This window comes from Rhipicephalus sanguineus, chromosome 11, assembly GCF_013339695.2.
Source record: "Rhipicephalus sanguineus isolate Rsan-2018 chromosome 11, BIME_Rsan_1.4, whole genome shotgun sequence".
Classification (NCBI taxonomy): Eukaryota; Metazoa; Arthropoda; class Arachnida; order Ixodida; family Ixodidae; genus Rhipicephalus; species Rhipicephalus sanguineus.
Genome location: NC_051186.1, coordinates 60,505,254 through 60,577,342, shown reverse-complemented (window position 1 = coordinate 60,577,342; position 72,089 = coordinate 60,505,254). Strand labels below are relative to the sequence as shown.

General features: G+C 44.0%; 2 protein-coding genes across 3 annotated transcripts; both read left to right on the top strand.

The window, feature by feature from the left end:
• Positions 1-19,773: 19,773 nt before the first annotated feature.
• Positions 19,774-28,027, top strand: LOC119373707 (carboxypeptidase inhibitor SmCI-like; the record flags this gene model as incomplete). The annotated part of the gene is made up of 3 exons (XM_049411147.1): positions 19,774-19,906; positions 26,726-26,908; positions 27,856-28,027. Coding segments are annotated over 3 exons (399 nt in total), but the record flags the coding sequence as incomplete, so codon positions are not given.
• A 10,444-nt stretch (positions 28,028-38,471) lies between these two features.
• On the top strand, positions 38,472-58,920 carry LOC119373647 (WAP, Kazal, immunoglobulin, Kunitz and NTR domain-containing protein 2-like). 2 transcript variants are annotated; one of them, XM_037643701.2, is made up of 7 exons: positions 38,472-38,578; positions 44,961-45,023; positions 45,837-45,920; positions 47,490-47,570; positions 51,082-51,255; positions 52,318-52,497; positions 58,785-58,920. In XM_037643701.2, exons 1-7 carry the CDS (start codon positions 38,524-38,526, stop codon positions 58,886-58,888), a joined length of 741 nt encoding a protein of 246 aa, XP_037499629.1. In that variant the 5' UTR covers positions 38,472-38,523; the 3' UTR covers positions 58,889-58,920. The 2 variants fall into 2 exon arrangements, with proteins under 2 accessions (XP_037499629.1, XP_037499630.1); XM_037643702.2 differs by lacking the exon at positions 52,318-52,497.
• Positions 58,921-72,089: the final 13,169 nt, after the last annotated feature.

Here is a 72,089-nt window from a genome sequence, read left to right as displayed (position 1 = left end):
GAGTGTGAATGCAGAATTTTAGCGACACCATCTCGTGAAGTGTTATCGATTTGGAAATCCTTGTGACACCGCAAAGCATGACTAGCGTCTGCAGAGGACGGTTAGCGGTAAAAAAGACCTGAAGCCACGCATTTCTATAGTAGTACGCGTATTCATGGAAACAGAAAAGCAGAATGCACAATGTTCTACTTCATCTAATTACGCAGAAATACAGGCTTCCTTCTTTTGTAGCCGCTAGAGCAAGAATTAAATACTTAATTGACTCAGTCACGCAACGCTGTTTATACGATTGTGGCACAGGCAAAACCCAATTTAAACACGTGCAAATAAAGCAAGAAAAATCACCCAGCACAGTGCAAAACACGAATGTGACCGAAGGCCAGTACCCCATTGGCAGATTGCGCTTCTCTCACACGCAGTAGGAATGTTAGGCCGGTTTCGTGCACTAATGTGGCAATGCAGGGCGTATACATCCCCATTAGGCTGCAGTCAACGCGCTTTATTCGCCGACAATTGACTCAAACCGCCTACGGCGAAACGCCGCTGCGTACATTTGTATACGCGCCGCCGACCGCCTATCCACACAAACGCGGCGACGGTGCTGCCACCTATAGCTAGAGCCCGGTCCCGCGTCGATGCTACAGAAATGACAAAGTCTAACCTCGTCAAGTTTAAACGAGATTTGTCCAGCAACCGTTAACGTCATTAAATACACCATAAATTGACCTACGACGCATGTCCATGTCCTCGGGATTCTTATAAAAGAGCCCCACCTGGCCGCGCCAAGGCAGTTTGTAACCATGGGTCGTCCGAGGAAGACCGTACACCTAAAGAAGATGCTGCCTATAGCCAGGCTTCACGTGTTGGAGAGCGGGAACGACATCAGCGGCGGCGATTCGACCCAGCCTACACGAACAAGAAAGCGGCTGACATGAAGAGAACGAAACAAGGCCCGGAATATACTCGGCGCGAGAATGAGAGAGAAGTGGCGAGGAAACAAGTCAGGCGCAGACAACCCGGATTCGGCTTTTCTGCGCGACCTGAGGGCCAGCAGCCAAGCTCCACTGAAGCTGTAACTTCTTGTACACGACCCCTTGTTCACCCCTTACAATAGCGCCGTTCCAAAGCTAGATTGGCCACCATGTGCTCCTTTGAACGCCAGCGCCAAGCCTCTATTCTTGTGAACAACAGCGGTTGGCAAGCAAACGGCTTACTGCCAGCGGCAGCAGTTTAGCAGCGCGAGTTCATGCATTCTTCGAGAGACGGCACCACGATGCGTGCAGCGCACCAACTTGCTGCCGCGTCGTGGCCGCATCGGCCACACACGCTACGCAAAAGACAAGATCTATCTCGCACGACAGCAAACAATGGCGTCCATGTGGACGAGGGCACCGTGTAGTGTGGTATAGTTTGGTGGGCACGTCTTTAAGAACATGCGCAAGACTGTGCCTAGTATAATACCTAACCAATCTGCTTTGCAGGTATGTACAATTTTAATGCTTACATCTACTCTGAATTACGGGAGAGCCGGCCCTTTTTGTCAATTTATACTAAACATGCTTGCAATTTTTCAGCTCGAAAAGGAAGACCGAGTCTTTGCGACCAACCACCCGAAACAGGTCCTTGCAAAGCACGTATAATCTCTTGGTATTTTGTTGCAAGACATAGCACCTGCAAGCAGTTCACTTATGGAGGTTGTGCAGGGAACAAAAATCGCTTCGATACGGAAGAAAAATGCCGAATGACATGCCTACGTAAGTACATAAAAATCTTTGTTTTCTTTAAAGGGACCGACAACCAACTTTTGTGGTACCCGTTTTCTTGAGTGCAATGGGAAGCTTACCGGTCAGAGCTTCTAATCACGGAGTGGTAACACGGAGAACGCCGTAAAACATTTGTAATCAGAGTTTTTCGATCTGCAGTGATTATGCAGTCTTAATATCACATGCTGCAAACAGTGAGAGGTGAGCGCGATAGCGATTATACGTCACCAGTGGTGATAAGTTATGCCCTAAGTATGAAAAGGCAATGTTACGTTTGCAAAGCCTGCGGTGCCGCGACTACTGCTTTCTAGCCTATTAAATTATTTTACAATAGTTATAGCGTTTTTCTGGGGCTTCTTATAGAAGTACTTTGGCCGTACACAGGTCGCTTTATTACATTTTAGTCAAGCCAAGCCAATCTAAGCCTTCGAAAACGAAACAAGTGGTAGGATACACCAGCAGTGCTGTTCATGAAGTGGTAGCAATCCTCCACAGAACAGTAAGTCGATGGCATTTTGCGAGCAGCAGCGCAAACTCGCGTGCTACTCTTCAAAAGTCCGATACGACGAGAGTAGACGAGAGTCGAGCTGCGCGGGAAACGCCGCCGGACGCCGCGCGCATGCGCCGTAGCCTCCGTTTCACTGGAAGCCACGAAAGGAGCGCCGCATCTCATGCTTTACTTCTTTTACCTTAGAAACAAACGTGAATTGACAATAACATACATATTCAAATTTTCAGCCCACGTTCTGGTGCGTGTAAAAGCATTAGACTACGTACAACAAAGTGCTTAAGACTGCATACGTCTGGTTCATGGCGTTCGCGCTAGGCTGCGCGACATACCGATTTTCGTTACTTTTAAACGCGATTTAAATATATAAATCCTAATGAGATCGCGAAAAGTATTCTGGAATCTGTCACTATAATTCACGGCCTCTTCATTTCCACCAGGATCTAATCACCCGTTCTAGCCAGTTGTCGGTCCCTTTAACTAAAAATGTAGACTAGAGATTATATGATTAGCTAGCACAATAATTTTTGTAGAGGCAGCTATAGATGACCAACTGTTTATTCTCCTTGTTTTTCAGATATACAAAAAAACTGTATGTCGCGTTCTAGGTGCTGGCATAAAACTGGTGTTCGCCCATTATAGTATTCCTGCTGAGCTGCGATGCGGATATGCTAGCCTGAGCGCAGCACACAGTGCACGTCAAGCTTACATGATCGAACATTGAATATGGGATATTCCGTCTGGTGGAGTTTGATTCATAAATGAGGATAACTGATATCCAGCCGTCTCTAGAACAAAGATATAAAGAAAATTTACAAGGCTTTCTCAGAAAGAAAGCTTTCTTGTCGACGAAAAATTCGTCTTCCTTCGGTATTCCGGACTACGGAAGATACGTTCTCTATCTACAAGATGGTCCGGGCCAGAAAGACATTTTTAATTTTATTCTGACCTTGCCTCCACTATATGTATTCGGTGCATTTGCACGGCAAAATCGAAATATCAAGCATCAGTGTAGAACCTTTTTTTTATTTTACAGAAAGAGAATCCAACGAAGCATACAATAAAAAAAAACAGACAGTGGATTTAACAGTCTTAAAATATCCATGGATTGTTCATGACATGGTCTCAGTACTAATTACCTAATCCCGTAGCTAGCGACTTGAACGTAGGTGTCCCTGTGTGCGAAGAAACACAACAAGAAACGGTTTACAGTTTCTCGCACAAACACATAGGCAGATGTGGCAGGCCTAGTTTTTTGTTTTTGTTTTTTTGCCGTACAAAAATGATCCGCCTGGTTAGAAACAGCCATAAACATTCTGCGTATATTCTGCATACTCAATCGCGAGCATTTTACCAGTTGTGTAATATCACATTATTTAATGAGGCTGTCTCAGACAAACACTTGTTTGAGCAGTGGAACATAAAACGAGGGACGAAACGAAGACAGACGAGGACGTTGATGTCTTCTTCCTGTCCCTTGTTTTAAGTTCTGCTGCTCAAACCAGTGTTAGCTATGGACCAACTAGCTCCGGCGAATACCGTTTTCGGTTTTTCGGAGATTTGGCGCTTCTTCCAGTTGGTTAAGCTTTCTGTGAATGTACTACGTCACTAAGTTTTTTGACTGTTCAAGTCATGCTCTCTTTTCTAAGCGCTACCCACCGGTAGATGAAGAGGGGAAGCTAACAGTTTAAACTTTCAAACCCATTTCTCCGTCCCACAAACACAATAATTCACTCCTAGAGCAGAGAATTATTATAAATCTCGTTTGCTATCTTTGTCCATGCGTCACTTCCGTACTTTCTTCCATAACGTTAAGCTGGCGACAAACATTATCTTGATCTGCGCGAAAGGAACAGACTCATGATTTTTGTCGCTGTAAGGCTGCCTCGTTTTTGCCATCCACACCATTGCCACAACTTCCCAAAATGTGGCACCCTGCTGGAATGTAAGCGCATGTCAGCGAAGCAATGTGAGTGACAAGTTGTTGCTCTTACTGCTCAGTCATCTAATTTATGTTAGTACTCAGGCGAAGCCTTTATTAGCTCGAAAACCTCTGGATTATGCCCCGCAAGTACTGGCAAGCACTCAAATATCTGCTGATTGTTTGTCTTTCATCGTTGAGGGTTTGTTGTTGCGTGTATGTGTGTTTTCTTTTCAATGGCGAGCGCTTACGTGGTTTCCTGCTTTTCCAGCACAAGTGGATGTTTGCCGACTACCACATGAAACTGGTCCTTGTCGAGCACGTAAACCATCTTGGTTTTTTGATAGTGTAACACATAACTGCAAACATTTTATCTATGGCGGCTGCGGCGGCAACGAGAATCGATTTGAATCAGAAAAAGCCTGCCAAGCGAAATGCTTAGGTAAGGACACAAGGATCTTTATTTTTTTCGTGCCATGAAGTTCCACGAAAGTACATTTTATTATGGGCAACAATATTAGCATTATGCATTAGCGCGTGGCAAGGCATACTGACTTTGCTGAGTTTTATTGCCCTTTGTCTAGCAGTGTAAACATACAGTTTATTCCGCCGTGATACGTCATTAGAAAGCGATTCCTTTTACATTATGCTCCTTGTGATTCGATTTATAACAAACAAGCCACCTTATATGGTTTGTTTCTTCTAGACTTAGAGACATGCATAATAACGAGTATCCTCTATATTATTTTACAGAGAAGCTTTGTATGCTGGCGGATCGCGTCAGCGGTCAAAACGATGCGTAGAATCAAAATTTTCGGCGCCCCTCGCACCACGCCGCCGCCGATGCCTCTTTCACAATTGCCGCGATATTCGGCGGCAGCACTTCTCACAAATCGTTTTTGCAGCGTCAGCTACACTGGCCGAGGAGTCGTGCTGCGCATGCGCGAGGAGCAGTGACGTCACACGGCGCACAGCTGGCGCGCCGGAGCCTGCGCCGCCGCGCATGCCTCGCGGGTCTGCACATTCCAGAGGAGTAACGTCATAGCCGTGGCAGAGGCGGCAGACGCACTGGCGCCGGCGCGTGCCCAGCTGTGCGCCTCCGTTTCGCAATAGCCGTCTGACGCTGCGCCAGGCATAGGGGCCATAGAGACGGCGGCGCGTTCCTACACTGACCACCGAGCCGTCTTCGTGGCCTTAGAGAAGCAACATGATGTTGAGCAAAAAAATAGATATACATGTGTCACATAATGCGTATACCGCGTGTGTAATTGAAGCAGCAGTAAGCATGATGATCAATCTAATCCTAGACAACCAGGAAAGCTACGAATAATCAGCTGAACCTCAGCTCCCGCTACGTGTATCCTGGCATAGCCGAGCTGAGCCACTACTAATTTTTTTTTCCCTTCACTCGTGACTAGCGCTGTAATCAGCAGTTGCCCTTTGAAATTGCTATGGGACGGGCGCGTGTCGTTCCATCGGAAGAAGAAGAGCGGGAATTGAACAACCGCCAGCGCGCATAGACGCGCGAAAAGGACGTGAAGTGGGCGCCTCAGAAAGAGCAGCCGCAGGCGCTGGCTTCGCTGGCTTCGATCTTCACAGTAGTAGTGGAAGGGATCTCAATTTTTGCCATAGACGTTGTGTACACACACAATGTCGAGCTAACGTTGCTTAGTCTTTCCTTGACCCTTAATAACACCGGCGGTGGCCCGCCTACAACGCCCCACATATCCTCCATACTGGCAGTATCGCCAGCAGGATCCTACGACAAGTTGCAGGCAAGTTGCAGAAGAGTTCAAATCTGAACTTGGCAAATTGATACTTTCGAATGAGCGCGAAGCGACGAGGCAAGAACACATGGGGCAAGACACATGGGGGCACCAGCCTGCGCTGTTGATGTTGTACACGAAAACTCGCTGTCGAGACGAAATCACGCACAGCAGAAAAGGAACGGTGCCTCAATGATTTCCATGGGGAACCAGTCAACCGTCTTGACGCAAGATGCGCTAGCAAGATAGCTAGAACCTTGGTACTTAATAAGCGCCAAACTCCCAGGCGGGCATGAACTACCAAGAAATCGTTTCGTTTTTGTACTTGCGATTTATTGGAATGGAACCGTTTCGGTACGCCACCATCACTTTGTTTGATCCATATGAACTGGTGGATATAGGAGTCTGTGAGGTCTAGTTGTTGCGTTGGCCATTAGGCATTCCAGTCTACTATATTTTCACTACTTTCATGTCCTATCCCACCATGCCTTCACGTTTGTCTTCTCGGCCGATTTTTTAGCGCCGGCGCGAAAGAGCCTTACCATCTACACGGGCGAACACAATTACATTGAATCCTTCCAGCGGGTGAGTGCTTACAACAAAATGGGACAGCTTCACCAAAATTCGGACAGCGAATTGCACAAGTTAAATGCTGCTTGCTTTAAAGAGTGTAACACAGCACAAACAAAGGCATAAATGAAGAAACGGACGACGCAAGTGCTGTCTCATAGCCAAAATAGTGACACATTATGCAGTGGTACAGGGCACTCTATAATGTGCGCACAGGCTGCTCACGATTTCAACTCCTGTCCCGTGACTCCCGTGCCGGCAGAACGAAGCACGACCTGGCCTATTTGCCGCTAAAAGGTGCCGCCATGGCGTGCTGCCGTTGGTGTATTCCAACCCGTGCACGGCTGATCTGAGTTTTGCACAAATAAATATTAGCACTTTTATTGGGTGCTAATATTTATTTGTGCTAATATTAAAATTAATATTTATTTGTGCTAATAATAAAAGTCGTAATAGTTATTTTAGATAAATATTAGCGCTTTTATTATGCATGCCACTCCGTGGAGTATGTGCTGGTCTGAACGGAAGGGATACTATCCGATACTTACTACGAATACATCTAAGCTGAAAACAGTGCGAAACGGGCCAGAAACAATGACGATGGGCAGAGTACCCTCGACTGTTATATACTGATATAACACACGGTTTACAAGAGTAAACACATAATGAGCATACAGTTAGAAGTCACCATGAAATCATAAACAAATGTGACTTTGAAGTGATAACTTACTATAACAGCATTTTCTGGCCACGTTATCATTTTGTGGCCGTTAAAAACAGTTACGGTACAAGTGCAGTGGGTAATAATGTTGTCCTTTACTATAACTTACATTATGTGCGTAATATTTTTTTCCTGTATTATTTGCAGCTGGAAAACAAACAAAACTTGTTTGCAGCCAAAATCCATACACTCAGCAGTGCTTAAAGGGTCAACGATGGTTCTTTAACGCTTCAGTGAGCTCCTGCCAGATACTTCCGCGCGGCAGTTGCGCAACCAGTGCAAACAAGTTTCCGACGTGTGCGCTGTGCGTAAAGACATGCACGGGTGAGTCTTTGTTATTTACCCAATGGTCGACGATGTTCATTAAATAGATTATTTCACTTATAATAACGCAACACGGCGAAATTACCAAACAAGCCTAGAGTGCTTGACAGCTCTCCTATTCCAACATACGAAACGAATATTGCATACTGCATCAAAATTTTGTTCCGCGTCAAAAGCTTAGCTTAAGACGAAATTATGCATGTATGTATGTATGTATGTATGTATGTATGTATGTATGTATGTATGTATGTATGTATGTATGTATGTATGTATGTATGTATGTATGTATGTATGTATGTATGTATGTATGTATGTATGTATGTATGTATGTATGTATGTATGTATGTATGTATGTATGTATGTATGTATGTATAGAGGTGTTTAGGCTCTGTAGTTTGCCGAAGAAGAAAAATCACAGTTTCACCACAAGAGCGAAGCAATTTGAATGTGATAGCAGCAAACTGCAATGTCATACGAAGTAAGGCTGACAGCTAACTAACTTTTTTGGATGCTGTCTCGCGTAACTCTGCAAAACACTGGTGTAAGAGAATACGGCCGCTCCAGAGACAGATACTGTTTTCGCACGGTCTCTTCGCGTTGACAGCGCAGCGCGTAGAAGGGTACACGAGCCGCCCGCTGATGGCTGCCGAGATGGCGACCACGCCCTTAGAATCAAAGTTCACAGTTGCTGCTCGAGCGACAAAACCCGTCGAGAGAGTCCACATAATTGCTATCTCAGTAAAAGCGTTTATTCACTCTAGAGTCATCTATATAAGAGGAGGTAGCCTGCCAGACTATGCCTGTTATCCACCTCCCCGGCTGTTTAGGTCCGAAGCGGGACCCCCGGGTTCGGTAGACGACAGTATGTTTTCTCATGCCATGTGAGAGAGCGGCCAGGAGATTAGGTGGGGCAATGTCTTCCCTGTAGTTTAAAGGAATATGGGAGAGGGTGGCTATTTCCCCACATACTGAGCAATGGAGACTGGTGATATCAAGGTAGATGCGTGAGTAAACACGGCGAGGGGAATGAATGCGTCTGGAGTTTGCCGAAGAGAGTTTCATACTGTTATGCTACTCTTGATGATGGATATCTGTATTGACATACACTTTGAAATGTGCGGCAGCAAGTAGCCACCTGGCCGGTATATTTAGGTGCGTTGTTCTATACTATAGCCTAACATTCTGGCTACCTAATTTTATTTATTTTCTGTCTTCATTCGAGCCTATATTTGTGCATTGTACTGCGACCGGGCCTTGTAACGACTCCGGTCTTAATATTCTCTACCCTGCATTGTTTTCTGCCGCTAGTCTCAACGTCTCCTATCTCAATCGCTGACGAGTTATCGCTTCAATCCGATCTGAAGAATACAGCCTCTGAGAGGTGGGCGTCTTCCTCGTGTCTTGTCTGGCATTCCATTGCAATGTGTGGTGAACGTTCTTAGCCACTGCTGCCTTGGCCTTTAGTGGAGATGGCTAACACTACTAAGGCGAATATTGTTCCGTCACGAAGTAACCCCCATTTTCTCATGACTAGTGGCTTGTACCTTCCATTAAATAATATACACGCTCTTCGCTAACTATTGTCTAATTTGTTGTAGTTAAGTGATGTACCCTTACAAATGAGTATCTCTGCATTCTGTTTATTAGTTGTAGGTCACGTTTGCTCTCACTGAGACTTCTATAACCTTATTTTGCAGTTTTATGTACCATAACATCTATATTCGCGTTTTATGCTTCCACCTATGTGATCTTATACACTGTATAATCCCCCCCCCCCCCTTGACACAATACCCTTGCTGGAGCCTGTGGGGTATATTTTTGAATAAATAAATGAATAAATGAATAAGAAACATCCAATAAATTGAGCATAGGTGACCACAGGGGTAGCCGTTAGTGTAGGTGTAGCTTCAGTGCTCTCAATTCTCAAGATATGGGATAAAAACGTTTTGCAATGTGCTTTCTGGCTTTGCCACATATTAGGTGGTATGCGAACTGGCAGTCATTTACAATTACTTTTCCAATGAGTGAAATTTCCATCCACCCATTTCAGCTCCTTTTGCGTAAAACAGGCGAGGTCGGTCTGAGTTCAGTAACCTATGTATTCCTCACTTTTCGCAAGCCGGAAAAACAAGAAACTAGTTTTCTTTTCATTACAACAATGTTGATAAGAGCACTTTTTTTATGTCCGCTGCATACAGTTCATATGCACTCTAGCACTGATTATTTCTGGTGCTTGGTAGTTTCCTTTATTTCCGAAATTACAGTTTCTTCGTACCGCCGTTGCTATTATACTGACGAGAAAAAATAAATCTGGAAGGGGGTGAGCAGCGCTTGACTATAGGCTAGGGCAATGACAAAAAAAAAACGTTACTGCTATGTATCTATTAGGTGGTAAATGTTCGGGGCGACTACATGGCGCGTTATTTCAGAATAGGAAAGCACCCAGAATCTTTGCGCTGAGTCTGTGGTGTCTGCATAAAATGCTTTGTTTTTATTATTTTTATTAATATTCGGAATTTCCGTGCTCCCCTTTGCTGTTACCAGTGCTGCGCTCAGTTTGGCTAAGGCCCCAACCACAAAGACGGTGGGATTTGTAGAGTGTCCCAGTTGACCTAGGATTTATATTAATTCTTAGTGCACGGGTCATCTATTTGGTTCCTCTCACTTTGAGCATTCAAAATCTTCCATGTATTTTAGCAAATAAAATACCATGCTCAAGTTGGCGCTCTCAATCCCACTGTTGTGCCTGTTAGACCATGCTGCGTACTTCACCCAAACGGCCCCGTCATGGCAGCTTAACAGCTAAGCAGTTGCGCTGCTAAGCTCGACGACAAGAGTTCAATTTCCGGCTCTGTCAACCACATCTTAATGTGCGTGAATTGAAAAATGTTGGAATTCGCTTTAGGCACATGTTAAAGTACAACAGGTGATCCAAATTCACCTGCAGTGTCTCAATACTACGTGCCTCAGAGTCATGTTTCGGCTTCAGATTTATATTTATATCACCGAGTGGCGTGTATGCAGTGCTAGAAGGCTCCACCGGCGTCGCACGGTTCAGTAATAGACAGCATCAAGCGGTGTAACTGTTGCTGTCTGCCGCTCAGGGACGTAAGGGATAACGTCGCCTCGAAGAGTGCAGCCGCGAGTGCGCTTTTGACTTTATTTTTAGGTTTTGTTTGATGAAGCGGTGGACTTAGTCGTAATGCAGTTGCGTCACGTAATCGCATTTCTGTGAGTTGTAAAAGCGAAGCAAAACTGCGATTCGGCCTAGTTGGAACAAATTTATTCTTCACTTACTCGCGCAAAACACACAGGGACAGCGCCTGTCCTCGTCTCTTCTTGACCCTCTGTGTTTTGCACGAGTACGTGAAGGTTGTAAAAGTGATCTAGGCTGAAAAAGGGGATCGTTCGATTTTGCTACTTATGAGGAGCAGCCTGTAATTTAAAGCGTAAAGATTATTTTTCATGGATGGCGATTATCCCGCATCAGTCATTATACTTCTTTGCCGGCCCAGCTGATGCATGCATCCGAAGGCATCCGAATGCCCTCGTTTTGTTTTCGTTCACCTTGCTCGCCATTTTCTGCGCTTTTGCGTTTTTTACCATTAGGAGTGTATACAACACGGCCAATAATACATGTGAATGAACCGCCAGTTTACCTGAAGACTGCGTTCTTCAAAAGTACCTATCTTTGTAGAATCGCTTATATACAATATAGGCATGTGGTGATTTGTAGGGGTGTGCGAATATTCGAAAATTTCGAATAACCAATCAAATAGCGTTCTATTCGATTCGGTAATCGAATCGAATCGCGCGTATTGAAATGCCGAATATTTTTCGAATAGTTTCCGAATAATAACCACCGGTGAGAAAACCTCAAAGAAACGAAGCGTTGCAACAGACAGCGGTGACTTTTGCTGGTTTAATCATCAAATCACCAACAGGCATGCAGCCCAAGGCTTTACGGGACTATCGACGCAATATTCATCACAAGAAGGCGCTTTTGCTCAAAACTTTTTTGTGGCCGAAGCGACAGAATCATCAATCCACTATCGACACAGTAAAATGATAACCCCTTTAACTTCACGGATTAACTGCTACAAGTATTCATTCTTTCCTAGAACTATTAATGACTGGAATAGCCTTGCAAATGATGTCGTTTTACATAACACACTGTCATTGTTTCAAAACAGCCTCACCTAAACCATCACTAGTTATTGTATTGTATTATTTGCTTTATTGTAATTATTGTGTTAGTCTGTAACATGTATTATGCGTATTACGTTACTATGTATTATGTTACTCTGTATTGTGTTACTCCACGAATTTATTGAAATAAGCGTTTTTGAACCTTAGCCCTGTATATTCACATCGTACTTAGTTATTGCACGTTGATTGTTCCTTTGAATGTATGTACATATTTTCGAACATTTTCCCACCCTGCCACGATCTTTCAAATGAAAGATCGCAGTATTTATAAATAAATAAATAAAAAAATCTTCAACGCAACATTCATGATTATATTTAATCACGAATACTCTTTAAAATATTTATATATCAGTTTTATTTAAAGCTGTTGACAAAGTGCCACCATGAATATTGTGATCACTACTGTAATTTGACCCGCAGTTACAAATTATTTCTAAAGCTCTACTCGCTGCTGCATACAAGCTTGCCTCAGTTTTCATAATTGTGGTTATTTTTGTCGGTTAAAATAATCGTAATGTTCCATTGCTAAAGTTTGTGAGTATTTCTTTCAAATAAGATGTTGTGGAATTTTTGGGCTGTTTCGACACTGGTTATATTACCATATTACCATTCAAGGGCTGCTTTAAAGATGGTTGCCTTACTATTGAAAACTATTCGAATAGTACCTGGCTTGTACTCGTATTCTATTCGGTTCTAAATTTCACGATGCGCACAACCCTAGTAATTTGTTTCGTGTGCTCAACAGCTCATATGTATCTGCTTTCTCATTTACCGCTGTTCGGTGTCATCTAATATCAGTTATAACCGCCCCAGTGTACCGATGCGGCGGTTAACGCTGAACGCTGCAGGGGCTAACGTTGGTAAACACCTGCAAAACTTACGCAATTTTGCTGCTCTCTTCCGTTCTGTTGTCTTATTTTTCTTTGTACAGGTTTTATGCCACAGAAGGTTTGCCGTACAGTTAGCAAGGAACTACCAAGGCCCGGAAGTCCAGAATAAGCGTGCAGTTCAAAATCCTTTACAATAAATCTTGGAAAATCGTTTCATCAATCAAAATTAGTGGTTCACTTACAAAGCATGCGCTAAACACAAGAATTCTTTCAGCGTACGACGAATGTAAAGAATTAAGTTATCGATGGTAAGTCTCGCACGGCTCGATACGTGAGTACAGCGCCAAAAACGGGGAGATATTTGCTTCTGGTCGCACATAGGAACAGAAACAGCCTGTAGGCCACGCGACAGAGTTGCCACGTATACTGTGCGTCAGTTGAAGTCAGTTTCAATATCGCCGTGGAAATTTGATGACGAATATCTCAAATTACGTGCTAATTTCTCGATTTCTAAAAACGTTGGTCCACCGTGAATTGTCATGCACTACGCCATTCCCATATAAGCAATTGCCCTCAGTAATTTAAAGGGCAATTCCATTGGACTGTCACTTTAACTATGCAAAAGTATTCACGCCCCGGCGTACAAGTGGCGCGCATGAACGGCAGGGTTCTGACCTTTATAGGGCTTTCTAAAAAAATTGTATCGTCTAAAAATAAACACCCTGTATTTTGAGGGTCAGTGTCGCAAGAGAAACACGTGACACTATACGGTGGATCTGCATTTCTTTTGTTTAGTTTTTTATTCTGTTGTGTAAGTTGATGCTGGTGAACCAATAACACGACGCTTCTTTCTTTCTTTAATGCACCGAACGTAAAACACAGAAGGTTCAAAATTACGTAAGGAACAGGAATGCTTTTATAATTGCAATATATACAAAAAACTTCATCGTAAAGGCTTCGAATGAACTAACGTCGCTTTGCAAGTTTTAGGTTCGAAACTTCGGGCTAGCATTGTCGTCGTAGTCGCTGTAAGCATGTCCAGTGTGCGGTCGTTAAAATGCTGAAACAATTTCACTTGCACAAAGTGAAAGGAGTATCACACAGCAACTAAAATATGTGTGATTAGGTTTCATGCTTTCTGTTTGCTACAAGTTAGTTTCATCAAGAAATGACCAGAAAATACTGACCCCGAGTTATCAAAGTTAGAGAAAGCGTGTTAACGGTGCTTGGCCTCCAAGCAGTTGCGCAGCGGCACAGCACCAGGCTCTGTTTCGTTTCAGCGCTCGAAGTGTATACAGTGGGTTCACGATGCGGCATGGGTGCTTAAGTAGTGCTTCAAGTGCTTTGCCTGCAAGTGCTTAATGTTGTTGACCCTGTCTCGCTTTGCCACACGCTGCGCCTAATGTTGCCCCGTAGGTTCGGGCAGAATGGGATATTTGAGACATATCTTATTAAGGCGAAAGCCTTAAATGCCACATCAAACGCAATAACCGTCGGCGTCAACACGAGTGATGCAGCAAATAATCATCATGTGATGACGTCACCATGTTACGTCACAGATGACGCCATGACGTCATCGTGGCATCACTCCGGCGTCACACGATGAGGTCATCACATCACATCGTCGCTTGGTGAAAAGTGGGCCGAGCAAGTAGGCAGTGCAAACCCACGTGATGTGCAGAAAGCTTGCATTGCCTCCGATATTGAAGGCAGTGAAAAACCACGGTATGTGCTTAAAGCTTTCGGAGGGTGGCGGGTGAGGATCGATACATCGACTGAGACGAAAAAGAAGAAGATGGCTTTGGCTTTGGCTTTCGATTCGTCTTAGGCGAATGTGTAAGAAACCCTGCGAGTTTTTATTTCTTTTCGTAAACGTTCAAACAACGGGAACATGACCATATTTATATACCGCATGCCTTTTACCCTTAACAAAGTTCCTGTGCTGTCGTTTTACGGCACGAAAGGAAACTCTAAAAAGTAACCACTATTTGCAAATTTCTGTCGCATTTTCCCCCGCATTACCCTGCATACTTTCACGTAGCCCACTGACAGCATTTAAATTATACCATGCCGTAATTGGTTCCACCTTTTATGGTTAACTTATTTTTCTTGGAATCAGTCATTCGGCATACGGGATGCAATTTCTCTTTGAAGCCATGTTATTACCAGAAGCAAGAACTTTTTTGAACCATTAAAATGAATATTTGAAAAATCACCAATATTTCGAAAGTCATCTTTTACAACTAAGGATTCACATAGCGTGCGCAGGGTTTAACCGTTGTCTTTTAAAATATCATACATCAGAAAATAAAGCAATGGCTCCACTTTCAGCAGCCTTGCCAAGTTTTGCAACTAAATGTGTTGACATTTCCGACACTTTTGTGCTCCAATATATTACGTTATGTTTTCTTAAAAACAAACTAGACTGACATTGCTTTACTATCGCGCGTTCGACAATCCTTCTCTCAAAGCTGCTGTCAGTTTCGAAATTTAATTTAGGTGCATGAGAGTGCGTTATGAAGCTAAGATTGTGCAAATTCTTCGTGTTTAGGCACTACGACTAAGACATGACTCCTAGATAAACTTGCCAGTCCAGGGTTCCTTAGCATGCCACTGAATCCAGATGCACGGATGTTGTCGAATTCTGCCGCTATGAAAATACGGTCGTTATGGGAGGGAACCGAACTCACTAACTCGCAATGAACAGTGCCAAGCCGCAGTACATAAGCATCCATCAAGGGTAACTCAATATTATTCAGTTACCCTTTATGGATGCCCTTTATGGACCTCAATATTATTTTTTATACTGGGTGATAGGGGAGGGGTTTTTTTCTCTTTCGAATGCTTGGGATTAATTACAACCTATTTACCTGAAGCAAGCAAACACTAAAATCAGGTATTGAATCGTGCCAAACTGAGGCAGATAATGTATACTTAAAAAGTAACATTTTTGCATCAAGGCCGCAAAAATGAACGCGATAGCAACAAACTGCTAAGTTATACCAGGTAAGGCTAGCAGCTAGCTCCTTTAGCATGCGACATGGCTTAAGTCAACACAAACGCTGGCATAAAGAAACGCAGCCACAGAAAGCGCCGCGACTTTCGTACTCTCTGTCACTTCAACGCAAACTAAGGAATGAGAAGACAGCACGTACAAGGCTATGAGCCACCTGCCAATACATATCAAGATAGGGCGTCTGCGACCACACCGTGCCGGTCAAAGTACATCAGAGGCCGGGCCAGTCAAACTGAAAGTAATTTGGCTAAATTGCGTGACAGGCGCACGGTTCGCCAATTTTCAAGCATAGCAGCGCGACATACCATGATATCTAAGTGGCAATGGGGTGATAACATACAACGATATATCCTGCAAGTCCTTTAGTCTTTTGTGGACCGAGAAAAAGATTCGTTCACAAACGTCATCCCTAACTTGGATTATATTGTTGTTATGATGTTTTCTTTTCTTTGTGTTTTAGCTGGGGGAGAAATACCATCTAGTTGCGACAGCCACCAGAGAGCGGTCGCTGCCTTGCGCTGCAGGCAAGGTAATGTTTTGACTCATGGAGTGGCCACTGTAAGATGTTCACCTGCGGTGGACGCGGTAGAAAGGGCCACCGGTTTTCAACGGAGAGAGGGGGCGTGACCCAATGTGTGCGGAAGTGCTGCCGGAACGTCACTGGTCCTAATTGAGAAGATGAGAATTTCTCGCGATGTGCGCACCAGACTACATTGGACAGTAGAATGACACCAGGTTGAGCTGAATGGTGGGGACTCACCATGAAAGATTGCACGCCCATGCGTCGTGATTCTCTTACGCTCGTGTCTGCAGGCCTAACCTTATTTGACACTTAAGTGTTTTATCCTTAATTTTATATTAGAATGTCATTGCTTTCCCGTACGAATTTCATTTCTCCATTTATTCATATGTGAAGAGTCTCAGAGGGGTATTAAAGAAGGGGTGGGCAAGAAACAAAAAGAAAAAGAAAGCATCAGTACTCAGTTAAAATGATAAGTAGTGACTCTTTACAGCCCTTTTAAACTGTGTGAAATTAGTTAACATGGCGATGTGGGCGGGAAAACCTTGCAATCTTGTCAAAAATACTTCTGGAAGTCCTTTGTAAGTTAGGAGTACGATTTTCTGGGCAAGTGGGTTGTTCATGTCGGGGTATTTACAGCGCAGAAAAAAACGCGAACAGGAGAGAAGACATGAGAGATGGTGCGCTTTGTACGTGGGCATATGGCATACACGACTTTGGAATGACAATGGGGCGATGTCCGATGGGCTGGTCTAATGAATGTGTCGGATGGGGGCAAGGAATAGGAAAATTTATAATAAAGACACAGACGTAAAATTTTAAGGTGAGAAGCTCCTGCCTCTCACCTTAAAGCTCTCTGAGATTAAGCTCTCTGTTTTACGTCTTTTTCTTTTGTTACCTTCTTTAACTTTGCCTGCTCTTCCTTTCCTGTAGGGGCTACACCTACATACTCAGTGTTACCTCGCATTAAAATATTAGTTGAAAGTAACTCTTGTCCTGCGTTCTCTCTCCGTAGTTCAATTTTTTTGTGCATTAAGAACCTATGTATAAGTACGAACAAGCTCGATCTCAGTGCTTTCTAAGTTACCAAACTTGAACATTGCGTCAGAGGTAGCGTTACCTGGCATTAACATATTAGTTGAAAGTAGGGCTTGTCCTGTGTTTTCTCTCCGTGGTTCGTCATTCGTTCTTTCTTTTTTTTTTTTTTTTTTTGCTCTTTCAGAAGCATGGTTCAGTACCAACCAGCTCAATCTCCGTGCTTGCTAAGTTACCCAATCTGGGCATTGCATCGGCGGCTTTCCATGAAGCTCCTGGGCGGTGAGTCCCTACAACGTCGAACTGTTGTAAGTCGCAGGCCCACAGTCTAACTTTTTTTTTTGGCTCAGCCATTTTCAGAAGTTGAGTAAGTGCACCGTGGGCTGTGTACAACTTGAATGTGGCATTTTGCAAGTGCGAACGGTAGTACGGAATAGCCTGTAGGACGACGAGTGTTTTTGTTGTTGTGTGTCTTTGTTGCCACTTTCGCTTTGTTTAACGTGTAGCTGGGGTAACCAATTACTCGAAGTTGGCAATTACTCGTCTCGCTTTAATCTCGGTGGTAGAGTATTTCTCCCGTTTCGTAGTGCGAGGAATCAGTATTCAGCTAGAATGGTAGCGCAATATTTGCTAGTGTAAGCAATTAGTTAGACCAGGGGTCTCAAGCTCCCCTCAGCTAGCGGGCCGCAGTCACGAAATTTTGTCCCACAAGGGCTGGAACAGTGAAGGTGGTGGGAGGGAGGGGGGAGGTGGAGAAAGTATAAACAAAATGTCACAAGGCTGCCATTTTTTTGCCACTTGAAAGCACGCCTTTCCCATATCCCATATGTGCGTCATTTCCGAAGCATATTTGATATGAAATTTCGAAAAAAGCACATAGATACTGATTTCGAAAACGACTAAAATATGGACGCCAATTCTCAAATATACAGTTGTCGCTCCACGGTGATGTTTGAACTCACAGTGACTGCATGGGGTGCCTCACGAAAAAAAAAAAAACTGCTTCAGACCAGTCCCGTATATGTAGCTTACCCGAACAAAGCGCTATTAAATGTAAGTGTCGAGAAAATAATACGAGTACTATTCAGCAACGTCGCAAGACTTTATTTAGTGTGGAGCCGGGTGCCGCGTCTTTGAGACCCCTGAGTTAGACGGTTAACTCAAACCAGCTCACTGTTGGCAGCTTCGCAGTCACGTGTCAAATATAATGGAAAGTATTTTTGCGTTAGTATTGTTAAAACCAAGTTTTAAGAGCAGAGTCTTGGATAAATTTGGGGCACAATATGCACAACGTTCGTCCTTCATGAGCTGCATGATCCAAAAGCACGCGCAGGGAGTGGAAATTAAAGGGCATCCCGAATTTAGCCGCTATTTCTCCCGTGGTTTTTTTTTTCCTAGTGCCGTCCAGTAGTTTAACAAAAAATCATCTGGTTCTTAAACCATTAATCACCCTCCTTAAAGTTGACTTCTGACAAAGTTTTGAGATCCAGTGCTACGTGTTGTTTGAGACCTTGGCTTTGACAATATACGATTATATCATCCACGTAGACATTTCAGACGCGTCCAGTGGAAAAGTGTAGAACCGTATTGATATTTTTTGGAACCCGCTGAGGGAGTAATTCCAACCGAAAGGCAGCCACGGTTGTACTACTCGATATAAAAGGGGGTTTAAGCTACTTGCCATAAGCCTTTACAGAGATCTAATCCAGAAAACCAGGTACAGCCGCCTGTCTTCTCGATGATTCTATCTATTCTAGGCATATGAAAGAGAATAAGATGAGTATGGTTGCTGCATACATCACACAAAACCAAGAAAATCTCTTTAGATCAGCCAAGCTATACACAAAACGCCGAAATCCCGGCAGATCTTTTTTGTGGCGACATTCGTAGCAAACAGGTTGCCTGTCATCATTTCGTGTGTTACTATTTTATTGAACGAATGCTTCCATTGTACTCTTACAGTGACATGTAAGAAACAATGTGATCAGAAGGGTACCAAATTACGCAGTACAAAAGCACTTGCATACAGGATGTCGGACATGCTGCACGTTAAGCAGCTGCTCCAATGGTTAACCCTACAATGGCGCGCCGATCACGGATGATTTTGCTTCTTTTGAACATCTGGTTCTTCCAATGTAAGATTTTTTTTTGTTTATGGCAGATGAGCTGCTTTGTAATAGGACAGAGGCCGAATAATTAAATACCTTGCTTTACGCCAGCATCTCTGCACTCTTAGGTAAGCTCGGTTAAGTGGTGCTGAAGAGATTGAAAGTGCTGAGTGCCACTCTACGTTCAAAATTACGCGACGGAAAGTTTTCATTTTAGAAAACAGATTGAAAATGCCACCCTATAAGTTTTCCACAGTACATCTGCTCTCTTTCTAAGCAGAATACTCACTCTGACATGAATGCTTTATAGACAAGAGTGTTTTTTTTTTTTGCTTAAATTGAATGAAGCATACGTTTGCTTGTTGACAGTCGGCAACATGGGAGCTATCAACAAGGGCGTTGCGCTATCCTTACGTTTTATTTATTTCTTTTTTTAAAGCTGGCGCATCACGCCTTCGCTGCTGGCAACCTAAAGCTGTGGGCGATGTAACAAGTCGATACCTTCGTGGTTCTACAACATATGGACGGCCCAATGCATTGGTTTCATCTACAGTGGCTGTGGCGGAAATTTGAACAGATTCAAAACGGAGGAAGAGTGCAACAATGTCTGCTTACGTAAGAAAATGTTTCTGCGTCAATTTGCGCGTTCTTCTCCTTCGGAAATAATGTTAGTTCGAACCATCCTCGACTAAACTAGGGACGAGAAACAATTCCTCCGTTGCTGCAATTTATTACAATAGGCAATGACAACCGTTATAATTAGTAGCAACTCATGTATAACAATCGAACTGCCAAACGCCTGGTGTTATAAGATTCCTCCTCATCGCGTAACATGTCGGGCAGGTTGAGCCTGCTTTATTCAGTAATGGTAGTGCCGTGTAAGCGACTCGCCTGTTCAGTAAAGAAAATATTACGGCAACCGAAAAGAAGCCAATGGAAGCAATCAAGAAGAAATGAGTATTTTGCCAGACCAACATGGAACCTTGTGATATACTCAATGCTGGACGACCTGAGACAAACATTACCAGGCTATACAGGGCGTATATACACCAAGGCGCTTGGTGTGTATGGTTTGGTGAGTAGATTTCTCTTTAACTTACACAACGTCACTGTCCATGTTTTCACAAAGATATATAATTCATTATTCCGCTGTGCTAAAACAAAGGCCTCGATATGTAGCAATGTTTCCACACGATTTTGCGAAGAGCTCAGAATTCTTGGCGTTCTTCGCTTGTTGGTCCCACTAAATTGGTCCGAGAAATCTCTTTTTTTACAGTTTCGCATTGTGAATATACGATCAATCAAAACATCTCGCTGTTCTCCAATTGTCTTTGTGTATCTGCGTGTATCTGCAAAGTACATATCGAAAACCAATGGAGACAGTGGCCATCCGTGCTGAGGTACTGGATGGATTTCCATAAATTCTTTGCATACCTGGGTTTCCGAAACAATCCTGACTTGATGACCTTGGTGTATCTCTTTCGCCAGTTCAGCGAAATCGTCGTCTAGGCCATCGTGCTGCAGGATTACTTACAGAATTTTCCATATTCATTGTCCTAAGCTTTATAAACATAACTAGGTCTATAAAAATATACTCAGAGCTGCCGAAAACTCTATGCACTGAATGAGTACAAAAAGAAACTAGCGATAGCGTCACGCCTCGAAGGATGCGATGAAGCAGGATTAGACTTTTTTGTTGCCAACAGCGGTGGCTGCCATTTTTGTTATTAAATGCGAAGCATTTCTTAGCGAAGGAAAAGCACTTTGATCGTTTCTATCTATCTATCTATCTATCTATCTATCTATCTATCTATCTATCTATCTATCTATCTATCTATCTATCTATCTATCTATCTATCTATCTATCTATCTATCTATCTATCTATCTATCTATCTATCTAGCGAGGACTGCCGTCGTTTTTTTTTACGGAATGGCGTTCTCCTGAAGAACTTCTCGCCACTTCGAACCGACTACCTTCTCGTCGTGCCCTCATCATTGCGACCAGAAGTCCTCCAGGCCCTACACGACGACCCGACGGCTGGACACCTCGGTGTTTCCCGCACGCTCGCCAGAATACAGGAAAATTACTACTGGCCACGCCTTGCTGCCGACGTCGCCCACTACATTAAGACTTGCCGAGACTGCCAGCGACGGAAGACACCGCCGACTAGGCCAGCGGGACTTCTGCAGCCAATCGAACCACCTCACCGGCCGTTCCAGCAAATCGGGATGGACCTACTGGGGCCGTTCCCGACGTCGACTTCCGGCAACAAGTGGATCGTCGTAGCAACTGACTACCTCACCCGCTACGCCGAGACAAAGGCCTTGCCCAAAGGCAGCACCGCCGAGGTAGCCAAGTTCTTCGTGGAGAACATCGTCTTGCGTCATGGCGCCCCAGAGGTCCTCATCACAGACAGAGGTACCAGCTTTACTGCGGACTTCACTCCGGCGATCTTCAAATACAGCGAGACGAGCCACCGCCGCACTACCGCCTACATCCCGCAGACCAATGGCCTCACCGAGCGTCTAAATAAGACCATCGCCGACATGCTGGCCATGTACGTCGACGTTGAGCACAAGACGTGCGACGCCGTCCTTCCGTACCTGACCTTCGCTTACAACACGGTCGTCCAAGAAACGACGCAGATGACGCCGTACAAGTTGGTCTACGGAAGAAGCCCGGCAACGACGCTCGACGCCATGTTACCAAATGTGACCGACGAGGAAAGCATCGACGTGGCCATCTACCTACAGCGCGCCGAAGAAGCACGACAGCTCGCCCGCCAACGGATTAGGAACCAACAGACGACTGAGAGCCGCCGCTACAACCTTTGACGATGCCACATGGAATACCAACCCGGTGACCATGTATGGGTAAGGACGCCAATACGCCGACGGCGGCTTAGCGAAAAACTCCTTCGGCGATATTTCGGGCCATACAAGGTTCTTCGACGCCTCGGCGCTCTTGACTACGAGGTCATCCCGGACGGCATTACGAACTCCCAGCGACGCCGCGTACGACCTGAAGTCGTCCATGTCGTGCGCCTTAAGCCGTTTTTTGCGCGTTAGCGAACCTGGGGACTCCACTTTTCCTTTGTTATTGTAATTTATTTATGTATGCACTTGTTTTTTTTTTCTCTCTTTGTTATTTCACAAGCATCGGGACGATGATTTTTCAGAGGGGGGCAATGCCACGCCCACTTCTTGTTTTATTTTGAATTATTCGGGTTTGACCAGCAAGGACGTTTATCAACGATCGACGCTGTCCGCAAAGCTGTGTTCGAGAAGCTTCTCGATTGTAGTAGATCGTTTTGTTAAGATTGCGCGCCGCCCGTGAATGTTCTAGCTTTGTCGAGAGATAATGCCGCCACCATCGATATTGCTGAAAAGTTTGATAGCGCCTGTATAAAAGCCGAAGCGCTTGACCGCTTGTCAGTTTATCGACGGTCGATGCTCTGTTCGCCGCTATCAGCGTATTGCTGTAGTCTGACTTTCAGTTTCCCGGCCACAAGTTCGGCCAAATAAAAAGTTTCATCTCGGATACGCTGTCTGCTGCCTTCGTCGAGGTCACGACCACGTGACACTATCTATCTATCTATCTATCTATCTATCTATCTATCTATCTATCTATCTATCTATCTATCTATCTATCTATCTATCTATCTATCTATCTATCTATCTATCTATCTATCTATCTATCTATCTATCTATCTATCTACGTCTTGGCGGCTCTCGTGGTGCTCTCCTTAACCTTGTAGCTACCAACACTACCATAGGAGGACATGAGTGTACCACGAGCACATTTCGCAGGTCGTGACATGAACAACGAGACTTCCCTCTCGCGTAAGTCATGAAGCACTTTCCACCAGGCACGCGTGGCCCATACGCGCATAACATGGCCAGTGGTATACGGGTATGCCCCACAGGTGATTGTGATTTCATAAAACAAACTTTGGAAATCTTAACACGACAGCGTGAAATGGCCCGTATTGCGGAAAATGTGCTGCCGGTGTCAGTGGCGTTGTCCATGGGTGAAAAATGCCGGTGGATGCAAAGAATAAAAATCACGGCTAGAGCTGGAATCAAACCCAGATTTATTCTGCATTGCAAAATATTCTACCACAGAGTCACGCCAATGCTTTAAACTCCTTCGGATAAAGACCCTATGCAATCGTCATGTCGGGACAACGCCACTTGTGGATCCAGTGCTGGCTATCGGCGCTCATAATATTGTAATAAACGTTACATATGTACACCTTTGACTTGACAAGCGTAAGTCGAATGCGCTGACGACTGTTATGATATGCACATCATCACACTATAGCATGTTGCAATAAAGCTGACAGTTTTGCTCTAACGTGAGTGCCGATATTGTGTCAGACCATGAGCTGCTTCTTAGGTCCTTAGGCACCAGTCTAATCGTCCTACTTCTCAAACCCACGATATGCTCATAGCTAGACAAATTACACAAAGACGTCGATCCACCTCGTAACGCTTGGCTAAAATAACAAAAATATGACAGGGGCTTCTACTCGTTGGCTGCTTCGCACTAAAATTGTTCCAGCAATGCGCTGGATTTGCCGGATTTTTTTATGTGTTGCCTTCTTTAGATTAGGCAAGTAATCCGTGCAAAGCGTTCCACAGTCTAATAAAACAACAAAGTCCTCTGAAAACAGAATATTTCTGCCACGTATATAATTCTCACACGTATCACTCTCTTTAAAGAGGCACGTTAACTATCTTATGGACAGCCGTGGGCCGCACGACTGTCCTAAAGAGAACGTGTCTCTTTAAAGAGAGTCATATATGTGAGAGTTATATAGTTGTCAAAAACGAGTCAAATGGCGTTTTTTTTTTCTTATAGCGCATTTTGTGGAACTTCTTGGCGCTGTTTCTGCCAATCGTCTACGTTGCACACTGTGAGCAAAGGTTCAAGCTAAATGAACATTCTTTGGCCGCTAAGTTTAAATGTCCAGCATGACTCCCCAAGACCAATGATTCTTCCATCAACAAAATTTGTCCACAAATTCTGCATTTTTCATTCACTGAGCCACCTTTCCAGCCCACTCCGCCATTTTGACTCCATCGTATGAGTACCTATCCGATGCAATAATGCTACCGTTAAGCCCCCGCACGAATTCTTGCACTCTGTCTTGTGTCGTTCCGTGTCTACTGTTCTATACGTCGTTTGAATGGCCTTTGTTCTCAGGACATCCATCAAAGCGGCATGCATCAATGGCCTTTTATAGTCTTTGCAGCGAACAGTAAAAGTAGGCGTCCTTAATCTATTTATGGCCTACATGTGTCGCTGTAAACAAATCAATCACTCTCTTTCTGTCTAACCCCCACTTGTCTCTGTCAACAGCCTGCCTTATACAGCGGAAGCTGTTATGAGATCACAATAACAGCCGATTTCGGTGGCGTAGCTGTCCGCCGACGCCACTACCGCCGGTGTCCCTAACCGATATCGCGCACAACGAGAAAATAACATACAGTATCGAGCGGCATATGAACGAAGGCCCTCTAACGTGGTAGTTAAGTATTCTACCACAGAGCGACGCCGGTTCTTGAATCTCCGTTGCAAAAAGGCCCTATACAGGCCTCATACCGGGCAAGCAATAACGTTAACAGATGCAATATGGCGCGGTGGAAGGGTAAAATAGCAGCCAGGCGTCACGCAACGCGAATTGCGTAACGAGTGGGTGGTTTAGAGCTTACCACCCATTACACACGGCTCAGCCATAATTTTTCATCGTTGTAAGCCACAACATCAACAGTGTGCACATAATATCTTACAGATGTGTAGCGGGTACTTCTCTTCGCCGCAGAATAACAAATTATGACGTAATGAGTGAATTTGGATTTATGGCGTAGTGGATACCTTGCAAGTGTACTTGTGCCATTTTTTTCCTAAAGGAGCCAAGTCCACTTTAAATGAAACTGAGACACATACATACAAAGCACTTTATTGAAGGACCAGAGGGACAGGTGTAAGGAAGTCCTAAGACCCCCTCTGAGAAAAACACACTTTTTTGCTAATGACAATACGGCCGGACCTGCTCCAACAATTTTTTTGCCAGTGTGCTCATGTCATCAAAGTACCTCAAATCTGTATTCAGGAGTAAAACTTGGGTTTTGCTCTTACAGATTGTAACATTTCATTTGTGCTTCAATTAGCTCGTAAAAGAAGTCTAAATCGTAGCGAATGCACGGTATAGCAAGGCTTTGTGACAAAATTAACACTATCGTTGTGCTTCCGTTGGCGCTGTCCTTTGCTGCGTGGGCGTAATGATGACTAGACTCTTAGAGCAAGTAGCCTTTCCAGGCAAAAGGCGTCGCATTCTGGACTGTCGGCAGCCATTTCTTGTTCTTGGCATCTATGGAAGTCTTTCAATTCAGTTCTTCTTCTTTGCTCGTTTTATGCAGCGCCGTTTCGGACTACTTCTTCTTCAAGGAATAGACTGGTGCCCAATATCTTTATTTCAGTTGTATTCCATTTCGTATATAACGTCTTGGAGCGAAACAAGGACATGATAATGTAGAGCAAAACTTGAAAAGAAACACTAAAAGGCAAGAAGTAAGAAACTCGGCCTCTTACTCTTTATATTCGAGTTTTGCCCTATGACACCACGTCATCCAGTAAGTGCAAACTCGCCCAAGAAAAACGAAATGTAGAACGAAAGCACCATAGGAAAGCATTTAGGACGCAAATGAAACAGGTTGGATGCGGCCATGTAGCTTGTTTTGGTCACGATTGTTAGCGCAGCGCTGGTTTAATGAATATGGCTCTGTTTGATTAAAACAGATACAGGACTTGGGTGATTTTTAATTCAAAACTTCTTTTTTTAGGTTCTCGTTACAGTGAGCAACTGCCCAATTTTTATTACAATTACTTTAAAAGTGAAAGATACATCGTCGCGCTTTACACGCCAGTGAAACTCAACTCAGTTTTCGTTCTCGGATTTGGCTGTTTTAGACGAAAGCGCCACACTTGTATTTGTCACCTCAAGAGCGTTTTGAACGGACTCTAGAAAGGCGAACATAAGTTCCAGCTTTCGCTGAGACTGTAGCACGCACCCCGCGCAAGCCTGGCGGTATTTTTATTTATCGGAAACACGATATTTTAGATAATTTTAATAATTATCAGGGTTTTGTGTAGCTGTTACCGTGCCGCAGAGTTTACGACGCTCGGCTGCTAACCCGAAGGCCGCGGGTTCGATTTCGGCCGCTGCCGTCGCATTTGATATAGGCGGAACTCTAGAGGCCTGTGTGCTGCACGATGTCAATGCACATTAAAGATTGTCAAAATTATGAGGATCCCTGCACTACCGCGCGCCTCATAATCATATCGCTGTTTTGGCACACGGAGCCTACTAAATTATTCTTGTTTTTATTAAGGCTCTGATAACAATTTCACGGTTTAATTTTTACAGGCCCAAATAAGCCAAAGGACAACGTCTGCAGCTTGGAAGCGAATTCCGGTCCTTGCAAAGGATATAACCCACGGTGGACCTACGACCACGAGAAGGACATATGCCGGGGATTTGTGTACGGTGGTTGTAAAGGCAACGCGAACAGATTTGAAACGTGCATGGAGTGCATGAAAAGGTGCAGTGGTAAGTTATGCCGTGATTTTCTGGCAGCGTTCTTTAACTCGCAGCGTTTAACACACATAGTGCTCGAGGTTAAGCGTCATTTCGGTATTGGCTATGCTGTAGCATTCATTCATTCTCGAACCGCCGACATACCGTGAAATATACACGTTGTGCTTGTGACTATCTAGAATGGCTTTCGTTCTGTACTAGTGCTCGTATTACGACCGATTTCTATCAATGCGAAGAGTCACTGAAAAAATTATGTGTGTTTTTGTAGCGACGTTATGCTTCTTGTAAGCACAGTAGACGTTTCTGATTCAGAAAGATCGTCTACCAGGTGATTTTTCTGCAGCATAAATTGCCTGTTGTCACAGGCAGTACCACTTGTGGAAACATTGGCTCAAGCAACACCCACTGATCAAAAATTTTTCCCCCGTCATAGCAATGTAATATTCAGCATGATGTCAAATATCGATACACCCCCTTTTAACAAGATGACGTCGGCCTATTGCATCGCATATTACTGTGCACATAAAAAAGCTGTAAAAACATTCTAACAGTTATTTTTATCTAAATAGCCGAATCTTGTAGCAATTGTAAGTACTAAAGAGCTTGCTACTGGCGCCAGTTTATCGAATACGACTTGTCTTCCCTATTGTCTTCCCTAGAACATAAAATATTTGTTTCAAATATGTATTTATCCAAAACACTTTACAAGGAAAATATCGAAGTTATTTTACCACGGATAATACCACAGCCAATAGAAGCAGTTTTATTTTGAAATTTTGTTGAGTGAATGCACGGTGCGTACTTTCGATTTCTGTCAAACGCACGTTCACAACTCCCATGTCTTGCAGTGTTCCTTATACATGATGCACGACTTAATAAAGAGACGACATATTTACTGTCGTTAATGAGGTTATTTATCAATTAAATATTTTTGACGATACTCATTTGTGTTTTCGCAGGAAGAGAGGGTCATTTGCGTCATTGCATTCTACTGACGCCGAAATTCAACGACAAGTTTTACAGGGCATGGGAGCCCGAATAAATTGCTTGGCTTTACGTTAAAACGGCATTTTTTGTTGTTCAAGTACTTATTATGAAGAATAAAATTATGTGAAGCGTTTTATAGCTGCATATGCCTCTGTTATATTGATTTTTTACGAGCTGGTAATATTGGAAACGTGCGGACTGAACTATATTTCATATCGGCCACATCCTCTAGGTTCAACTCCGTCACAACGCCACATGATCGCTCTATCGTTCTCTTGCAATCAATGTAAGCGCAAAGGAGTTTGCAAAAGCTTAAGTCATTTACTTGCCGCAGGTAACAAGGTTGTGGCAGGTAGCGTGTCTTGGAACACGCATCAATGGTCATAATCGCATAAAACTTTACGTTCCGACGTATACAAAGGGAAGTACCAATAGAACAGGCCGAACACACATCTTTTTATTTGTTAATGCCTCCGCATTAGAACGCGCTCCAACGTATGTGTAGTTTCCTAAAAATTGCAAAAGTATATCCACCAAGATGACGCAGTCTTGCATTTTTCCTTCCTGACGTTAAGATCAGCATTTTAAAATATCCGAGACCCTAATGAGTCAAAAATCAGCCGTTAAAAAACGCGACTTTTTCTTGAAATGAGTAATGCATTCAAAAACCACGTTCGCTATATCGAGGCCCTTAAGGGAAGTATGAGCTCAAAACACTTGTGGCAACGACAACAAGAGTCAGTTCAAAAGCAATAAAACGTGGAAGTAATGGGAGCTGGAGCTCTTTAAACGGAAAAAAGAAAGTCACAGTTTCACCGCAAGGGCGAAGCAATGAATGCGATAGCAACAAATTGTAGTGCTATACGAAGTGAGGCTGGCAGCTAACTGTTTTGTACCGATCTCGCGTAACTACAGAGCGCTGATGCAAGAGAATACGGCCGCTCCAGGGAGCGATGCTCCCCGCATAGTCACTTCGCGTTGACATCAAAGCACGTAGAAGGGTTTACGAGCCGCCCGCTGTGATAGCTGTCGAGATAGCGCGCGCCAGCGATCGCGACCGCGCCCTTAGATTCAAAATTCCAAGATGCTGCTCGCGTGACACCCCCCCCCCCCCTCGCGTCTTTTCATGCTCGTTAAAGACGGGCGGGGCGTTTCCTGTCTGCTTCGACGGCAGACCTCCCGAGTGGGGTGAGGTTACCGCATGCACCCTCCGAGCGACGGATATGGGCCGGCTCGTTTGATCTCTGCTTCGGCCGCGTTCGTCGCCCCCGCTCGCGCGCTTTTACCAGCCGTAGAACATACGATGCGCGCGGGGGGGGGGGGATCTTATCAATTCGGACTTCATACGGGAGGGTCATGACGGCGACGGCAAAATCCCGTCGAGACTCTCCATATAATTGCTATCGCAATAAAATATGCATTGTAAATGTTCACACTGCGCCCCTACGTTAAGTATTACAACAATTGGGAACATTGCAGCGCTCTCTAAGTCCAATACATGTCTTTCCTAATTGCTCGTTTAACAGAAATATCGCAGGCATAGTCAGAGATGTTATGTGTGTGTACTGAAACAAAAATATCTTTCATGGCTCATTAGAGCGTGGTGCTGGTCTTAAAATTTCTTATAGGTAAACGCGGCTACACTAAACCTCAGCTTCGTTCACTTAATACAGGTGCCCAAAAGTTTTAGAATTGTGAGTAGTTAGTATTTTTAGTAAACCAGCTAGATCATCGTAGGGATGCCTGTGCGCGAATTTCAGGAAGGAAAACAGAAAAGAGAGCAAAGGCAGGAACGTTAGCCAGTTTAGCATAACTGGTACGCTACCCTGCATAGGGGAAAGGATGAAGGAGTTTGAAAGAAGAGTAAAGAAAGAGAGAAAGAGAGGGGGAGCACACACACACGACGTCCTAGATTTACTGTATATGCTACCTTTAGGTAGCAGAGTTGCGCATAGGTCTGACTAGCAACCACAGCTATGAGTTGAAATCGCACTCCGTTTTTGCAGGCGACATGCTTACCGTGTCGCCGATTAACAGGTCTGGTGTATCGAATACCAGCAATAAACATTGATGTCATGTGTAAATAGCGCGAAAACGTCGGCGCGGACCACCGAGCACGGAGGGAGAAAAAAAAAGAGAGCGGTGGCACGGTGGCACGAGGCGCGATCGCAATGTTCGGGCCAGGGCGTGCAATTCTGAGCTCGGACGAGCGGGACGTTCTGCCGGCCGAGACGCGTGGGCACGGAGGACCACGGAGCCGGGCGAGGTCCAGGGTGGCCAAGGATCCAGGTGCCAGGGGTGGAGTTGCTGACTGCATCGAGGGTCGCCGAGCGGTGCCGAGCCGTACCGAGCGACGCGCCAGACTCAGACGTGGGCCGCGAGCCCATGAGCTGTTCCCCGAGCTGTACCTCGCGGTGCCCTGGCCAAGGCGTGAATCGCCGGTGAATGAGCTGCCGCACCGCAGCTGTGGCGAGCAGCATTCCAGCACGGCGCAGACGGAACCCGCCCGCGGAACCGCTGCGCTCGGGTGGTGGTCAGGACGTCGGAAACAAGGTTCGAGGTCGCGCTGGTCCCGGCATCTCCTAGACGCCGCCACCGCTGCTCGCAAGCCGTGAGACCACGGGACTCTTCCTCCTCGTGGGCTGGGTGGTCGTCCCGACGGCACCGACACCACTGACTGTTCATATCCTTATATTTTGTACATAAATGTTTAAATACGTCTCCCTGTCTGTTTCCTGCGCCAATGCACAATAGGGGAAGTGCTCGAACCATCCTACACATCACAATTGACTATCGATGTCTAGTGTTAATTCGGTTCGCTGAGCGGCGGCGTCGAAAAATACAGAAATCGGCCCGAGCGTCAGCTTCTCCGCAATGCGTGGTTGCTAGCGGCGTTTGGAAGACAGATGCGCAGCTCTGCTGCCTAAAGGTAGCATATACAGTAACTCTACGACGTCCCAGTCAGGCAGTCTTGTGCGCTTTACCGCATCACTATCAGTCTACAGCCGCACGTGCAAGTCTGCTCTCCTTAAACATTTTAACAATGCCATCGTTGCGGTGCGAATGTCAGGATTCTTAGGGACCCCTACGTTCATAAACAATATGAGGCTGCGGATAAGAAGGCTTTGTACAAATTAAGAGAAATAAAACACGAAAAACTTGGAGGACGCTTCAGCTGCGCCTGCAAGAGTAGAACGCGATAGTATAACCTGACCCCGTTCGCATCGCCTTCTCAATCGCTATCCTGGCGTCGATCCTCGGTGGACCCCTCAACTGTGCCGCAAGGAAAGGAAGGTCGGTACGTGCAACTTCGGCCGTTTTAAACTATCCTAGATTCCCTACCGCAAGTACAGCGGTAAAGTGACCACTACACCATAATTTTTCCTTTTGCAAACTGGCGAATCACCCACTACTCATCCGTAATGCAACAGGCACACCCGCGTCGCTGCACGCTTTGCTGATGTTGTTACTGCGGATGACGATTAATGATGCATGAGCGCGTTGTGTAATGCGTGGGCCTTTCAACCACCAACAAGTTGTTCAATTTACATATTTTGACGCGTGGCGCGATTCTACGCTTCTGTCACGCAATATTGCATGCGGCATCGTGTCTCCTCGCACTATATAGCACATTTGTACGCTTTTTTTCCCCTAAGCAGCTTCAAGCACTGCCACGGCTCTGTGTTAGACCGCCTGCTTGCCACGCAGAAGACCTGGGTTCGATTCCCACTAGAAGCGAAAATTTTCACTTGCATCTATTTCGATTTTTCGCTCCGGGACAACTCCGATCTTTCGCTCACAAACCAACTACGCCTACGCCCACACCGAAATTTCTGCGAAACGAGCTCTTTAAAGCTATCGCGCTAAAAATATGTTCTTCCAAATGACAAGAGCCTAGTATATACTATTTCTGTGTTGCAGAAAGGAGTGTTAAAGGCGAAAACTCCACACATAGTACGACCCACAGAGCTATCACACTTTTTTGTATCAACTAAAAAGGCTTTCACCTCACTTTGTATGAAATTTTTTCAAGACGTTTGGTACTATACATCCGGGATTCTGAACCTCAGCCACTGAAGGGAGCACTTCTTTAGGCACCGCTATCTCAAAGCTTTTCTTTCGTAGGCGTATGTTCGTCACCATTGGTCAGTCGACTTCGCCAATGACAGCTTCAGAGTCATGATTGACTCGAATTTTTAACTTAGGCAGGATTCTAACGTAATAGTATTGTGTGAATTCGGGTCCATATTCGTGAATTTTACATACGCGTCGCGTCACTGGCATGAATCTGGCCTTCAGTTGCAGGTAGATTTCGGGCAACAACGCTGTTTTCGAGTTCTCAAAAAGCACATATCCACCATGGTAAGCAAATGCCTCCACCTTATTCAGTAACACTTTCATAATAGGCGAAACATTCGACATAATTAGCAGTATTTAGCAGTAAAAATAAAGGTAGTTGAGGTGAGTCCATGAGCAGTACAACTAACAAAATAATATCAAGTGACTCCTCGTCCTAATGACGATACGTATCTACGATCAGTAACGAAGTACGCAATAAAAAGAAGTACGCGTACATAGCCTATAATTAAAAGTACATATACTTGTAGATACGGAAACCAGAAACCGTGGATTTTCGGATTTTCTCCTTAGCTACATTTTTATAAAAACGAAGCATGAGTACTTCTGTCACTGTCGCCATCTGCCGAATCTCTGGCAAGTGTCATTGAATCCAGATTGCCACACCCTCCGTCAGCTGGCGCTTTGTGTTCAAACAGACAAAAGCGATGGAAAAGCAGATATCAGCAGTGCAAAATCAAACCGGCGCTGAATAACTACCGAAAAGATAAAGAGAAAATAGGGAGTGTCACATTTTACGATACTTGAAAGGGAAGCGCTTCAGTGTGTGAAGCGAGGTTTGGCGCCTTAGAACGCATAGTTATAAAACGACATTTAGTAAATAAGAAAAATGTACATGTAGTACATGCTGTGGGGAAGCTAATGAAACGACGGACCATTTTTTAATTGAATGCGGATGCATTCACCGGGGCATATGTTTGGGCACTAGCCTACATGAAGCCTTGGAGGAGCAGCAACATGCTACCGCGTCGCAAGACTTCCACTGACTCTTCATAAAGTAAACTTAATCATCGAACGATTTAAACCTAGTTCTATCTTGAGCTTGTGTTCGGTGTTGTCTCCTCGTTTAACTTTGTTTAGACTTCCGAATGCCCAAAGTTGATAATTGCGCTCTTCCTTTTTTTCTACTAAGACCATCCTACGTAATCTCACTTACGCACTCGCCTTGTATTTCCTCGAGGCTATGAAAAATTATGCTGCTTCAAACTAGTGGTGCCAAGCCTGAAGGAAGAGCGCAGCAGGGTGGTCTTTTTGTTGTTTCTCTTTATTTTTTCTTCCTTTCTTCCCTTTCTTTCTCTTTCTTTCTGTTTATTTCATCTCATTTTTGTATGTGTTTCTTTCCAGTTCTTTCTTTCTCTATATATATATATTTCATTCTCTTTCCCGCTCTTTATACCTTTATTTATCTTTTCTCTCTTTCATTCTCTCTCTCTCTCTCTCTCTCTCTGCTTCTTGGTCTCTCTTTCTTTATTTCTCTGTATTTGTGTCGTTCTTTCTTTTTCTATCTCTTTTTAGCGTCTTTTTGCTATATATTTCTCTCTCTTTCTATCTCTTTATCTCACTTTCTCTCTCTCCCTGCTTCGTTCTCTCTCTTGTTTCTTTTGCTTTATTTGTCTCTTTCTTTCTTTTTCTGTCTTCCTATCTTTTTTTTTTTTCAATCTCTTGCTCTCTCATTCTATTTTTTGTCTTTATTCCCTTTATTTCTCTCTATTTTTCTCTTCCTCTTTCTTGCTATCGCTTCCTCTCTTTCTCTCCATATTCTATCGCCTTCTTTCTAACTCTTTCTTCCTATCTCTCTTTTTCACGTGTTCGTTTTCCTTTGACACTCGCACCTGCTGTACACGGTAGTGGGGCTCACCCAATTCCTGTGGCGCATACCCACTCGAGGAGCTTTTTACGACTTAGCACAAGTTAGGGACAGCTGAAACAGCTTCTCCATTAAAATATTACTGGAGTTGCGACTATCGAAGCACTTTTCGATGTTAACAAATACCATCTTTGTTTAATTGCTTCTGCTTCACGTTTACGTAGCACAACCCTTCCTGCTCAGGAAGCGTTCCTGTTTCTTCTGTCTCTACACCGCCTAGTTTTTGTGGTGCCGCATTTGCTACTTATTGCTATCTTATACGTTCGGGCCCCCGTGCAGCTATACACACATACATCCGTGCATTGGTCAAAATTGTCCAATAGCGCCAGTGCCATATCACTAGTTTTCATAAACCGTGGGCCGTGTTGCCCTGATATGAAAGTGGTCAGTGAAAAATACTGCGCGACCCAATTTGGTGCGGAATCAGAAAGAGAGAAAAAGCCGCCACAAAGCGGGGAGAGGTAATACTGAAAGCATCGCGTTAATACCTTCGACAAAAAGTTTTTTTTTTCTATCTGCGCCAGTTTTCATGCTGCGCAACATTACGGCGGAATGTTCGCGCATTTTGATCACGGGTGTGTGAAGATAATGGACCCAGCACCTCCACCACGTATGACGTCTAGGTTGAAACGACGTTTATTCAGCTCAAGGCCTCGGAAGAGAACGGGCAGAGCGCGCACACACCCGATGATGATGACAATGACACACGGTGACAATGAGGACAGAGAGACAAACGGATGATGACGATTATGATAATGCACAGATGAGAAAGAAGCACATAACTAGTGCCCACAATATTCAAAAGCTTGCTGTCTGCGTATTCCGTTCGAAATTTCGAAGCTGTTCAATCATCGTTTACTGTCAACATACCAGGGTTCTTAACACTCATTGCAGTCCTGAGTAAGACAGCGACGGATCTGAGCACTGTTTAGAAAAATTTTTTTCTTCTATAACCGGAGTTGTTGCACATATCTGGCAGTTTCCTCAATAAACGGAGAGGACATATAACTTCCGCGTTCAATTTTTCGTTATATCGAAAGAAATGGCTTGCTTCTACGTTCATAACATAGATGCGAGTTTGACACGATTTCTCTTTTAACCAATTTCATCATGTTTGTGCCCCCTAAGAACAACATGTAGCGATGTAATATCGACCTTCTTTCCTACAGCTGCCACCAAAATACAGCAGTTTCATGCATTTAGTAACTCGGTTAGGCTCAACAATGTTGTTGTTCTTTAAGAGGAAAACATACTAAACTACTTCTTCGGTGTGAAGAGTAGGTCAAGAACTCAATTTCTCATAATAAATGTATATAAATAATGTACTCTATAGCTGTATCAAAGCTCTTCGTTGCGTGAAATCGTTATCGTTAATACGGGGTGTCTCTTTTTAGCGAATGTAGATTTCTTATAAAAATTCTATGAGAGTCAGGCCCCTGTCGTTTTCGCACAAACGCTATGTCGCGGCGGAAATACATTGCCGCAACCTAAATGACATGGAAGCGTCTAATCAACAAAAACTCGTTAATTACATTTGTAACTATTTGTTACAGGGTAGTCGTTCATCAAAAAGTTGTTCTGCGTGGCAATTTATGACATACCATTTTTTTAGAAAGCACGACAGTTGCACGTAAATGGCGATATTCATCATGGAATTTTTAAAGATGATATCAAAACTGACGGCGCCCGGCGCGCTGGAAACGCGGCCTCTTTGTTAGGTACGACCCGAGCTGCACATGACAAAGAAGTGACGAAATTTGAGTCAAGGCGCGCCGAAGCAGCCTCCTGTGAGAAAAATTGGTAAGCATTCTGAAATACACAAGTAGAGAGCTTATTCTTTGGGTGCGATGTGTGATGCTCATGTGTTTCTTTCTTAAACTACAAACAGGTGCGAAAAACTATTTCGCCTGTCTGCGAGAAGTCTTTTTGCGGCACAGAGGAAGTAAAGGTTGATATTGTGGTTTTCTTGCGCACAACTCGAAAAAAAAAACAGTCACAAAAAACCACAGGCAAAGGTAAGGCACTACGATAGGCAAGTGAGATGACTCCCGTCTTTCACGAGCGCGCGCTGCCGCCGCCTTCCGTGCCCTCCGTTCCGCAGGCTTGTCTTCCATCTGGCGACTCCGAGCTAAAGAGAAAGCGCGCCAAGAGGGAGCCTCATGGCGCGTTACTTCTGAAATGTTGTCTTCGGGTGTCGTTGAAAACACGAGACGTAGTAAAGAAGAAAGAACGCCACACAGGCGAACACGCACGAGAGTGTCACTCGTCAACGTCGTCTTCTTCTTCTACTGCATACCAGAATGCGTGCAGTAAAAAAAAAGAATGCCACACAGGCGAACACGCACGAGAGCCTCACTCGTCAACGTCGTCTTCTTCTACTGCATACCAGAACGCGCGCTTCTCACGAGCTAGAGGTGGCTACTACAACGCTACAAACAAACGGAGGATGGATAGACCCGCGGCATAAGGAGCTTCGCCCCTAAAAGTTAATTAACGAATTGTAACAACGTAGCTGTTTAAGCCGCCGTACTTATGCAAATCGTGCACAGAAACTCGGGCGGTTACGGGCCACAAGAATTTGGCAAGCCCCACTACTGAGTACAGCAGGTGCGAGGGAAAGTGAAGATATCACAGGAAGGGAGCGCAGCGAAGTATAGTGGTGGGAAGCTGTGGGGAAAGAGCTTGGAGCCTTGGATGGGCGAGGTGTAATGTCTAGTAAAACGAGGAGTGCTGAGGCAAGGAGCCGAAAGGAGGACGGAGGTGAGCGTTAAAAGAAAAATCTGCTCGGCGAAGTGGAGAGGAGGAAGGAAATGAGGAGAAGCAGAGAAAAAGAGAAGTGTAGAGGAGGTGGAGAAGAAATTAATAAAACGAAATTAAGTTTCTTGCCGCGGCGGTATTCGAACCCAAGTACCCGCGGTCCGAAGGCGAGCGTAGTAACCACTCGGCTATCCAGGCACGGTAGCAGAACAAGCATTTATGGGAACCGTATATGATTGCGTTGCTATGGACGAGAGAATGAAAAAAGAATAGAGAGAAAGAGAAAGAAAGATAGAAAGAAACAGAAAAAAGAGACAGAGAGAAATAAAGGAATTATACCATATCCATGTATAGTATAGTAGAGCAAAGAGGCGGGAAAGAGAAGTGAGGATGAAGATGAGGGAAAGGAGGACGGCAAGGCTACCAGATCCACTGCTTCCACAGTCTTCGTACTACTAGCGCGTAGCTGCCCCCTTTTTTATAGCGGAGCTGTTTCGCTCACCGTTTGTTAATTTCGCGATGCAGGCAAGAAACAATCACCATCATGCCGGCACGCGCTCTCTTCGTCCTCTTCAGATCTGCTTCACTCCCCGAACACGTGCGCCCGGCGCGCACTCTCCCGCTACGCGGATTTCTCCGGCGTGGTATGCAATAAGTCAGATGGGAGAGAGAGCGAGTACAGAGAGAGAAAGAAAAAGAGAAATAGAGAGAAAGGGGAAGAAAGAGAAACAGAGAAATAAAGAGGAAGAAATGAGAAGAAACATAGAAAGACAGAGAAAGAAATAGACAAAGAGAGAAAGAAATAGAATGAAGCAGACAGAAAAAAAAAGAGAGAAAAAACAAAAATCAAAATAAAAATAGAAAGCAAGGCAGAAAGAGAGAGAAACAAAGAAAGAGAAAGCAAGAACGAAGTAAAGAGAGTGAGAAAGAGATAGAAAGAAAGAGGAAGGTAGAAATAGAGAGAGAGAGAGAGAGAGAGAGAAAGTGATGAAATAAAAAAACAGAAAAAGAGCCAGAAAGAGAGAGAAATGGACAGATAGAGAAAGAAATAAACAGGAAGGAATAGCAAACAAAAAAGTAATTTTAATTAGGTAAGCTACTTGGTGCTGTGGTTGCCAAGCAATACCTAATCGAACCCGAATGATATATAGCCAATTCTCGAGATTTACAATGCGATCACGTGAACTCTTCGTGCATCGGCGTGTAAATGCACGTGTGCCTAGTCCAGCCAGGACGAGCCGAGTGCCGACCAGCTCTACTGTGCCGCAGCTTTGCGCGACTCTGTGCAAGCTGCGCAACTTTTTGTCCATTATTCATGAATTGGCGGATCCATTTACTTATTTTAAGAGCACTGCCAGCCGTAACGTCATACACTACGCAGGAGCGGTCAAGATGAAAAACTAACAAAAGCACAATTTACACTCATAAGCGGGCACATGGAAGAGTCAGGGACAGAAAAAAGGCCAATTGAACTCGATCGAATGATAGTGTGCCTGCATAGCTGCATGCCCAATGCTGGACCAACGACTTGCAGTTGTTTATGGTGGCTGACGCACGTATCGCTACAATGAACACAATCATAAAATGCTGGCGCCATGTCGCTGCGATCAAACGTGAGAACACGTTCATGCAAACAATGAGATTCTATGGATAATTGTATAAGGCTTTTTCAATTCTGCAGCAATAACGACAGCATTCGTGTGCTCTCTAGGATGTCCTATGAACCTTACTACACAATGACGCATTGCTGTTATAGTACCGAGAAACAGCGCCACGTCGTCGTTGGAGCGTTGTTACTGCAAGGGAATCCTTATATTTCTTCCGAATCACGCTGCATGGTCACACGATCCGTTCGGCTAACTAAACCTAGGCCGCCGCAATGGAGATCCCGTTCCGCTGCCTTGCTCTCGCAATGTGTATCGCCATCGTTTCTGGTATGTAACATTATTTCTAATGTTCACATCTCAATCCCAATACTGTCGGCAGTTAATTAAATCTAAGAGGCGGGATAAGCGGATTTGTACTTCCTCGTGATATTAGATTCTCAGTGCTTGCCGTTTTATTATCTCTATGAAGGATCGCATTAGTGTGGATGCAGTGCTGTTAGTCCGATCTAAATAAAACTTATTAAATTTTTATCGATGGTCATTCGGTCAGCTTGTTGCGCATGTCTCAGGACCCTGGCCACAAGCAAAAGAAAAAACCGCTATTTCAGATGACGGTGGCTACAAAGAACCTTAGGGACGGTTTTTTGGCCAGAGCCCATACCTTGAAACTAGAACTCATAGGAATATGAAATTCGGAAGTAAAAACTAGAGCATTTGTAGAATTTAATCAGACAAGGAATAATGCATATGGGGCGTCTCTGTAGCATTTGATGTGATGCGTTTAACAGCAGAGTAACTGAGTTTTACTATAGGAAAACCGTGATCGAAGTAGAATTCAGATTAGAATTCCAGGCGGATATAAAATGACCGACCACTATTTATAAAAGACAAAACGCCGCTTCCTACTTCATTTAATTAACGGGAAACGGACCCCGAGACCAGTACACGCTGGATAGCTTGTTTTACATTTTTTCAATAATTTAACCCATTCTTACAAGAATGCATGAGGTGAGACCCTTACAATAATACTTCCATTCGTCCCGTAATGTGAGCCGTCGGTCTGATGGAATGTAGTAAAAATAGCGGTACCCAACATGAAGGTTATACAAAATGCACTCACCCATGCACGAGATTGCTTTAAGTACTTGGGAGGCAACAACGAAATATCTGCATGTGCTTGAAGGACTCTTAATAATACACCTCATGGGCGTTAATACACCCTTAGTATCATCTGGAGTTGTCAGCGACTGAACTGTACTTAAAAAAATTGGCCGCGTATCTGCCTGCTTCGCTGCAAATGTCGTCAAAAGACGATAGTCTTCTGCCGGCCGTACTGCATGAGTCCTCCTCCTCTATGTTTGATCGCCGCATCTGGCTAATAGCGTCAGATTTGCAGCGCAGCCCCAAAATACTAGCATTTTCAGCGCAGCCTAAAAAACACTACAATCTTTAGAAGTACTTATCTACGTATTTTCTAGTAAAGAAACACACGACCTAATATTTACGTATTGATATTGCGCATCAGATAAGCGTAACATTTGCTTTTTGATCGATAATGTTCACAAGTATGAACGGCGCTACCACTTCAAGATGGCTTGGCGTTGAGAAAGTGGTTCAACTTCGGCCAGGTGGCTGAATCGGGTGACAGACAGACCAAAATTTCTGCGTTTAAGTTCCCCAAGAAAGACTAACGTCTTTAAAACAACTGCACCAGTCCGTTACCTTCATTCGACGGCTTTCTCTGGCATTCTAGTTATTTTAAAGGGGCCCTCCATCCAAATTTTACCAGCCGAATTTTACATTGCAATGCGTTCCTTGTATCGCCCTGATATGAATGCAAACAGCATTTTTGAGGTAGACGCATGTAAACAAAAGTTATTGAACTTACATACTCAAAATAGGAGCCCATGACGGAAATTGGCATACCCGTTCGTATTTCACTCACCCAGTGACGTGTCAGTCTACAGTAAAACCTCGGTGATACGAATCTCGCGGGGTTACCAAAAATGCTCGTATCATCCGGAATTCGTATCACCAAAAACCATGAAAAATTAGTATGCGACAAAAGAAAGTTGGCATACGTTTTGATTTAGTGTTTCTGAGGGCCGCAGCGACGTCATGAACAGCTCTGAATAATTGCCAGTAAAGTTTTTAGACGTCAATGATCATACTTGTACTCGTAAATATGCGGTGCATGCGCGCGTGTGTAATTAATGAACCAGATGTATTGTGCACCGTGACCGCTAGTAGCCCCTTCCTAATCTTACTACGCTTTTCTGCATGACAACAAAGTACTGCGGCGAAAGCGACTTAAGAAGTGCTTTGCGCACGATAGATAGAGGCCAAGCTCCTTCGCCAAGACCGTCCGCTTCGTCTCTTGGAGTCTTCGTCCACGTTTCATGGGACTTCATGACGGACCCGCAGCCCAAGTTTCAGCCTTGTTTCATAGAACGTCTGATTGCGGGGATATGGCTTGCATCGACGTGGCAGGCACCTGTTAACACAGTACAAAAACGCTGTTGCCTCGAGCACAGGAGCACGCGTCAACGCGTCGAAAAAAAAAAAAAGCGCGACGTCAACGTCATATGTAATGTAAACGCGAAGGGGCATAAAGGCCTCCAAGATTCGCGCGCACTATCTCGGAGGCAACGACGCACCGTTGATGGTCGCGCAGCGCGTATGCCCGTGCCCGCGCGTGACTGCTGCGTCTTCCGCGACAGCGCGGGCAGCGCCGGTTCGTACCTGTGCGCCAGCGTACGTTCGTATCAAACGTCGCGGGGTGCAAATCGGTTCGCAACAACCGTACTCCAATACATTGCAGTATAATGGGCCTTGGCCGGGACCACAGAAAAATCCGTATCACCCCGAAATTCGTACGAGCCGTGATCGTATCACCGAGGTTTCACTGTAGTTTGCCTGTTTCCAATCAAAATGCGGCTTACATTTTGCCGTACTCGAAGCCTGCATCATATGGCGGCCTTCCTGCAGCAACCGGCCGCCGTACTTTTTGGTGGCTTCGGTGCCGGACAAGTTAGTAGACGGCTCTATGCCGACAAATGAGAGGTCAGAAAGGGTCAGAAACGATTAGTAGCAGAAAATTGTGTGTTTCGCCACGCAGGAAGGAATGACCTTTTCTTGATGCAGAAGTGCAAAGTACGGTGTATAGAACAATGCTGCGCTTCGTGTAGACTAGAGTTACTGTTACCTTTAGTTACCTTTAGGTAGCAGAGTTGCGCATATGTCTGGCTGGAAACCAGAGCTATGCGGTGAAGTCGCACTGCGTTTTTGCAGGCAGCATGCCTACCGTGTCGCCGATTAATATGGCTGGCGTGTCGAAGACCGGCGATGGACATTGACTATCGATGACTAGTGTTAATTCAGTTTGCTGCAGCGGCGGCGTCGAGAAATACAAAAATTGGCCCGAGCGTCAGCTTCTCCGCAACGCATGGTTTATAGCGGCGTTTGGAAGACAGATGCGCAACTCTGTTACCTAAAGGTAGCATATACAGTAACTCTAGTGTAAACCGTTCAACAGCGCCGTCTGTGTCTGTTCCACAAATTCAAATTGTTATGCCCAAACTGGATTTTTTGTTTGCTGCTCTAACATACATTAAACACATTACAATTTGTAACTTCCTCAAGCTGAGTACATCGCAATCGTTGCCAATATATTATTGATTTGGACCTAATCAAAACGCCCATCGTATGGCCAGCAGGATACCTAACTTCCGGTAGCAAAATTGTTCATGTACGACGCTGCAGTAGGTGCGGAAACCCCCTTCGGAAACAAATTTCGAAGGGGGTTCGCCGATTTCACTGGTGCCACAGCAGTCATCAAGACCCGTGGCAAGCAAACGGCCAATAAAAAAGACATGCGTAATGTGGGCTGCAGGGAATCCTTAACACACGAACTATACACTCTTGAAGAAAAACTATGCCTCATTTGTAGTGTTGAGACCCGCAATGCGTACTGTGCTGGGATGCAATTTGAAGAAATGTCGTCTTCCCATAATTTTTGTCATTGAGAAATATTATCAGATGGAGTTGAATACATAGGTTTTGTAACGGATGCATCTTTGTTTTAACAATTTAATGTACGTGTAAAAGGAAGAATATTGTGACATGTATAAAAAACTTGGAGGACGCTTGAGCTTCGCCTACAAGAGTAGAACGCGGTTGCGCAATCGGGCACCGTGTGCATCGCCTTCAACCATGCTGCAAGGGAAGGAACATTTGTGCCCGTAACATTGGCCGTTTCAGACTATCATAGAATACCTAGTGCAAATACAGTCGCGAAGTGCCCGCTACGCTATAATTATTCCTTTTGCGAATTGGCGAAGTACCCACGACGTGTCCGTAACGTGCCTTTTGCACCGGTGCAGCTGCACACTTTCTAATGAGCGGGCATCCATAAACCACCCAGTCGTTGCACAGTTCGCATGCTTTGACACCTGGTTCGATTCTACGGCTCTTCCAAGCGATATTACATGCGTTAAGCAGACTCCTTTCACTCCATGAAATTATTACAGCGTTTTTATTTATTTATTTACGAAGCAGTTTCAAGCACTGGCGTACCTCCTTCACCTGCTTCACCTGTTCCTCACCTGCTTGGAACACCTGCTCCAAACCCATACTTGCCACGCAGAAGGCCTCGGTTAGATTTTCATTCAGACCGAAAATGTAGTATTATTTATTTGTTTGCAATATATCTCAAATTTGGCTCAGGGACAACGATTTTTCTATCGCAATCAACAACACCACCGGCGACGCTGTAATTTCTGCGAAACGAGCTATTTAACGCACTCGCGTTAATAATGTTTTCTAGTAAACCGAGTCCTATTAGCAGCGTCCCTGAAATACATTTTATAGCAGAGTTTAGAGGCGGATATCGATCTTTATCACTCGATGACTTCTTATTGTATATTACCAACCATTGATGTTGAGCGCACTTGTTATGCTCTTCTATGTATGTATTTGCCCACTCCTGCGATAGCCCTGCGGGGCTGCAGTATGTTGAAATAAATAAATAAATAAATAAATAAATAAATAAATAAATAAATAAATAAATAAATAAATAAATAAATAAATAAATAAATAAATAAATAAATAAATAAATAAATTACAGCTCTTTTTTTTCTTTCTGTAGATATTTTATACCCGTATTAGAATCGATGCAATGCCTTTGAATAACGATGCGTTGTGATTTTTAGTTTTTTTTCCATTGTGGGCACTGCATGCATGCTTACGTACGAGCGTGCGAGAGTGCGGGTGTGTGTGTGCTCTCTTCGCAGATATTTGTTCTAGGTGGCCATTTGTTAAAGGATGAACAAAGGAAAGTGGGAAGCCATTGTGAACAAAGCGAAAATCTACAGTCCTACAAAAAGACATAAATACAATTTAAGTGATGTATCAGACTACAACTTGTTAGATTTGAAGTATCTTTTGGGCGTTAGCGCATCTGTGGTTCTGAAAGGTACATTTCGATCGAGAGTTGTGGTCCACTCGGGGTTTTGTTCTCATGTCAAGCCTGTTTTATGCTATAGCTGGGTCACCGTTATTTTTGGTGTACGACTCATGACTATAAAAAGGAAGCTGTTTTCCCCATCAATTTACGTAATTCCAAATTCCTGCCCAAGTGGACTGATCCCTCATCTTTTCTGCATAGTTCCTGCATTTTAGGCATAAGCTGATGTCATTCTAACCACATTCTACCGTACGAATGTTTGCCTTACGTGGCAGCATATTGCAGCCAACAGTAATTTCCAGGTCTTTATGTCATAGCCAATTATTTATCATTAAACGAGCAGCGTCCCCTACGGAAATAGCGTGCGCGTGGGATTGCAATTTATTCGCACTACTCCAACCACTTCGTTAGGTAAGCTTTAGATATGACTAGAAAACCTTCATTTTATCACACTATCAAGCAAATTAAGTCGACTTTAATACGGAACAATGCAGTTTTCTTTAACAAGCTCTTCCTTCCCACGAGACACCGTTTTCAAGACACAACGCATTCTCGCTCTTATTCTCTTTTTGGGAGCACATGCTTTCGGTATTCATGCGTCAAAAGGACGGTGCCTTGCTCTATGAATGCACAGAATTATCACTACGCCAGGTAAATTAACCTTCAGGTTGACCTTTGTACTATAAAAACGTCACAGAAACCCCAATAACTCAATGACTTAGCGATGCATGCATGGGGGCGCCTTTGTTATTTTCCGTAATACTTTCACCTGCAATGCTATCGAAGAGAAATACCTGCTTATTATAAATACGTGAATTTATCTTCGCATAAATAGATAAATGGCTATTTTATGTTCTATTTTCGGTAACTAATTATCGCTGATTCAACAATGTCGCTTAATTACAATATTAAGCCTAAACCTATTTTGGCGTTTTATCTTATACAGCTTACAAGGAATAAGTAATAACTGTAAATAGTTTGCGTAGAACACAGGTTATTTGAGGACGGAACCAGTCTAGACGAATCGCCACTAATAATACCTTTAATTCCGTTATGTCAGCTTTGTAATGTTCTGAATCTCAAAAAATATAAACGTATAGAACTTGCGACTAACCGTGCACAATCTTGATTATTGTGCCCTAATTCACTAATTCACCACCAATCTCTTGCTAAATATTTCCCGATCGGCTTCTGATTTTTTCTTTTATGTGCATTTTCCTGCTCTTAAACGGTTGTCATTTTCAGGCTTAAATGAAAATGCTGTACAGAGTGAAAATGGAGAAAGAGGAATCTCTGGCGTGACTATTGGTAAGCAACACGCGGTATGAAATACTTTATTCCTTATGATCTGCGCAATCCTGCATAAGCAATCATTATGCGATGAAGCTTCCTCGACGATTTCGTCGTATCGCCAGATAGGCAAGCGCTTTGGGTATGTCCCAGAGTATTTCGACAGATCATAAATAGCTAGTGGCGGTTGCTCCGCTACACTGGCCTAGGATTCTTATTACTTGAGTTTAAGCAGTGTTAATTATATCATTTTTTGCTGAGTTACAAAGCTGAAGGCTTACTGCTTGGGTTTTATTTTTGAGTTTTTTTTAGTTGTCCAATTTTTAAAAAGCACTGCGCAAAAGATATCACCGAACACTACCTCTCCTACAGAAAGCTAGGAACACTTGTATTTTTTTCGATTCTCACAGATCAACTTTAATTGTTCGCAAACTCAACGACTTAATCACTAGAATTCAAGCGACCTAACTTTGAACTAGATAATATGGTAATCTATAGATATGCTCTCCTAATGGATTTCGTAAATTATGAGGTGGTGTATAGGAAATATGGTAAGTACCTGGATTAGCGGCATAACATAAGTCCTAGCTCGAGAGAGTTAATTTAAAGGGGCCACAAGCAATATGTTTGCTGCGCGTGGGCTCTACAATTTATGGAATAAGCGGCTATGTTCCAATTTACTCAGCAGATTACTAGCCGTTTAGCATCCCCAATACTACACCACACGTAAGTAATGCGCTACAATACCTTCGCCAACTACTTCACATTAAGCTTCATATTTTTATTTTTCATTTCTGCGCGCTTTCTTATAAAAACTGTCCTAATTTTCAGGCAGCAATGGAAATGGTGTACTAGGTGGAGATTTAAACTTTTTACCAGGTTCTGGCCTTGGATCTGGGAATAGTGCAGCATCAGGTAAAGATATTCATTCTTTTGTTTATAGAAATATAGTAAGTATTTATTAATCGCTACTGTTTGTCCACGGAACGCTATACCGAAACTATCTCTATCATGGCGGCAGACCACGGTTTATTAGAAGCATGCTGAACACACAGCTTATACTTGTTGCAAAACCCAGTGATTACCTATGATGCGGCAGCTGTATCTTTCTGCTGCGTATAGAGATACGTGTAATGACATAAAATTGAGCTAGCTGGCAAAGATTCACATTTAAAGAAAAGCGGTGCATAAAAAGACGAAGTCCAAGTAGAGAACCACACACAGCGCTGCGCTCACAACTGATAGTTTATTCAGAGCTTTTAAGTTCTTGTTGCTCTGAATAAACTTTCAGTTGTGAGTGCAGCGCTGTGTGTGGTTCTCTTCTTTGTCTTCGTCTTTTTGTGCGCCGCTTTTCTTTAAATATGAATATGCACCAAGTCGCCCAACTTTCTATTTTGTTACAAAGATTCATCGTGGAGGAAAGTAAGACGTAGAGGCACGTACGCAACAGAAAAGTTTGTCTTTTTTTGCACAGTCTGATCTAAGTCTAAGTGGTTGATAGCCAGCGTTTCTGTGTTCTGCATCTCTTTCCTTATCTCTGTGTCTGCCGGCCTTAGCTTTTTTCGATGATATAACATAGATGGGCCTCTCCGAAGACTCGAGAAGAGCTGGCGCAGCATCTCATTATGGCAGGTTGTAGCAGCACACAACACTACTGTTTCGTACAACCTTCCTTCAAAAGACCTTCGTCATGTTAACCCCTTTCAACATTTTCTAACGTACAAAAACATGATGCAAAAAAAAAGGTTTACCGCTAGAGTATTTTTTTTTTTGCTATGCAGCGGCTAATTAGTAGGTCGCTAATAACCATAAAGGCCCTTCTGTGGCTAACGCTATTTGTTGCACGAACATTCATGTAGTCTAAGTTTTGCTTTATAAACACTGAGAACTACATAAAAATAAAGTTTCGTTTTCGAGCGCGTGACACACTATATAAAAGAACGTATATTTCCTAATTAGTTATTGCGCTCTATTTAATTAGTGATGCGCTCCTCATTAAAATATTTAATAATAATATATGGGGTTTCAAGTGCTAAAACCACAATATGAATATGAAGCACGCCGTCGTGGAGGGCTCCGGATTTTTGACAATATCATGTTTTTAACGTGCACTGACAGCGCTCAGTACACGGGACTCTAGTATTTCGCCTCCATCGAAACGCGACCTTCGGGTCAGCAACCGAGCACCGTAACCGCCACACCACCGCGGCGGACGAGTAAACTGGCTAATTGATCAAAATATTACGGATAGTTCGTGGAAAACAACTAAACAACCGACAATACTCTTAATGATTTTAGGCATTATGCGCCACCTTGCTGCATTATGCGTTGCATGCTGCGAATAAAATAAACAAGAAGTCTATTTGACAAACGTGGTGGTTCGTTGGTTTATGGTTTGGTTTGTAATTTTAGTGCAGTCGATAAAGAATTTTCGTTTCTTTTTCTCTGAGTGAGTTGTTACAACACAAGCCGCCTTACTTTCAGGCACAACGGGAAACGAATTACCTAATAGAAGCAACCGTATCGGCCATCCTGGCTCTCTTCCATGGAATATTACAACAATAGGTAAATGTATTTTTCTTTACTTTTCTCTTATACACATGCGTTATTAGTATAATCAACTTCGTCGTTTCGTCGTAATATACGTTCGCAGACTTGAGAAGCAATTATATCCGCAAGCGTTTGCCAAAATAGCATCGCACTTTTAAAACCCAGTGATACAATTGCGTGGCTGATAATTTTGGCACCCCTTCCTGAGCAGATCTTCATTGTGGAAACTACAGTTATAAATTTATATCTCTTTTCCTAGCTTTTTTTAAACACCACGTTGCCTCAACTGAAAGAGCCGAAACGTGGTGCTTCTTTTTTTTTTATTGCGCCTTTTGGAAGATTACGTATGAAATGCAAGCTAGATAGGTGTGCACTATTTTGCGAACTCATCCACAGGCGTCTATCTCGCTTTAGTGAGAAACAGGCGCGATGTATTCTTCGTAGTAATTCATAAGAAATTGATGCCCGAACCTCGATTGCGTCGGTGGGTGAGTACACGTTAGTATGTGAGTGTATATGTGATCACTATGTATCACATTCATTACCTGACACTCATGAAGTAGCCAGCCAGGCGACAAACCAGGCCTACTTATCCGGCGATACTCTAAAAATTATTCGCTGCATGTTTCTCAGGTAATGGCATAGCACTGCTGCATGAGCACAAACTTGTGATTACAACACATACCTAATTATTCATTTTCCCTTATTATTTCAAAAACTCGATAGAGGGCACTACGTAAAGCAGAATAATACGCAAAATAAAAATGTATCCATGGCAAACGTGAGTATAGTGGTAATAATGAAGTCTACCACTGCGACCACGGCGACTTTCCGATAAGTCGACTCTTTTAGTTGGGTGTCCGCAGCGCATCCGAGGACGCCGACTGCGGCCCATTCCCAATGGCAGTATGTGCGTCCGCAGAGCTGCAGTGACTCCCAACTTCAATTCTCCATTAACTGCACAGTGCCCATGTGCCACGTTTTGTTTCTGCAAACAACAAGCTTTAGCAAGCTCAACCCGAAACTCTTCACTGCAGCTGCAGTGTGGTCCAACGCTCTAGATTGCTAACGGTAATTAACGCAATTGAACAAACCCTGCTGCGCAGACAGAAAAGCGCGGACGATGGCGAAGACGAGATCACAGCGCTATTGTATTTTCTATTGTCCTTGAATTCTTTTGCCTTGAATGCTTTCTTTCTGCGGTGTTGCACGAAAAATCTCTAAATACCTGCCTTCCTGTAGATTATGTGCATTGCTATAGTTTCTGCAATGCAATACTTATCTCCGAGCAGACTACAAGAGTGTGGACAAACAGTGACATTCACTTATTCGCCATGAGACCGATAGCCAATACGGTAAATCTGATGAAAGCCTTTCATAAGGTAAACAAAGTGAGATATAAAAATTGGAGGAAAAAGACAATTTAACAAGTAAAATACAAGAAGAACTAGGCTAGTTCTTCGAAAACCCTTTGGTACTAAATATACCGGATCTATAAGTATTACTAAACTCGTAATGCGTACCCTTTTTGTAATATGATTATTTTGCATCCTTGTGCCTTTTGGCACACTTCATAGACAAGCATCTTACGCCTCTACAAGTGAAAACATTTCACAAGGCAGAAAATGCTTCCGCAAAAATTCCGTATTGTCATGGAACTAATATATCCATGCACATTTTAAAATCTATAGTGGTCTTTAGAGAAACACTAATAAAAGTTTAAAAGTAATGCTTGGCACAGGTTTCATTACCGTTATTAAATTTATGACGATTTTCGGTGCTATCACTGTATAGGGTGCGAAGAAGGTACTCCACTGATGACAACAATTGCGCTTTCGTTGTCAGGAACATCAACACGCGAGAGTATAGGCAAGGACATTATATCTCAATGTCATATTTAGAAATTTTTCTAAGGTGATGCCTGTAATTGGCGAAAAAAGCTAGAGAGAAAATTTGCTGGCATTTTCAATCACTTTGGAAGCCGCCGCTTCAGCCTTGTATTGTAAAGGGACTTAGCTACGCTGAAACCACCGTACTCTGTAGCGCAATAACAGCATCAGCCTCCGCTCCTGCATGTATGTTCAAAATCAGGGTCGCTGCTTCTCTATCTTGTGCTGAGCTCAATGCAGTAGGCAACACAGCTAGCGCGTTTCATCTGGTCTTACAAGCGTTCCTTTCCCAAAAAGAGAAATCCTTCGAACGACAAGAGAAAAGAAGTTTCTCCTCAAGCGCGATCAGCAGAGTGTCTTTCCAGAAAAATTGTAAGTCGGAGACACCAAAAAAAGGCTATGCGTTCTTATGGCCACTCTCAGACTCTGTGTATACTCGTATGTGCGTGTCTGTGGCTACCTATTATTTGTGTGTATATGTGATCATTTCTATATTGCCACGCGTGTTTTATTTCGATTTCACCCGCAAACACTTTTAGCAATTCTCGGCGCAGACTACGCTACTGTCTTTGAGAAGCTTGGCCATTGTTTGATATCATTTAGTTAACATTGCGCGCAGGACGCGAATAGCCTAGTTTATTCGACAGCTTCCGCGGCCACCAGCGATAACTCTCGAATCTTTGATAGCACACGTATAAAAGCCGACGCGCTTTACCGCTTGGCAGATTACTGGACGGCCGACAGTTCTCGCTGCTATTATTGGACAGGGTGAATCGCTTGTACCCTGCCTTTCCATTTTCCGGGCACAAGCTCGACCAAATAAAAAGTTTCGTCTTTAATTGACTGAGTGCCGTCTTCTTGACCGTCACGAGCACGACCATCACGACCACGTGACAATATCATCTGGAATAACAAGCCGGGCAATAAACCAGGCTAACACCTCCACGAATTTCATTGAAGGTTGATATCTATCTCCCTCCTTCTCAGAGAGGTTCATGGTCAAATATATTTGATGGAAAGATGCGCTGTGGCGGCGCAATTAGGCTATCCCCAACCGCGGCAACGTGATCACCGTGACCATCAGGGACGTCATGTCTGTGTTGTAGGAATCTGAGAACTATATATAATAATTTTTGGGGTTTAATGAAGTCTTAGAACTATACAGCACCACATAGCTTTAAAATATCAGGTGTGAGATCCACGTGAACAGCTCAGTGACAAATCAATAGCTAGGCCACAACCCTTCTATGCTGTCAAATAGGAACGTATTTCAACACATACAATGACATATATTGTAAGATTGGGGTTGACATGAATACTAACGGATGTGGATAATTACTGTTGGTCTGTTACACTTTCAAACTCAAAATTTGTTTCCCGTGTCAACCATACATTTTGTCGTTCTAGAAACGTCAGCCTCTCCATTTAACCCACCCCGACCATTTCGTGTTGCACGATAACGTTAACCATTTCTAGATAAATCTATAAAAATGAGATGGATGCAGCCTTTGACCTACTCGCAAAGCAACAGAAAGTTAACTGAATATATCCTTGTTGAGTTATTATTTGTTTGAAAAACAACCATCGTTTTGCTGTCCTAATAATTGCGTTTCATGATACATTCTTTTGTACCATAGGGAAGAAACCGAAGAGATGCAAGGAACTACCAGAGAAAGGCCACTGCCGTGCATTCATGCCGACTTGGTATTTCGACTTTAGACTACAGCTATGCAGGATATTTATCTATGGGGGATGCGGGGGCAACGACAACCAATTCAGTAGCGAAAAAAAGTGTCAGGAGGTCTGTCTACGTGAGTACTCTCCTTTTATTTCTCCACGAAAAAAAAATATAGCAATCAGTGACTAGTTCTTACTACTATTTTACTATAGCAACATACTCCATGCTTTTATATTTCTACAGGCTTCATTATTGCTTTATATTGGCCATCAAGGTGAACGTCATCGCTCGTCCAATAGCTAAAAGTAGATACCAGTGAAAAGACGGATATAAATTGATTTGCATAATTTGCGTATTGTATTTGTCTGATAAAAGAAGGAAATCAGTGCTTAACCATCATTCAGAAGACCATACTTTCCAAAAACAGTTGCTACAACAGTCCTGAGGGCGCTATCACAAAATATCATCTAAAGCATAAAATTCATGAAGGGCCTGCACGTATGTGATACTAGAGCTTCTCAAAGCGCAAGCTAGAAACGACGTAGTAATGATGCAAAGGCGTCAGTTACGGAAGGAGGCGCGAGTAAGTAGTATTTACGAAATGCATGACCAGGGGTAGTATTGTAGATGTAGTAGTAGTAAAAGAGGTAGAAAACTTAAATACCTTGAAACCTATGTATATTCGTTTTTCAAGAATAAAATTGTTCCTGAGTGTTAATAAGAAGTTGATAGTAGTAATTCTGCATGCTATCACACATAAAGATAATTTTTTTCGAATTCAGTTCGATGTCCAAACACAATCTAAGTATAATTTGCTGCACTGGCGTAGCCAAAAGAGGGGGGAGGGGTTCCAAACCCCAGAAATTTTTAAATGTTGCATGTGTATACAAGCACACGTACGAATGTACAGGGTGGTTGAGGCCAATTTGATGTTTCGTAGCGCAAGGAACAAGGATGACATTGAAAGGCACACACAGCGCTGAAAAACTGCTCTGAACACAGCGCAAGGTTTTTCAGTGCCGTCCTCGTTCCTTGCGCTGTAAAACATCCGATTATGCTGCACCAACCATATAAAGCCCAACGCTCAACCTTAGTGGTTGAGCCCTCTCCCCTCCTCCCCCTATCCACGAAAAACATTTCTGGCTGCGCCCCTGATATGCTGTGTCTCACCAGTGTGTCACCTACTTCATTGCAGCTGAAAAAAAGCCAAAACTGGTCTGCGGCTTAGAGCCACGATCCGGGAGGACCAAAGTCTTTTGCAGACGATGGCACTTCGACGCTAATTTCGGCACTTGCAGTCTTTTCCCGAACCACCAATGTGCGAACAATGCGAACGGCTTCTACACATGCAGACTCTGTATGAAAAGATGCAGCAGTAAGTGTGGCTTGTTTTACAGTGAAAGCTGTAATGAGATCACGACAGCAGCCGATGCTGGCGGCGTAGTTGTCCGCCGCCGCCGCTGCCGCCGCGGGACTGTCCGCAACCGCTATCGCGAGCACTGAGGGAAAAAAACATAGAATCGAGCGGAATTGAAATGCAGGCCTTCTGCGTGGCAACCGAGTATACTGCCACAAAGCCACGCCGCTGCTGGAAACTCTTTCTCAGAAAAGTCTTTCACGATGTCATGTCGGGCAGGGAATCACGTTCGCAGGTGTAATATAGCGTGGTAGAATAGTAAAATAGGACCAGGTGCCCCACAATACGTATTGCGTAAGGAGTGGGTGGTTTAAAGCTTCTCACCCATCACAAAAGGCTCAGCCATAATTCTTCGCCGTTATCAGCCACAGCATCAAAAAAGTGCACATAATGACTTACAGATCTGTAGCGCGCGCCTTTCTTCTCCGCAGATTGATGAATGATCGCATAGTGGGTTCTTCTGTACTTCGCAGTATGATGATGTACGATGATGATTTATGTGGTAGAGGGTACCTTACAACCGTGGTTGTAATAGTCGCCGCAAGAGAGCTTATTGCGAAATTTAGAAAGGCCGCTCTTCCAGCTTTCGTTGTGACTGTGCTGCTTGTTCCGTGCAGGTTTGGTGTTTTTTTCCATGAGGCATGGCATGTCGAAAATATTCGTAGCGCATGCGTGAGACAACCGTCGATTAACTTGCATAAAGATGAAATCAGATGCCTTAACAGTTATCTTTCACGTAGGCCCCCACGCGTGCCGGACTGATAGGTTCGCCTAGTGCATGGGCATGCGCAGATAAGTTTTCGTGCCTTCTTTCTTCTTTTCCGCCGTTGGGCATCTATTCAGTTGTTAGTCGGCATTTCTGGTGTCCTGACTTCTTTTTTGTGTCCGTGGTTGCCCGCCCTGTCTTTTTAGAATGAGTGTTTTTTGTGGCTTGTTTTTTTGCAGCGAAGCTCTCTTAGGATAGCCGGTGCCGTAGTAGTTGGCGTCCACAGAAAACTTCTAGCGTGTCTAATGGCTGAGCCAGCAGGTCACGTGATCTCGTTTTGACCAGTCAGATATAAGAGCGCGTATTTCAAATCCAATGGCGGATTGAAGGCATCGCCAGATTCGCTAGCCAACCATATAGACTCGGGCGCTTTCCTAACCACTCGTGATTTCGCTAGCCAGTCGTATAGACTCGCGCATTTAGACGTCGCTCTGCTGAAGACGCAGCGTTGCGAGCTCTCTAAGCGGAGGCCCAGCGCCAGCAGAGAGCCGGAGACTCTGAAAGGCGAACCAGTGACACCAACCTGACAACGCTTTATCCCTAGGGTGAGGACGAGAGAAGTGAGGGTGGGGAGGAGGGAAGGGACGATGGGGAGGGCAGCACAACACAGCCGTGTATAGTACAGTCTAGCAAGGGGTAGAAAAGAGCGAGTGAGCGAGAGGACGAGAGATGTGAAGGCAAGGAGTACCACCCTCACAGGCGAGAGCATACCATGTGCATCGTAAACATGGGATGTTTTAGCATGCCATGTGTACTACACATGGCATGCTCAAGCATGGCGAAAGGGTAGAGAATAGCATACAGTTTGTAATACTAAAATAACTACAAAAGTTTTAAGAGAAGAAACGTGCATGACAAAACAACTAAATATTACTAGTTGGAATGACTTCAGACTGATTAATTAACGTATATTTTAATGCCTTATATTTCTTCGGGGTCGGCGAGAGTCGCGGAACAGCCTGCCAGCATGTGTGATTTCAATGATGCCATCGCATGCATCACATTCTCTTCTGATTTGACTTTCGGGGTGAATTTTATTTACAAAACACGGAGTGGGGTACGTCCCGGTTGGCAGTAAACGTAGCGTGATTTAAAAAAAAAAGGAAAGAAAAATGGCTTCACTGGCAGAAGATAATCTTCAGCTGTTCATACCAAGATCAACTACGGGCTGTCCAGAGGGTCCACGATGGCGCCATAAGGCTCGGCCTAACGGTGCCTACGTGGGCGCGGCCAGCCTCGGTCTGGAAAGAACGGGCTTCAGGACCCTTATTAAAGTTTTGTGAATGAATGAATAATTCCTTATAAAACAAACTATCACATTCTAAACACAGCTGCTTACGCTACACCGTACTCAACAAATTTAGACTGATCTCCCTAGAGACGTGCAAGTTCTTGTTATCCAGAAAGCGAAAATTGAAGCCCTTTTATTTAAGTGTGGTTTTAGGGCGCAACGCGGCATAAGTGTTTCTACTAATTAGACTAACGTTTCTTGCAATGTGCTGGTTTAGTGATCACGAGCAATACTTCAAATCTCCTACGCAATCTACGAAGTATATTATTTGTCAATGGTGTTGAGTGCCACCAATGTATGGTGCGCTCACAAGGACGAGGCCACGGTTTTTAGGTCCCAGTTGCAGAGGTCACATTTTGATTCAACTAAATGCAGACACCCTCACACAACTCAACTGAGGTACGCAACAATGAATCCTAGTTTTAACGCCTAAGACCCTAAATCGTTTACAATGTAGTATGGAAGAGAGACTTGTAGTGTTCCCCATTATAACACGTAGGGTTATTTAGTGTTGTGAAGGGGTTCCCGCTACGACAACTTATTTGCACAACAATAATTTTAGGTTAATTAACATATCGTTATTGCGTTCACGGAGCCGAATGATTCACGAAGACGAAACCTAATGTGTGTTACAAAAAGAGATGGCTTTTTACGAGATAGCGTTAAAGCGCCGGTGCCGCAGAAATTCCTGTGTAGATGTCGATGGTTATGAAAGCGAAACCGGCGCTGTCCACAGGCGAAAAATCGAGACAGATGCAAATAAATAATAAAAGTACTAGCGTCGAGTGCGAATCGAACCCACGCCTTCTTTGTTTCTTTGTGAGAGTCAGGCGTTTTACCACGAAGCCACGCCAGTGCTTGAAACTGCTCCGGGGGAAAAACACCCTATACAAGCATAATGTAGTGCGAAGGGTCTCGTTAACGTATGTAGTACTGCGTGGTAAAATTGTAGAATCGTACCATGTGTCACACCATGTGAATTGCACAACGAGTGGGTGATTTAAAAGCCCCCTCCCATTACAAAGCGCTCAGGATTAATAAACCATCATCATGGGCAAGAGCAGCAGCACCGACGTGTGCAGCTAGGCGTATTGTCTTACGGACGTGTTTTGTGTACTGCTCTGATTCGCAAGATGATGAATTATGAACTTTGTAGCTGCACTTGCAGTAGGAACGCATTTTCAGAAAGTTTCAAACGGTCAGCGTACGCACCTAAACGTTTCTTTCCACGCGGTATTCTTGAAGCGAAGCCTGTCAAGCGAATGGGAAGACGATGCCCACAGGACCTGATCACTTTAGCGTTCTACTCTTGAGGACGGAGCTCGATCAAGCGCCCTCAAGCGTTTTTTTTTAAATTTATTTCAAGCAGGACTGCCTTACAGGGCATAACAAAATAAACTTATAAATATTGATAATGCTGCTCTATGGATATTTTTGTATGCCCCTTATCTAGCGAGCAGCTATACCGATATGCAAAAAGAAAACAAATATAATTTTGAGCACTATAAGTACAAGCCACTGCGCAACGTAAAATTTCTGTGTGCTAGCAATATTGTGGAGGAATATTTCAGTACTACCATCGCAATTTCATAGCTTGGAGAGAGTCTAAAATGAACGCCTACACGAAGTGACCACGTTAACCTAATTCCAATTAAAAAAACTGCCATGACAACATCATACTAATAACTCACTCTCTAATGGTACACAATAAAGCAATAAAAACCTTTGAATAATATGCTCGAAACACATGGGAACTCTATGTACCTCTACCTTTTTAGGGCGACGAGTTTTCTCCTAAGTATTTAGTTAAAACAGGCAATCAGATATAATAAGATAATAGTTTTAGTAAATAATTCTGTTTTTTTATTTCTTTGTTTCCCTAGGCAAATTAGGAATTTCATATCTTAAATAAAGTAGGCTCACTAAAAAGCTATTGTAAAATATCCAAAGCAAGACCTATAAATTTGCATGACCCTATAGGCATGCTAGAGGGTCCTGCCATTTTGCCTTTCACATTTTCTTTCGAGCTCTCCTTGTGAACTCGTAGCACTGTGCGCCTGTTTCATACAGCGATGGTGTTAGTCGTACATTAGCCGCATCTTTTTGACTCACCGTCGTTGTGAGCAAAAAACTGCTAGAATCATCGATGTCCAAAAACGACGTCAATCGATGTCCAAAAAATACCATAGCGAGAGGTAGTAAAGAGAGAGGTGAGAAGGCAAAAGCCTAGCCAATCCGAGACCAGCTAGGTGCCCATCAGCTCTTCTGTAACCCATCCTTGCGCGACTCAATGAAAGGTGCGCTAACTTTTTTCATGAGTTCGTAACAACTAGCTAAACCTTATCTCGTTCTAAATGTATGTGGTCGATTGCGCCTCGCGAATGTCATCTAAATAGTACGGATCTTAAATTGTGGCAATACTGTTACCGTTTGTCGCTTCACAAGTTATTGAGCAAGAGATGTGGCCCCTTTCTTTAAACGGAGGGACGTAGTGATACATTGTGACCTCAAGAAGAGTCAAGTATCCTCACTGCGGAAAGGAGGCTCCGGCAACTGCTAAATTACTTGTTATCAACTTACAGCCAAGGACAGCTTCTGCCATTGTAGGATATTCCTAGCTCCGAGTTATTGGAAAATCGCGCGCGTATATTTAAAAAAATGCGCGAGAGTTCACCAGCGAAATATATAGACCAAGCAGCAACGTTGTAGTGCGAACAATAAATATCAGTTGTATACAAAGATAATACGTATTTTGACAGTTAAGCAGTTACAGAATTTTATTATCTAGATTAGACACTACCGTGGACATGGCAAATCCTTGAACATAATGTGATAGCACATCAATGAAAAAGGAGGCAATGTCGCAGGAGCCAAGGTTTCAACTAGACTATTTGTCGCCGTCAGGGTTAGCCTGGTGAAGCCAAGTTCGCTTCTCGAGTCGCCGTCTTCATGTGACGATCCTTTTTGTACGATTTCTTCAGGCCAACTTCTTACCCTGAACTTCTATCTTAGTTTGATTAATGTTAGGGTCAAGGCTTGGGTAAGTTGGTTCATTGTGCTACGAAGGGAAAACAGCACTGAATTTTGGACGAACACAAAGAAAGGCAGACAACGAGAAGCGCTGTCGTCGGCTGTCTTCCTTTGTGTTCGTTCAAAATTGAGCGCTGTTTTCCCTCCTCTGATTAATATACATGGCATACAAGGCAAAAAAAAAACGATATTAATTTAGGGCAATATAGGACGTACAATATACAAGAAATATACCATAAACACTTAAGTATAGTGCTTACGTTATCACGTGCTGTGATTTTTTTTTTGTGTTAATAGAGTGACACATAAGTATAGTGCTTACGTTATCACGTGCTCTGACTCTTTTTGTGTTAATAGAGTGGGAGCAATTGCAGCAGCGTCGTAAGTTGGGCCAGGTGGTATGAATCCATCGCAAAAAAAGCGCAAAAACTGACACGCAGGCACACATGAAGATAAAGAATGAAGCAAGCGCTCCGCTTTCCCTCACCTTTATGTGCGCCGTCGTTTCGTTTTTTTTTTTGAACTGTTTTTATGATGGGAATAATTGTTTGCTTTCCCTGAAAGAAGATTTTAAAAAGTTTATTTGAGAAGTTCCACAATTGTTCGAAAAGAGTACTTGCACATCGGCACGTTCTACTACAATGGCTTATGTTGGGACAAATACGGAATTCGTATCATAAAACGGCATTCTCGTATATAAATTGCAGGCAGTCGTGCTTTAACAAACTGAACATGTTCCTTACTGGTGAAGGAATGAATAAATAAACAAAACAACCATAGTTAAAAATTAGCGAAATGTTTTAAGCACATTCACTCGCTGTGCAACCTGAGTGTCTACACATGCTTAATATATATTTTAGGGTGTGTTCACTGAAATGTCATACTATTATTAACTAGCAGCATAGACTTTCTAGTGTCCCTTCAGGGCGTATCCGTGATGTTGCGGTGCGCACGTGTACGTTAAGGTGTATGCAACTACTGCAGTCGCTGTATACAGGCGTTAAAGCACTTACGTTCCCCAAGCTTTATTGAATATACAATTACATACACCTAAAATTATTATATCCTTTTGTCATTATTAACTCTTCATTATGCAGTAAAATTCTTTGCAACATATTTGATGAAAGTTCTTTTTACCTTTTTTTTCCCTCGGACTAGTTCTCAAAGCCACCGAAGTATGCCAATTAGCCCGTCAGTCGACTGCAGCGCCAAGAATGCAGCAACAGCAAAGTGGAAACCACACCTCACCTACCATCCTTTAGCAGATACTAATGCGGAATAATAAACATTATGCACTGAACCACTTGGGAGGTTTTGAATACTCAGTGTTTGCACGGGAGGTGCATCGTTGTTCATTTGTACAAATATTCATCATCGCTGCACAAATGCCTAATTTTAGGTGGAAACAATAAAGTGATAGCCTCGTTACAAATATTAGCCTAGATGCAACTTGAATGCTTATGATTTTTCGTCACATGTCTTCTACATTTCTTCAAGCCACCCTACAAGGAAAACCGCCATCGATTTTCTTTCAACAGCTGAGCGCTGACAATAGATAGCACCACTAGCAGCACGATAACCAATTAGTAAATTAATGATAATCCAAGACTCACTATGTGACTTTATATTGCCTCGGGGTGGTGGTAGTCAAAACATTTATTAACCATTAAATGGTTACAGAGATGTGATTGGATTGGGGCTATATTGGCCTCCACCCCTCACAGTACTAGGTGGAGACCCTGTCCCGGGGCTCCATTGGCAAGCAACGCCACCCGCGTCTGTTGAACCGGAGCCTTTTGGGCCTTGAGGTCCTGACAGACAGTCAGACACAAAATATTTACCAATGGACGTCCATTAAGTAAGACAAGCTTCGGTTCGCTTCCTTCCACGGTAAATGGCAGCACGAATAAAAAATGTAGGAAAGCGGAAGAATTGAAAGAAAGAGGCATTCACAAACAAAGAGATCGCATGCACTAAACAGCGGTATCAGGAGGACAGGGTCGCGGGATCGAATCCCGGCCGTGGCGGCTGCATTTTCGGTGGAGGCGAAAATGTTTGAGGCCCGTGTACTTAGATTTAGGTGCACGTTAAAGAGCCCCAGGTGGTCGAAATTTCCGGAGCCCTCCACTACGGCGTCTCTCATAATCATATGGTGGTTTTGGGACGTTAAACCCCAGATATTATTATTATTATTAGGAGCCGTTCTTAACGTCTCTCACTAGGGCCAGTACACCTCAAATGTCTGAGTAGCGCATACGTGGGAGAAATGAACTGTTTCGTATTCATACGCCTCCGAATAATAAATGAAATGTCTTCGAAAGAAGAAAGAATGCCATCCAGTCGCTTTTGTGTGTCGTCCGAGCCCCTTGCAAGCCTAAGAGACGTGCGATGTTTAACCAATTGCACTTTGGCGGTCGCCCAATCCTTCGCTCGGATTTTTTCGCACCGCAGAAGTCAGCCTTTTTGTACTTAGTCATCGCTGTACTCATAACTACAGCAGCAGATATAGAACATCTGTCTACTCAACCACACAAGTCGTGTATTACATGGGAGTCCACAGGGAACTTTTCAAAAAAACATATGCATTCTTTATCAACGCATTAGGTTCCTAGCGGCTGTAACAGCCTGCTCTAGTGCGTTGCGTCAATGATCGATTGTGTTAAACTTTAGAAAAGAAGTATATATATATATATATATATATATATATATATATATATATATATATATATATATATATATATATATATATATATATATATATATATATATATATATATATATATATATATATATATATATATATATATATATATATATATATATATATATATATATATATAAAATTCAAAAGAAAGTTCTGAAGGTCCGGTGCACATATATTCGAATAAAGAAGGAGCACACTTACGAAAATTGCATATATTTACTCATTTACGTTTCGGCCGTGGCACGGCCTTCCTCAGCATAAAATTAAATGAGTAAAAATATGCAATTTTCGTAAGTGTGCTCTTTCATTTCTCTGACTTTATACATATCTACATATTGTCACAGCGGGTCCAATCCAGTGAAGCAGCAGCAGCGGCATCAATAGAGATGGAGCTTAAGGAGCTTCGCCCCTAAAATACTTTTTCAATTACTTACCCAAGGCGAAAATCTGTCAGTGATGGCTGATGTTATGGTCTCATATCATGCTAGCTGATACGTCTGAACGCTGTCCAAGATACCGAAGTTATATGCTGTGAAACTGGTCCCGATAATGTAGAGCGGAGAAACGTGCCGCTCGGGCAGGGGGGAAAGGCTCTAAAACGAGCTCATAAACGAATGCTGCGGAAAGGGCTATTTCAGCCGCAGGCTTTTCCACCCAGTGTGAAATCTGCAGAAACAGTGGAGCTGCGGTTCTCCTGTGTTTACCTTGTAATTTTCTGTCATGTTTTGTGATTTTGTGTTGGCGTCTGCGATTACATAATTGTGGAGTAGGACTTTACAAAGAATGGCATGGTGACACATTTATTGCGCCGTTGCTCCCCACTATCACACCCGTCCCATCACTACCCCCACGGCACAATCACCGCAAGGTATACGGGGAAGCACTCGAACCGTGCTTACCAGTTTCACTGTGCGTCTTTGACTTGGTCCACTACCGAGGCAGTTACGCCATCTTTGGATGCATTTGGGAACCAATTTTTGCTGGACGATTTTAGGCCTTATTCATGCCCGAGCCACCCATCCCCCGTTTCACTGTGCGGATACCGCTTGGTCCGCGGCCGAGCCAGTTACGCCATCTATGGGTGTATCTGGGAACCGGAGAGTGACTACCCTTGACACTGATCTGTCGTCAGGCCCAGCCACCCAGCTGTTAAAATTTCAACTATGTGAAGGTGAATGACCAGCGAATCTGAATAGCGTGTTATAAATTGTTTGAACCTCCCGCGGGAATGTCACGCGCATCGAAAGACTTTTGGTAACGACGAAGAAGGTAACGTGAGTGAAATAGAACGCGATCTGAAACGTGGATGCTCGGTTTTGCGTCTCCTTTTTCCGGCGCCTTTAGACGCCGAAACGCCGTTTTTCCACATAGCACACGGCACAAAGGGGACACATAATTTTGACAAAAGGTGCAAAAAGCGTGAAATATTTCATGTAGCGTCTGCTCCTATAAAGAACTTCTACCTCGACGTGCCTTGGCTAGAAGTACAACACACTGGTTATTTATATATTTGCGCATTTATTTATTTATTTATTTATTTATTTATTTATTTATTTATTTATTTATTTATTTATTTATTTATTCCTCTGCTTAATCTTAGTGGATCAGTGGTGATTAGTAGGTTTTGCGCAATATCTGCGGCACATATCAGCTAGGGGTTTTCTGTCGAATAGGTAATTGCAGATGCAGTAACTAACTGTTCGCGGATCGACAAATTGCTTAGTTACATGTATAGAGCTTAGCTGTCAAACAACCCTGCGCTCAGCGCCATCACTGTGATTTGTGCTGATTTTTTATCTGCAGTTGAAAGTATCGCGACGAATTCATTGCGTTTACGCGCAGCTCCGCCTGTGCTGGAGCCATCATGTAACAAGGGAACAAGCAATGAACCATTAACATGCCTAACAGGTCACATGTGTCGCCATTATGCAGCTGAAGGTTATCATCGTGTACCAGCACGCGAAGCAAAATACTGTGTAAAGCTAAACTGCTGACGTGCATATTCGCTGCGTGGAATTTGGTGTGCACTTTTACTCGTTCTAAAGATGCGAGGATGGCGATGCCGTTACATGTACTAGAAACCCCAAAACACCTGAAAACATGCTTTTCTCATGTCCTTCAAGCGAAAACTACGTGCCCTATTTTGGAAAACGGCTGTTTGCTCAACAAACGAGATTAGCGTCTAACGATTCTGAGTTTGGTTTTAGCATTGTTATTACGAAAAGGTATATGTGAGAAACAACCTGACGACATGGAATAAAACTTAAGCGACCTGATCTTTCCAAAACCTTCTGTGGAGACAATCTGATGTTTTCGATGTAACTTTCCGATATTCATGTTCTCTGTTTAAAAAATTTATGTTGCCTTCTTTCTTTTTCCCGAGATCTTAATGCGGCATATACTTGCGGAGAATCTGCTACGACACGGCCATCAGGAGGGCCAGAGTAAGCAATTCCTGCGTGGCGCTCATCTGAAGTGCTTGAAATATCTGCTTTGGAAGCTGGATAAAGTGTTAACTCAAAGGCTTTTTGGTCTTTTTTATTACTGAATATAATTATGCAAGAATTCTGTATAAAGAAACATCAACAAAAAGCATGATGCACATAGCAAGCAGACAATTAAGGGTGAATTTTCGAGACAATCCCAGAAATAGAAAGCCCTGTAAAAAGCAAGTATTTAGTGGAACATTGAAAATGCACTTTATCCTCTGATGATCGAGACCACACTGAAGACGCTCTTTCCCTGTTCAGATGGTGATGAGGGCAGAGTTCAAACCAGCTTTATTTTTCCTCGGGTCAACTTCTGCCCAGAAAAGCAGAGAACAAACGTTTCAGCGTCGAGCACAATTGTCCGAAGTCAAAATATGATTTATGAAAAAAAACGCGTCGTTTTTATGCATTCATCGTCGTACATTTCAGTGTAATCGATGACATTCGAGTCGGTTCTATAATGTTAGTGACTATCCGCGTCACGCATGCGTTTTAATTATCTCATTCAGTCACGAATTATAATGCACTGCAAATTCGTGATGGAGGCAGTGGAAGAAAGAGCACTGCCGACGGCCGGCATCACCCGGAGATATTTTTACGGTATGTCGACGACTGTTTCTGCATCCAAAAAACTTCTGCCGTAGACGCCTTCACAGCCCATCTGAACTCTATTGAGCCGGCCATCCAGTTCACCGTGGAACGGGAAAAAACAACTGCTTGCCATTACTCGATGTCCTCGTGACAAAGATGGGTGGTTTCCCGAAAGCCAACCCACACCTGTCGCTACCTCGACGCTGGCTCCAACCACCCTTTCCACCATAAATCAGTGGTGGTATCGTCACTACTCACACGTGCACGGAGGGTTTGTTTGTCGGATGACAAGCGGACGGATGAAGAACGGAAGGTCAGATGCGACCTTCTAAAGAACGGCTACTCAAAAGCTTTCGTTGAGAGGGTTGCACGCCACCACACCCACCCCGGCAGACCCCTTCAAGAGGACACTGACTCGTCGCTTCCTAGGCATGTCCGCGTCTGCATTCCCTACGTTCAGGGCACCATCGAAGCTCTCACACGCATTCTGTCGGAGCAGGGAATAAAGGTGGCGCATAAGCCAACTTCCACACTAGGCCGCTTCTTCCCGCGCCCAAAAGACAGACCGCCCCAGGAAAAAGCGCAAGGAGTGGTTTATTCTATTCCTTGTGCGGATTGTGGCACTTCTTACGTGGGGGAAACAAAGAACTTCCCAGAGAGTCTGCGACAACACAGGAACGACGTCCGCAAGTCCGACAGACAATGGCATGCACTAGCTGAGCACAGCGAGGTGAACGACCACCGCATCGCTTTTGACAACTCCCACGTCGTCGACTTCGAGGTCAGTTGCCACAAGCGACTTTTTGTGGAGTCCTGGCACATTCTGGCAACACCCGGCAACGTGAACAGGTCTGCAGGTGCGCTGCCAAGTGTCTATTTCAATGGACTACGGCACGTCAATCAAACCAAGCGTGACCTCCCGACTTAAATAGAGGAAGGCTTTATAAACTCTGTTGCTCTCTGGAGCCGCACAGTCACCCCTGAAGAAGGGTCCGAGTTGGACCCGAAACGTCGGATTTTTTCAAAGTAAAAGATGTTTTTACTTTTATTAACACGTTGGCTGGTGTCACTTTTTCAATGATATTTGCTTCTCAACCACACAGAACGCTGTCAAATGTTCACCTTTAAGCTACTGTCTGCAAATGCGTCAAATTCGCATGGCATGGTTCCAAGGCCAGATAAAAAAAGATAAAAAATACTCGTGACGTTGGTCCTGGAACGCGGCACGTCGAACGATCGTCGAACATGGTAGTGTCTCCAGCAAAATGATCCTCCGCATCAATGCGCAGCACAATGAAGTTAAATGACCACTAGCTGTCCACCCAGGAAGCATGCACGAATGTGCACACTGAGTTTCAGACCATTTCAAGAAACACGCGGGGCGTGACGCGCCTCCAAAATTGATGTGGACAACTGTACACACCGTGGTTGAAGGGGTTATAGGAGCGGATAGCATTTGAGCTCGCTACACTACCTGAAGGCGCTGCTTGCGCTAAATGATGAGGCGCGCGACAGTTTTAGCCGCTCAAGCATGATCACCGCGAAAGACGTTACAGGTACGCTCGTTAGTATTGGAAGTGACATGTACGCACTGAGGTCATTTCTCAAGAAGTTGATTCGGTTAACCGTAAATTTATTTTTCTCCCATCCATCTCCAGCGCTTCAAGAAAACTGAAATATGAGATAAGTGGAAAGGTACAGGACACGTAGAAGCTACCTGTCCTAGGCCTTTCATTTTTACAGCGAAAGCTGTTATGAGATCATTTCACCGGCCGTTTTGGCGCCGTAGTTGTCCGCCGCCGCCGGTGTCCGTAACCAGTATCGCTCGAAATAAGAAAAAAAAACTAAATAAGAAAAAAATTCCAGGATGGAACGAGTTTCGAACCTGAACCCTCTGCGTGGGAGCCCAGTATTCAACCTCTGAGCCATGCCGGTGCTTGAAACTGCTTTGCAAAAAGGTCCTATACAGGCTTCATGTCGGGAAGGAACCACATTAGCATATGCAATATAGCGTGGTAGAAGAGTAAAATAAGCACCAAGCGTCGCACAACGCGAATTCTGTAACAAGGCGTCACACAATGCAAATTGCGCAACGAGTAGGTTGTTGAATGCTTCCAACCCATTACAATGGACTCTGCCATAATTCTTCGTCGTCATCAGGCACAGCATCAAGTGCGCATAATGCCTTACATGTGTTTAGTAGGTACCACGACTCTCCGTAGAATGACGAAAAATGGCACAGTGTCTGCTGCCCTACTTCTCAAAAACTGAAATGATTTATAGCGTAGTGGGTTCCTGACAAGTGCACTTGTATTCGTTGCCAAGGAAGCCCATAAGCGCATGATCCATTTCCTCGGGGTCTCAGTAAAATTACAATGATTTAGAGCGTAGTGAGTTCCTCGCAAGTGCACTTGTGTTGGTTGCCAAGGAAGCCCATAAGCGCATGATCCATTTCCTCGAGGTCTCAGTAAAATTACAGTGATTTATAGCGTAGTGGGTTCCTCGCAAATGTACTTGTATTGGTTGCCAAGGAAGCCCATAAGCGCGTGATCCATTTCCTCGGGGTCTCAGTAAAAGTCTTAGCCCCCCCCCCCCCCCTCCGTCTCTCTCCCACGTCAACGTATGTTATACAGTATGATGGGAGAGGGAAATAGCGACCGGGCGTCACCCAATGCAAATTGCATAACTGGTGGGCCGTTTAAAGCTTCCAACCCATTACAAAGGGCTGAGCCTTAATTCTTCATCGTCATCAGTCGTCGCGTCAACAAAGTGCACATAATGCCTTACAGACGTGTAGCTGGTGCCTCGCTTCTCCGCAGAATGACGAATAATGTCTCAGTAGGTGCTTCCCAACTTCACAAAAATTGTGATTTATGGCCTAGTGGGTACCATTCTAGTGTACTTCTATTGTAGCCACAAGAGAGCTTACAACGGGCTCTACAAACGCCGCTCTTCCAGCTTTCGCTGTGACTGTGCTGCGATTTCAGCGCAGGCCTGGCGTTTTTTTTTCTCTTTCCTTTTTTCTTATTTAGTTTAAGCATTGGAAATGCATGAAAAGTCCACTTTCCAACTAGCCCAGCTTTCTGCTTCAAGTGATACCCATTTACTTTTTTGCTAGTCTGAGCATGCTCTTAGCCCTCCGTTATTAGCACACAAATATTTCCTGTCATGCTTATGGTGTTTGTCACCAATCTGAAAAATGCCTAATTTCAGAATGACATGTACAGATGGCCTATGGGTAAGTAGGTTGAAAGAACAGGAGATCATTACTTACTATTTATGCACCTGTCACCATTAGCTATCTCTCTTAATCAGATTTTTTCGGCATTAGCATCAACTGTCGGCCATGCGATGTCAGAACATTGTGATAGGAAACCATGCCTAATCGACATGAAATAAACTAAACAACGCATTAATACGCCGAACAAAACTGCAGCTTTTTTCTACGAATAGCCACACAGGACTGTGTTCTCTATGAAATAAAACACGGCTGCCAGCTGATTGTTCTGGCGCAGGCTACTTGTAGCTATCGGCGTGCAAGACTTCGCTTTGCCAAGGTGTCTTCACTGTGCGTGCGATATACAAACCAATGTGACAAACCGAGAAAAAAAAACAAATTGAATTCGGTTTCAACGCGATCCATTTCGCCCCACTTGTGTTCCAGTTTCGAAGAACTAATGTGTATAGCGGTTCGTGAACCGGTTTGCAACAGTGAACCGGTTCCCAAACAGGTTCCACTTAAGAAGCGTTGCCTTCAACACGCTAATGGGCCCTGTGGAACTGGTGCGAATGTGCTGAGCTGCAACGTTCTAGGTAGCATTGCTCAAGTGATTGCTCTGGAACGTTAACCCGCTCTTGTATTTTGTTAGCTTCTATTTATTTGCTTTTTCGTTCCGATCATTCGTTGTGCTGAGTCCATGACGAGTGCACGCGCTCGGTATGAAAAGAGGTGGAGTGCGCAAGGGAGAAAAAAAATTACAGCATCTCCCGCTAAAGGGGACCATGAGGCGATGCGAAGCCGGAGCACTTGCACGATCGCGTTCCGTTGGCGTTCGTTGGGCATGCTACCGACCTCGCGTCGTGGAACGCGAAGAGGGACGCTACGCGCGTCGTATCTTCCATCTAGCCTGGCCGTTAATTCTCACAGGGCGAGCGGGGAACGCGGTCCACAGGCGGGCGAGAGGAGGGCAGCGTGGGAGAGGAGAGAGAAGCGGAGGGGACGCGCATGCGCTCGAGCTCACCGCGGCGTTGCGCAGGAGAGAATTTCGGCATGTCGAGCCCGCGTTTCAGAGGAAGAGTGGGAAGGGAAAGTGGAGAGGGAAAGTGGAGAGGGAAAGGGGAGAGGGAAAGTGAATAGGGGAAGGGGAGAGGGAAAGTGGAGAGGGTATGCGCATCCGCACTATGGGTGGTCACGCCGCACACCACCACCACCACCACCGGATTGAGCTCCGCCTTAAGATACTTCGCATCTAATAAACATAATTGGGTGTCAGCAAAAGCCTACCTACGTCTCCAGGTTGGACTGGTCTAACTAGGTGATTGCGGGGTAGTCTCAAGACGACCTCATCGTTCCTCCTTGCTGTGCATTCCCTCCAGGTCAGGACTCGACAGCACTACCTCGCAAAGCAGCGGAAGCGGGAGTCTGATCGGTCGGACACTGGCCTGCATATTGGGGAAACTCAAACACCCACCAGCGTCCATGGGCCTCTTCAAAAGTCATCTGAAGGCAACTGCAGACTCAATGCAAACCCCAAAAAACCAGCCCTCGTCCAACCAGCACGAGTCTCACCCAAATCCATGATTTTCTGATGACCTAGCCACACAGTTTAATTTGGAAATGCCCAGACATTTCGAAATATCTCTGTGTTTTTTGCATCTCTTTTTGTATCTGCTTCTTTATCGTTTCTTTCTATTTCTTTATTCCGGGTAGCCATGGCTTGCAGCTGATAGCTGCAAGCCATGGCTACCTGGAATAAGGAAGTCACCCACCTCTGGGCGAAGAGAACGCGTGCCTTGTCGCACAATAAAGTTTAATTCTCTCTCTCTTTCTATTTCTTTCGTTCTCTCCCTATCTATTTCTTTCTCGCTCTTTCTATATTTATTCTTCTGCTTCCCTCTCTTTCTCTCTCTCTCTGCTTCTCTCTCTCTCTCTTTATTTCTATTTTCTTTCTCTTTCTGTCTTGCTATGTTTTTTATCTCTATTTCGTGTCTGTTTCTTCCTATCTCTCTCGTTCTCTTTCTTTCTCTTACTATGTCTTTCTCTGTCTTTCTAGCTTTTTATGTCTTAATTCCCTTTATTTCACTCTATTTTTCTCTTCATCTTTCTTTCCATTTCTTTCTTTCTCTCTCCCTTTTGCACGTGTTCGTTTTCAAACTGGGCAAGTCCCACGGTAGTGTGACTTGCCCAATTCCGGTGGTGCATACCAACCTGAGGAGTTTTGCACGACGGAGCACACGTTACCAGTAGCTTAAACGGCCTCACTGTAAAGAGAATGAAGAGAGCGCGTGCCGGTTCATGATGATGATAGTTTTTTTACGACGGAGCATAAGTTACCGGCAGCTTAAACAGCTTCGCCGTTAAATTAACGTTACTTTATTTAGGTGACTTGAAGGAGCCACGAAGGTAGCATCGAGTGTTTCCTCATCAAACCGGACACGAAGCCAAGATCAGATAAGCAGTACGCCATCAAAAAGAAATACATTCACGTAGTTGCTACTTAGAACTACATGCTCGTATTCTTTCAAATCCGTAAATCCTGGACTATATGCGCAGCTGACGTGGTGTATGCAAATTCAATGCAAGTACATGTGTCACTGCCGCCATCTGCGGTGCTCCCGGCAATAGTCATTTAGCCTAAGTTGACGCACCCTCCATCAGATGGCGCACTGAGCGGGTGTTTCGATCGGATGCCTAATGATCCGAAAGAACAAGGAGACTGACCAGCACGTAAACTGCTGACAGTGTAAGCGATATGACCATGCTATGGCAACAAACAGTGTTAAGCGAAAAGTAACAGCGGCGGAGAGGATTTATTAGATAGCCGTGATGGAAAAAAACAGGCTCTTGAGTAACTACCGAAAGGGCAACGACAGAATAAGGAGGGATGCATTTTATGATAATTCAAAGGGAAGCGCTTTGCTGTGTTAAGCGAGGTCGGGTTGCATCGGAACGCATTGTTATAGAGGTTCAATAAATAAGAAACATGTACAGACTGTGGTGAAGCTAGGAAACGACGGAATTTGTTTTAATTAAATGTGGACAAATCCACCCGGGTGTATGTTCGGGCACCAGCCTACATGAAGCATTGGATTTAAGGAACAACAATGGAGGGTAAACAGGTCAGCTACAGAAATAAGATACTGTTGGAGGATTAGTGGCGGAAAAGTAGAGAGAAATGGAAAAAAAATAAATGGCAGGAAAATCGAGGTCATTCTACGGTAAGAGAAAGAGGGTTAGGCTGATAATATTTTTTACTTCTATAGGTAGAATGATTTCATTCAAGTAGGCAAGGCATTAAGCCGATTTCTAAAAAAAAAAAACGTTCCTTTCGGGCTTGGTGGCGCACAGGTCGCCGCCGGTTAAAAAGGGGACGCTCACATCACCCATCCATCCATCCGGAACATTGAGCCGGACTGTAAGAGTTGCTAAGACCATTGCCTTTCAACAACAATCTCCTTTTCACGCATTCCCTGTAAAGAGTTGCACGCCTCCGAATTTTCCTTTTTTTCCTTTTTTTTACATTTTCCTTCTTTATTGCATTATATATGTCGCTTGCCCGTTTGTTTTTATTTTATTACAACAAAAAGGCTTCAATATACATTTTGAAGACAGCCGACATAAATGAAGTAGCCAGACATCCATCAAAATATGGGTGGAGGAAAATCGGGATCGGAGAAGGTGAGGGCGAAGTTGCAGTAAGAACTTCGCGACGGTAAGATCTTACTGCGTGGGAAGACCTCAGCTGGATCTTAAGAAACATATTTAATAATCGAACGGTTTTAGCCACTTGTAGTACATCGATCATGGGTGCAACATTCCATTGAACTTTCTTTGTGCTAGCGAACACGCAGTGCTGATTCAGAGGTCCATTTTTTACAGCAAAACTCTATATATATGACTATCAGGCTTGTACACGTTACAGAAAGTAAGTGACCGATTACATTTCCAATTACTTCTTTTAAGTAGTAATTGATACAGTCCTCAATTGCAGCCTTAGAAAAGTAACTGAGTAATTACAGAAATGTAATCGATTACTTTTGCGTTACTTTCTTTCAAAATTTTATTGCCCTTATAGAGTAACACAGGTTTACCCAAACTACAACGGACTGCTGCGGCTTCCATAGTGGAGAGAAGGCTGGGAGGCTGACTGTGGCTTCTGTGATATAGCGTTACACGTTGTCAACTTTCAACAGGAGTTGTTTTTCAAAGTTTTTGTCACTCAGTCTTCCACCTTTCCTCGTTAAGAGGTCAGCTGCTACACTGAACACTCTCTCAGTGCATGTGCTGCCGGGAAGAGCGGTATTATAGTGTAAGAACACCTTGCCCACCAGCAAATTGTTGCGCAGTGCTTCGATGACAGTGCGTATGTCCTCTATAAAGCGTCGCACGTCGCTGTTGCTAGCCCCCAGGTACGCCGTTGCAGGTAAGGCCAAAGAAAAGGTGAAAACTTAGGCTGTTGAGGGACCCCCGCCCTGTCAGGTGGGCGGCGCCTACAGAGCCGGAAAACGTGTGGAAAAGCGGGATGATCCGTGCAAGAGCTTGCCACGGGACATCAGAGTGTTTAAGCAGTGACGGTAATGGCGCACCATTTTCGCTACTGTGTTACCGTTCCGTCATAAAACTTACCAAGATCGGAAAACGTTAAGCTAAGGGAATCCCTCTGTGCGTACGGTAACAGGATGAGATGATCTAAAAGACCTGAGCGTTGGGCGAGTTGGTGTTGCATTCCGGATTGCATTTTCGTGTTTTTTCGTGTTCGTGTTTTTCGCGCAAAATGCAATCCGGAATGAGATGGTTATAATCGGCTCATACAGGTCTTGTAGATTAAGACGGTGCTTTGTTTGCTGCCTTCATCCCTCCTAAGTCCGTGTTTTTTTTTTCTACTCTGCAAGTCTGTTTCATGATCTAACAACTTGCCCAAAGAAGTACCGATCACGGATGTACGGTACTTCCGTACCTGCCATGTCATAAACCGGCACTGCTAAAACGCCCTATTCTCCAGCTACATGGATCTACAGTTAGGTGAAGAACCGTAAATAGACTACTCTGGCACTGATCCGCTCAAAGAATCAGCAGAAGCCGGCAATGACTTGATACGACTTAACGGCTTCTTAAGTCAATTATATTTACTGACGAATCTTAAGGGGCATGCCAACAACCTTGGCATATAAGTGGTTCCCAATTGAATGCGTAATATGCCTCAGTGTCTGCGCTCTCTTTTCTAGAACACACTGTGCTGACAATGGGCCATTAAGAAAACATAATTTACCAATATTTTCGCCATCCTGATGTCTCATGCATGGAAGACGCAATATGGAGGCACATTTCTTTCCAGTTGACTATACTGAGAAAGAGAAGGATAAAACGCATCTGACGAAAAAAATGCACACAGCGTTTACAATTACATCCAGTTCTAGTAACCGCTTCCCCACAATACGAGTTAGAGATAACATACCAGA

What these genes read in the sequence shown, in the direction of transcription:
- LOC119373647 (XM_037643701.2), top strand. Translation starts at nt 38,524, where the DNA reads ATGGAGATCCCGTTCCGCTGCCTTGCTCTCGCAATGTGTATCGCCATC. An exon ending in AATCTCTGGCGTGACTATTG is followed by an intron (nt 45,024 to 45,836) that starts GTAAGCAACACG and finishes CCTAATTTTCAG; the next exon opens with GCAGCAATGGAAATGGTGTA. An exon ending in TGGGAATAGTGCAGCATCAG is followed by an intron (nt 45,921 to 47,489) that starts GTAAAGATATTC and finishes CCTTACTTTCAG; the next exon opens with GCACAACGGGAAACGAATTA.